This window comes from Podarcis raffonei, chromosome 17 (assembly GCF_027172205.1).
Source record: "Podarcis raffonei isolate rPodRaf1 chromosome 17, rPodRaf1.pri, whole genome shotgun sequence".
Lineage (NCBI taxonomy): Eukaryota > Metazoa > Chordata > Lepidosauria > Squamata > Lacertidae > Podarcis > Podarcis raffonei.
Window position 1 is genome coordinate 40,060,561 of NC_070618.1, and position 72,089 is coordinate 40,132,649.

The 72,089-nt window shown below is 45.9% G+C and overlaps 3 protein-coding genes and 1 pseudogene across 3 annotated transcripts; 1 reads left to right on the plus strand and 3 right to left on the minus strand.

The window, feature by feature from the left end:
- Positions 1-3,797: 3,797 nt before the first annotated feature.
- On the minus strand, positions 3,798-4,737 carry LOC128405099 (olfactory receptor 1F1-like). The gene is given in 2 exon segments (XM_053371314.1): positions 3,798-3,974; positions 3,976-4,737. Coding segments are annotated over 2 exon segments (936 nt in total). The 5' UTR covers positions 4,735-4,737.
- A 26,631-nt stretch (positions 4,738-31,368) lies between these two features.
- LOC128405361 (olfactory receptor 1L4-like) lies at positions 31,369-32,176 on the minus strand (annotated as a pseudogene).
- An 11,062-nt stretch (positions 32,177-43,238) lies between these two features.
- On the plus strand, positions 43,239-44,177 carry LOC128404612 (olfactory receptor 1K1-like). Its single transcript, XM_053370309.1, has one exon. It carries the CDS (start codon positions 43,239-43,241, stop codon positions 44,175-44,177), a length of 939 nt encoding a protein of 312 aa, XP_053226284.1.
- Positions 44,178-50,062: 5,885 nt separating this feature from the next.
- LOC128404611 (olfactory receptor 1B1) lies at positions 50,063-51,567 on the minus strand. The gene has a single exon (XM_053370308.1). The coding sequence runs from the start codon at positions 51,545-51,547 to the stop codon at positions 50,603-50,605; it is 945 nt and encodes a 314-aa protein (XP_053226283.1). The 5' UTR covers positions 51,548-51,567; the 3' UTR covers positions 50,063-50,602.
- Positions 51,568-72,089: the final 20,522 nt, after the last annotated feature.

Sequence of the window (72,089 nt, forward strand, 5' to 3'; positions counted from 1 at the left end):
ATATAGGGGGTCAGGCCACCCTCCAAGTAAACTGGTCCCAAGCTCTGAAGGCTCTTGAATGACACGGTGTCTGGCTTTCTAATGATACTAGGTCTAACTAAATCCTCTCCACCCAAAGAAACTGAATGGGTGTTTTTGCAAGTGCACTGATGCAAAACAAAGATAGTCCATTGGTGGTGGGTTTATACTGGGCCATCCACACATCCATCCACTTCACCAGGTGCTTCTGCGTTATTGCTGTCTGGAGGGGCACTCTTGCACTACAACACAACAACACCAGAACAAAGCCCTTCAGAAGGTGACATTTGCCTGATCCAACAGGCTCTTTTTACGTTCTTGTGTAAAAACCTACAGCTTTCCAAGAAACTGAGGAAGAGTGTGGGATCATCAACTCCTAACCAATAAATTAGCCCTGATCTGTTAATCCCCACATCCTTTTTCTTTCTATAAACCCAATGAGAATTGCAATGCGTCTTGGATTCTAGTCTTCCATTCTCCCAAACCTCATTGGAATGATGCTCTGTATTTCTAAATACAACGCCTCACTGGCTGGATAGACCATAAATCTCATCTTTCCCACAGCACGAATTGAGTCTTACCTGCGGTAATTTTGGAGGAGGCTGTTCTTGCTCTAGCCTTGCAGTGAACTGCAGGTGAATGAAAGGAGGTAAAAGCACAGTCAGTTGACATTGGTCTGTAGTCTGTGGCTGGTTTTTCACCCTGTGCAACAGGCAGGATGCACACCAAGCTGGAAAAAGCATCCTAGATCCTTTCAGGTGTTTTTTAAGCACTTTCTCAAATCTGCTGGGAAGAATTCCCAAGGGTGCAAAGAGACAGAACTATTTAGAATATTTCCTGTGATTGCAACTCCTATGTTTACATGCAGTTTTGCCTAATCTACCCCTTTGTGCAAAGCAATTTCCCCATATACAATGCATTTTAATGTTATTTTAACAAATATGTGTATTTTATGCCCACTTTACCCTAGTACATGTATTTGTGTACACATTATTTGGCTGAAGAACTGTGTTACAAATTTCAAAGGATGGCTGTGTTTCACTTCACATTATTGATTTGAAAAGTGCAAATTAAGTAGGTTTGCCTTCAAAAGTGAACTGAATCTCTCCCCCATCCGTTGCCTCCTCCAATGAATGGAGTGGAGAGATGATGCTTCTGAACCAACTTCAAATCGGGATACTTGGGGTTTTTTTGGGCCCTGTGTTCCTGTGGGAGTTGGGTGAATTGTGTGAGAGAGAAAAAAAGAAAAAAAATGTCTTTTGGTTTGGCACTCTGGCACAAACCAGCTGATTTGCACCAGAGCACTGAACCACAAAATGGGGCATTCTGAAATCCAATCAGAAGCCAGTCTGTAATTCCAGGGTGCCCTGCTCAAATCAGGACAGTTGATGGGTATGTGTTCTCAGGTCTGGCCTAAACGTAGAATCATAGAATTGTAGAGCTAGAAGGGACTATGAGTGTCATCTAGTTCAGACCCCAATCTTTTGCCCAATGTGGGGCTGGAACCCATGACCCTGAGATTAAGTGTCTCATGTTCTATCAACTGAGCTCTCCATAAAGCAGGGTGAACTCTAAATGGATTTTACTATAGAATATTGAATGTATATTCAAGGTCCTGTAACAGAAATTTCCAGCTTCTTCTCTGGTACATACCCTGTGTGCTTTAACCCCACTCAGTTGTTGTTGTTGTTGATGATGATGATGATGATGATTGAATTTATATACTGCCCTTGTTGGCCTTGTTGACTCCATCTCTTTCGAGGTGCATGCTGGAGTGAATTAAAGGCCACATGAGCTGCTCTGCCTGAATCAAAGATATCTGCATTTACATATCCCCACCTTCGTGTGGGGATGACTGTTTCCTATAGATGTTGGGGACTTTGCCCTTTATTGACTCCTCCAACATCACAACTCCACCATTTGACTGTTTCATTTCTCAAAACACCTGTGTGATGAACTTTTCCATTTCACCCTCCGTTGTCTCCATTTCCCCCCACATAATAAGATGTCTTGTTGCTCAGTTTCAAAAAACAATTATTGGAATAGAGCACCATGAGATGAGTAGTGGCAAAATGGGTTGAGCTTAATATAATAATTAAAATATGTCTTGAAACCCCAGTTATGGGCTCATCCACACTTCTGCTTGTCCCTTGCCTAGAAAACATGGATGGGTCTGAGCAGCTTTCTGTTTGCTCTGTGCTTTCTAGGCACAGCTCTTAGCAATTTTGCCCTTGCCCCACCATTTCCCCAAAGAAAATCCATTCTTTCGTGATAAATCAGAGCAAATGTCTATCCAGAGAAAACTCAATTGACATGTATCGGCTGGAGCTTCTGAACCAGACTCACATGGAATGGGTTACAGCAATCTAGCTTGAGGTTACCAATGAATGGACTACAGTGGTCAGGCTATCTCCTTTCAGGAATTGCAGTAGTTGGTGAACCAAGACACTCCTAACCACAGGACATGGGGCTTCTAGTGGCCAGCACCACCAAGGTAGGGCAAGGGCACTGGCAAGGGAAGCTGGGCAGGAACAGGCAGCACTCTGGGGTGCAGGCTGTGTGTTGCGCGCATACTCAGAACATGCACAGCCCTGCAAGTCGCCTCATGGGTGGTGTCCTGCACAGGCAGGCCGCTGCTGCTGATCGCCTGCTTGACCCCCGCTGTCGCTCACCTGGTTAGCTGCCACCTGCCACCAATTCCCCACCCCCCATGGTCCACCTACAAATGTGTCCAAGCTTCTGCTTTTGGAAATATGGCAACCCTAGCTGGGTAGGAAAATAAAGATGCACTAAAGATAAAGTTTCCAGCTATGTTTCCCATCAATTAGTAATGATGACCATGCTAATGCAATTGATTTCAATAGGCTTACTCTGAGTTTGACTTAGATGCCACCCATTGCAGTGGGCACACACACACCACCAGCATTCTAGGGCAAATTTATTTTCACACATCTTTGCACACATTATTTGGTTGAGTAAATGCATCATTGAATTTGAAGAATTGTGATCTTGGAAGGCTAGTTGTGCTTTGGTTTCAGAAAGTGCAAGTTAGGCGGGTTCACATTTAAATCCTGAGCAAACCTAATTTCTTCCCTCCCTCCCCAGTGAAAGAGTCAAGTATGGCTGCTTGCTCTCTGCCTGGCAAGTGAGCAGGTATCGCAACATTAAGCAGCAACAGCTAATGATAATAGCAGTGAAGAGTTAGACTCAGTGAAGGAGGTGACCCATGGAGAATGTATTGCCTGAGAGCCCTCCAAAGCCTCACCAGAGAAATTTATGAGACAAGAAGTTGCATTTGTAAACGTGGACACTCAAAGAAGAAATAAGACGGGGTGGGGAATTTGTGTCCCTCCAGATGTTCTTGGACTCCAGCTCCCATCTGCCTCAATCAGCATGGACAATGGAGAGGGATGATTGGAGTTCTTGACAAACAGCTTCTGATGGGCCTCTTCCCACAGCCCTGAAGTAAACTCATGCCCACAGAAGCTAGTGCCTCTTTTTTAAAAAGTTTAAGCATTCTGAGTCTGTGCTGGTACATGGGCATATTAAAAGGCAACTCTTAAAAACACAAAGCCAAAAGATGACACTAATGTTAGCATTTATCTGTGAAAAGCTCCATGCTGCCCTTTCTTCACCAATGACTTCTGACTCCAAACTGTCAAGTATGTAGTGCTTTGAACTTTACAATGCAAAGATCCTTAAGATCAACAGGAAAATCCTATCGTGAACCACCTTCCACTCCAAGCATCCACGAAATTTAATCCTACGCCTTTGGGAATTTAGGTAACTTTGCTTCCACAAAGCTTTCTCAGGGCTTCCTTCATCTTGTCATTTCTCAGAGTGTAGATGAAGGGATTCAGCATGGGTGTAACCACTGTATACATGATGGCAGCCAGTGTGTCCTTCTCGGCTGAGAAGCTGGATGAGGGCTGGAAGTAGACCCAGATGACAGTGCCACCACCACAGGGTCACCACAGCCAGGTGGGACCCACAGGTGGAGAAGGCTTTCCACTTTCCTTCAGCTGATGGAATTTTCAACACAGCTATCAGGATGCATGCATAGGAGAGGGCAATGAACAACAGAACTCCACTGACCACCACAGCACCTTCTGTGTGAACTAGCAGGACGTTCAAGTCTGTGTTAGAACAAGAGATCTTGAGCAACGGGAAGATGTCACAGAAGAAGTGAAGCACCCAATTGGAGGCACAGAAGGAGAGGCTGGACATCAGGAAGGTGTGCAAGAGAGCATGGAGGTGAGAGACCAGCCAAGAGACAGCTACGAGGAGCAGGCAGACCCGGCTGCTCATGACTGTGGCATAATGCAGAGGCCGGCAGATGGCCACATAGCGGTCCAATGCCATGGATGCCAAGAGAAAGTTGTTGATCGTTCCAAAAGCAAGGAAAAAGTGCATCTGCGTGAAGCACCCACCATGTGAGATCTTCCTCACTCTGCAGAATGTGCCAGCCAACATCTTGGGCACAATGGTGGTTGTGAAATAGATGTCTGCCAGTGAGAGGTTGCTGAGGAAGAAGTACATGGGGATATGGAGGAGATGGTCATCCAGGCTTATAGCCAAGACAGTGGTAAGATTTCCAGTCATTGTGGTTATGTACATGATCAATAAGAGGGCAAATAATAGTCCATTCCAGTCCTGCTGGCTTGAGATGCCAAGGAGGATGAATTCAGAAGCAGTGGTCTTGTTGTCTTTCTTCATCTTTTGAGAACATCTGTAGGATGCAGAATAGATTACATTTAAGCCATTCTACCAAGATCAGCATAATTGCTGCAGCCTGTATAAGGGTTTTGATGCCACTTTGGCCATGTGTGGCCTGGGTGGGCAGCATATTTAAATTCAAGAGATGGCAATGCATAAATATAAATATAAATATAAATATAAATATAAATATAAATATAATAAATATAACTAATATAACTAATATAACTAATATAACTAATATAACTAATATAACTATAAATAAGTTGGTGTGCAAACATGAGCCTTGTGCTTGGCATGTAGACAGAAGATGCTGGCTGAAGTGGCATGGGAAAAAGAAAGGGGGCAGTTGGGCTGCTCGTTTTGACTAATAAGCAGGGTAAAGGCTGTCTAGAACACCAGAGCCATGGCAAAGAAAGATACAGAAGACAAGGAGAATTTTTGATCCAGTTCCTTCTGTTTAACTGCTCCTGCACTCTTTCTTAGGGACGTGGGTAGCGCTGTGGGTTAAACCACAGAGCCTAGGGCTTGCCGATCAGAAGGTCGGCGGTTGCAATCCCCATGACGGGGTGAGCTCCCGTTGTTCAGTCCCTGCTCCTGCCCACCTAGCAGTTCGAAAGCACGTCAAAGTGCAAGTAGATAAATAGGTACCCCTCCGGCGGGGTCCCTTTACCTTACACTCTTTCTTATTGGTTCTTTGGGATCTGGGATACAATTGTGATGTAGAAGTTAACTTATTATAATTGTGAAATGAAAACTATCTTGTATAATAAGAGATTTGTTGAAAAAATAGCTAGTTTTATTTCTGACTGGATGTTGGGGGAAAGGACGACTTTTCCTTAAACTACCTAGATTAATGTGTCTTGATTTAATGCACTACGTACTTATTTTTTTGTTTTGTATTCATGAGTGTGCATGTGCTTGTAATTTGAACTGTAGTATTGAGGGGAAAACATGAAATCTCACTTTCTCCCTCTCCATCCCACACCTCCATTAAGTCATCTCTGGACAATGTTCTTTTCTCTATGCTGGGAATGCAGGGAGTCTCTTGGAGAAGGACATGGCAGGTACTCCCTTCCCCACCAACTACCAGCAGGACAACCCTATGCTCACTTTGGGACAGTAGCTTGTCAAGCTAAAGAATCTCCACTGGTTAATAATAATAATAATAATAATAATAATAATAATATATTATTTATATCCCATCCATCTGGCTGGCTTTCCCCAGCCACTTTGGGCGGCTTCCAACAAAAGATTAAAATACAATAATTCATCAAATATTAAAAACTTCCCTAAACAGAGAACCCTCCTCCCAGTATAAATAGGCAGAGGGATTCACAGTCTGATGATCCCTGCAGCTATGGATCATACATTGGATTGTTGGCTGCAATGCTACCATGCAGCCAACTAAAAGTGAAGCACTCCAGGGATTTTTTCAGGTAGAACATTAAAGTCCTGTCTCCTAAATGTCTTTTTCCTGGTTTAAACTAATGTTTGGGAACCTGCTCCCTCCAAGCTTTGCTCATTCCCAGTCATCACAGCCAATGGGCAGGCATGATGTGAGCTGAAGTGCGACAATATTCAGAGGACTAGAGGTATCCTATCTATCCCTGCAGAAAAAGTCCTTACATCCAAAGCTTAGAATCATAGAATCATAGAGTTGGAAGAGACCACAAGGGCCATCAAGTCCAACCCCCTGCCAAGCAGGAAACACCATCAGAGCACTCCTGACATATGGTTGTCAAGCCTCTGCTTAAAGACCTCCAAAGAAGGAGACTCCACCACACTCCTTGGCAGCAAATTCCACTGTCGAACAGCTCTTACTGTCAGGAAGTTCTTCCTAATGTTTAGGTGGAATCTTCTTTCTTGTAGTTTGGATCCATTGCTCCGTGTCCACTTCTCTGGAGCAGCAGAAAACAGCCTTTCTCCCTCCTCTATGTGACATCCTTTTATTTATTTGAACATGGCTATCATATCACCCCTTAACCTCCTAAACATGCCCAGCTCCCTTAGCCGTTCCTCATAAGGCATCGTTTCCAGGCCTTTGACCATTTTGGTTGCCCTCCTCTGGACACGTTCCAGTTTGTCAGTGTCCTTCTTGAACTGTGGTGCCCAGAACTGGAAACAGTACTCCAGGTGAGGTCTGACCAGAGCAGAATACAGTGGCACTATTACTTCCCTTGATCTAGATGCTATACTCCTATTGATGCAGCCCAGAATTGCATTGGCTTTTTTAGCTGCCGTGTCACACTGTTGGCTCATGTCAAGTTTGTGGTCCACCAAGACTCCTACATCCTTTTCACATGTACTGCTCTCAAGCCAGGTGTCACCCATCTTGTATTTGTGCCTCTCATTTTTTTTGCCCAAGTGCAATACTTTACATTTCTTCCTATTAAAATTCATCTTGTTTGTTTTGGCCCAGTTCTCTAATCTGTCAAGGTCGTTTTGAAGTGTGATCCTGTCCTCTGGGGTGTTAGCCACCCCTCCCAGTTTGGTGTCATCTGCAAATTTGATCAGGATGCCCTTGAGGCCATCATCCAAGTCGTTGATAAAGATGTTGAATAAGACCGGGCCCAAGACAGAACCCTGTGGCACCCCACTAGTCACTCTTCTCCAGGATGAAGAGAAACCATTGATGAGCACCCTTTGGGTTCGGTCAGTCAGCCAGTTACAAATCCACTGAGTGGTAGCATAGTCAAGACCGCTTTTTACCAGCTTCTTTACAAGAATATCATGGGGCACCTTGTCAAATGCCTTGCTGAAATCAAGGTAGGCTACATCCACTGCGTTCCCTTCATCTACCAGGCTTGTAATTCTGTCAAAAAACGAGATCAGGTTAGTCTGACATGACTTATTTTTCAGAAATCCATGCTGACTATTGGTGATCACAGCATTCCTTTCTAGGTGCTCACAGACTGTTTGCTTAATGATCTGCTCCAGAATCTTCCCTGGTATTGATGTCAGACTGACTGGGCGGTAATTATTTGGGTCCTCTCTTTTCCCCTTTTTGAAAATAGGGACAACATTTGCCCTCCTCCAGTCTGCCGGGACTTCGCCTGTTCTCCAGGAATTCTCAAAGATGACTGCCAGTGGTTCTGAAATCACATCTGCCAGTTCTTTTAATACTCTTGGATGCAGTTCATCTGGCCCTGGAGACTTGAATACATCTAGACTAGCCAAGTATTCTTGTACTATCTCCTTAGTTATTCTGGGCTGTGTTTCCTCTGCTGAATCATTTGCTCCAAATTCTTCAGGTCGGGCATTGTTTTCTTTATCGGAGAAGACTGAGGCAAAGAAGGCATTGAGGAGTTCAGCCCTTTCTGTGTCCCCTGTTTGCATTTCACCATCTTCTCCTCTGAGTGACCCCACTGTTTCTTTGTTCTTCCTTTTGCTACGAACATACCCATAAAAGCTGGTCTCCTGCGAAGAGTCCTGGAGCCTCCTCTCTGCTTCCCCCATCGGCCCCCCTCTATCCCTGGTGTTGCGCTGATTTTCTTCCCCAGCCGGAGACCTGCCTCTCTCCCTGCTTGGCCCCTCTCCAGCATCGCTGTGGAGCCTTACCTCCTCCTCTAGTTCCGATGGCAGTTCCCTGACATCCATCTCCCCCCCAGAACCCCCTCCACCCCCGGCCCGACCTTTGGATCCAACTTCGTCCCGGAAGGACGCCGAGCTTTTATCTATAAAAAAAGGAAGGAATTGAAGCTGCTATAACCCCAAGAAACACAAGGCAAGTTCAACCCGATAATTATTCCAAGGGACTTTTGTTTTCTTTTCTTCTGCTTCGTTATACTGCCTAGCTACTTTATTGGTCACGCCGTGAGGCTGTTGAATGAGGGAGAAAGACCTAGTTGAATTTTAAACGAAACAAGGCACAGTGTGAAAGCTTAAGACCAGTAATATTTTCTAACATTTTAAATGACTGATACCTTACAAGCCCCGATGTAAATTGCTGGAGAAACTAACAAGTTGGAGAGGTTGGAGAGGTTTAGGAGGCAACTTCCACAAATCGGCACTTCTGCTACTGTTTACTCCAGCTTAGAACAAGAGATAAGCCGTCGTTAAGCAAGCACCCCCTACCATACACCCATATATACCCATATACCCACTATGGTCCTCACTAGGAAAAAATACAAGGACCAAGGAATTTTGCCTAATTCACCGCAGAGCCCGATGGAGCGACGAAGGAGACAAAGTAAAATTACCAGCTACTTTCCTCAAAAAGACTCGAGCAAGAGAACTCAGAATGAGAGTATCCTAGATGTTGCTATGCCTTTGCCACTCACAGTGTTGGATTGGTCAACACAGCTAAAGGATTTGCAAACAGACAACAAGAGGACAAACCACCCAACAAATCTGGCCCAAGAACTTGCCATAGCAGAGAATGCTACAAAGGTTAACACAGCCAACACACCTGATGCCAATCCTCATTTGTCACCGCTGGAACTTGGAGGTAATCTTTCAACCCATTGGCTGAAAGCCAATGACTGCGGAACAAAAATGTGGGGTGATTATCCTCAGGAGCAGATATACCAGATTTCTAAGGATCTCCTTAACGTTAAAAATTTCTTAGCGATAACAAACGGGCTGCTCCTGACCCTAGTGGATAATTTCAAACAACATGTGAGCGCTTCAGACCAGAATACAAATCCCCTAGCCAGCCCGGATCCACCTCTCCCCAGCAAACCCCGGAGGAAAAAAGCCAAGCCTAAGATGAAGAAAAGCAAAAACATGAAAAACCCAAGGCGGCTTAAGACAACTCACCGCACCTGTAAAAAATATTGGCAGAAGCTCTTTAACCTTCTTCCATCTCTTTCCACAAGTGGAACAAACAAATCCAACTCGAGTGCCATCAAAGAGACACGTAAAGTAGATACACCCATAAAAGAATCCAAATCAAGTTTTGAAGAATCAACACCGAGCTGGGACAAAGGAACTAATCCATCTGCAGTTATACCGCCCCAGAGTCCTCTTATGGCCAGCACAGAATCTGCAGACAGAGGTGAGCAGGCGACCCAAACTATTGAGGGGAACCACTCCTCCCAAGTTCGACAGATGTTGTGTCCCAAAAGAGAATGGAGTTTAGTCCTAATCCCACAAAAGCTTGTCTTTGCTAACTACCCTAAACCGCATAGATTTTATGCAGGGTTGGACCGTATAGACCACTTTTTGTCCATTATAAGTGGCATTCTACCGGGGGTAGTAAAAGCAATTGACATAGCCGCTATAGAGTATCTACATCAAGATGATTGCTCGGTACGAGCATTGATTACTTTTTTAGATCATAATCTGGCCAGTTTCATCTTTAGAGCTAAAAACCTATTCAAAAAAGAAAGAATAGTCCTATTAAGAATATTTGAAAATAGAGCACCTGCAACCTCTCTGATGGGGCCCAAGAGCATAGGAATGGAAGTTCACAAAGGGGAAAAAACCAACCACCAAAACCATCGAAATAGAAAGCATAAGCTCCAGCAGGATCATCCCCACCAAACAGCACCAAATGAAAAAAAGGAAGCCTCTCATCCAACTAGCGTCGGGCCTCTCACGTGGGATAGTGAGGACTCCGCTTGGGAAGAAGAACTTTCGCTGATAAAGCGATTTTGGTCACTGCATTCCCCAGCTCAAACTGAGATCCTGAAAAGACTTGATCTACTTCGAAGCAGACTAGAAAAAAAGGATGATCAAGGTGAGACAATGAAGGACCCTTATGTGCAACCCATATCTCCCAAATGTCTGGTGGATAAGAAGACAGTGGGAGGCACCTTTAAATGTGTAGACGTGGAATTACAATCTGAGCCCCCTGTGATGTACAATAAAGTAAGACCAAATCAAGGTGTGAAACCTCAAAGCTCCTGGCACAGCTATCTTAAATTGTCTCCGAGTGAATTAGCTTCCCCTTCAACTCCAAAAACTAGCCCCAAATCACCAAGAAAAGAGGACCACTACACTCTCTCCAAGCAGTCAGCCCCGAAAAGAGCCAACGGGTGTGTTTTTTTAGACACCAAAGAATTGCTGGACATGGTGGTGTCATAGATCCAGCTCCCCGAAGGGCCCGGGGCCTAAAAGTGCTGTCTTGGAACATCGCGGGTTGGCACGCCAAGAAAAATAACCAACAATTTTTGTGTTACCTTAAGCAATTTGACATCATCTTCTTTCAGGAGACATGGCAGAATGACCCTATATTTCTTAATGGGTATAACTGCCACTACCTGCCTGCCTCTCCATCTCTGAGGGGCGGCAGATCTAGTGGTGGCTTAGCTTGCTTCATTTCCACGGAGCTGGCGCATTCTCTAACAGCCCTACCTAGCTGCAATTCTGTAGCAACAGCCGCTCTACTTAGCTTCAAGAGAACTACTCTCTTGCTGGTCAATGTCTATATTCCCCCAGGCCAAAAAAACCCCGTTGTCAAGGCTACATGGGCTGAGCTAGAGGCGTTTTTAGAGCCTCTCGAATCTACTTACCCGTCTGCCCTGACCATTGTGTGCGGAGACTTCAACGCTCGCATAGGAACAGATGACAACAGTCTATACACTCATTTCAACCAATTTATGGACCCCGAAGAACTGACGGATATTGGCGCGACACGACTGTCCAAAGATAGCAGAAGTAATTTCTCAGGTCTCTGCTTGGTGCAGGCTGCCAGACGGAGGGAACTGCTGATATTAAACGGCAATATAGAGGGGGACCGCCCCGGGGAATATACCCATTTCTCCAAGGCTGGGGGAAGCGTTATAGATTATATCTTAATCTCAAGATTTGCTCACAGCTTTGTAAGGAAGTTCCAAGTGGGCCACAATATTCTGAGTGATCACCTGCCTCTAATTTTAGAGCTTGCAGGTCGGCCTTTTGACTATTCTATTGCCGAGCCACAATATATACCTTCTGCAAATTTGGTTATACCTGCCCCCAAAAGACTTAAATGGTCCCCAATACTGAATGAAAATCTAACCCTCCTTCTTCAGTCAGTGGAGTTAAAGCGTATTCGCTCCGCTATCGTATCAGGCAATTCAGTAGCTGCGATCATGGAACGCTTTAAATTACTTTTGGAAAGATTGAAACCCCATTTAACAACAGTGATACATTGCTCCGCTACAAAGAGGGCAAAGGACGGAGCTAGCTGGTTTGACCTGGAGTGCAGGCAAACAAGGAGACAAACGAGAACAGCCTACTGGAGATACAGGAAATCAGGGACTGCCCCCCTACTTAACGCTTATATTTATCTGAGACGGTCTTACAAACAATTACTAAGGAGAAAGAAATTGGAAGCTGAAAGAGCCGCTTGGCACAGTTTGGTTAAGGCATCGCACGAGAAAGATACTACTTGTTTTTGGCGAACCATATCTGGTCTACTGGACCAGGAGCGTACTAATTCCATCTGTACAGTGGAACCAATGGAGTGGTTGCGCCATTTTCAATCTTTGTTCTATGACCAGGAAGCCCAACATTACAAACTATGCATCCAATTGGAGGACCTACCTCATTGGCCACCAGTAACTGCGAAGGAAGTCGAGAATTTAATCGCACAACTAAAGAACAACAAGGCCCCAGGGAATGATTACATCCCTGCTGAACTTCTGAAGTCCAACATTGGCTGGTGGGCCCCCCTGCTGGCGTCTTTATTTTCTTGGATCGACTCAACGGGTTTACTCCCAGATGGTTGGTCTGAGGCAATAATTATCCCAATCTATAAAAAAGGACCCATGACAGACCCGGCAAGTTATAGACCAATCAGCCTTCTGCCTATACCGAGCAAACTATATGCCAAACATCTTTATACCAAGCTAACTAGCTGGCTGGAAACTGAAGCCATTCTAGCGGAAGAGCAAGCGGGTTTCAGGCAAGGCAGATCCACCATAGACCATTGCTTCATCTTAGCCTATCTAATTGACAAATATGCCAAAAAATCCCGTGGGGTGTTATATGCAGCCTTTATCGATCTAAAGGCTGCTTTCGATTCAATTCCACGTGTAAGACTCTGGGATAAATTGAGCACATCAAGTATAGACAAAAGACTATTATTTCTGATGAGCTGTTTGTATAAAGACACGGTGCTGCATGTAAGAACTTCGTTAAACGGCCATCTTATAGGACCAGTTTCTGTCAGTAAGGGGGTCAAGCAAGGTTGCATCCTGGCCCCAGCTCTATTCAACACCTACATCAACGATATGGTTAACTGTTTGTCATCTCCGGACTTCCACGCCCCCAAACTGGCTGACAAAGCAATATCAGTGCTTTTGTACGCTGACGATGCGATACTCCTATCCCGAACAAGAATAGGCTTAAATAGGCTCATAGGTGAATTCTCAGCATACTGTAGGAGAGAGCAACTTGCAATAAACTATCAGAAAACCAAAACTATGGTTTTTGCAAGGAAACACAGACAGTATAGCTGGAGGATGGATAACCAGACAATTGAACAAGTCAAAGCCTTCAAATATCTGGGTATCGTTTTCCAGTCGACTGGGTCCTGGGATGTCCATCAAAAATGTGCCAAAGAAAAAGCAGCTCAAAGTATCAAGATGCTGTCCCGCTTCTTCTACACGAAGGGGGGCAGATACATCCCAGCAGCCCTTGAAGTTTATCAAGCAAAACCTCTGGCGCAGTTACTGTATGGGGCCCAAATCTGGACGGGGAACCACTGCTCCAGTCTTGAGTCTGTCCAGTCTAAATTTCTAAGGCAGATTCTCGGTGTCCCCCCCTGTGTTCCCAACGCAGCATTAAGACTCGAGGCCTGCCTTCCATCTGTGGAAACTCGGACTTGGCAGAGAACATTCAACTATTGGCTTCGTCTTAATCTGAATCCACCTGGTCTACTGCCTTTAGTAATGCAAGACTCTCACAAAAGCAAGTGGTTCAAAACCGTGCATCAAAAACTCCTTACATGCGGTCTGCACTCACAGTCCCTATTATCAATGGGCCTCATCAAAGCAAAGAGTCTAATAGGCCAGCGCCTGAAAGACATCGAACGACAAAACAACCTGACCATCTTAAAGAAACTGTGCCCATGGTATACCTACTTTCCCCCTTCTCATTTTGACTCTCCAGCTTCATACTTGTCTAAACTAACCATCCCGAAATACAGACGTGCCTTTACATTGGCTAGATGGGATGTTCTTCCCTCTGCTGTACTCGAAGGTCGTTACCAAAAGACTCCATTTGAAAAACGACTCTGCCCATGTGGAGATGGTAACACGGAAACAGTGTCTCACGTCCTTCTTTCTTGCCCCCTCTACAAAGACCTAAGGAATGAGATTATTACTCCACTCATTCTCTCCAACCCCGGCCGTTCATCAGACATTACACTGTATTTTCTATTATCTGATACGGAAAGTCAGATAACAGAGAAGGTCGCGAGGTACATCGAGAGAGCTGCGAAATTGAGGGCCACCATCTGAGTGACAGACTTGTTCATCCGACGGACCATCTTTTGCCTGTTCTTTTCCTCCTTTTATCTCTATTTTTACTTTTAACTCTTGTACAGCTGTGGCCTGTTGGCTTTGCTAATAAAGTTTTGTTGTTGTTCTTCGTCCCTGTCCTCGGCCGACGATGCAGGGAATCCCCGGAAGGAGCTGTCGCCATCCTCAGAGCATTCAAAACCCGCTTCCCACCCGCTCTGATCTCTCCCCACGGGGTGGGCCTCCCAGTCTGCATCTTCCCTCTCTGACGCTTCTCCTCCCTCCTCTTCGGAGTCAGGAAAACCCTCAAAGTCCTCCTCCTCCTCGTCGGTGGTGCCAAATTGCTCCTCCCAGAATCTCGCTGGTGGTTTTGGTTTGTGTGGGAACCGACTGTGGAACTCTTCCACTAGATACCCGTCATTGATTGCCTCCGCGGGAACCCACGTGTCTTCTGACCAGGGTTCTTCCTCCCAAGCTACCAAGTACTCCACCTTGCGCCCTCGCCACCTGGAATTGAGTATTTCCGTGGCTTGGTTGTGGTGTTCCCTCTCCTCTACCTGCAGGTGTGTGGTGACTGCTCCCTCCCATCCCGGGAATTCCCATTCCTCCCTGTACGGAGAGAGTAGGGACCTATGGAACACCGGGTGTAACTTCATGCTGTCAGGCAGCTTGAGCCTGAATGCCACGGGGTTCACCTGCTGTGTTACCTCAAAAGGTCCCAGCTGCCTCGGCTGCAACTTCTTGCACCCTCCCTTAAAGGGTAACCCTCGGGTTGACAACCACACCCGGTCTCCCACCCGTATGGTCTCCCCTTCCCAACGGTGCTTGTCTGCCTGCCTCTTGTAAATTTCCTTGGCCCGCTCCAAATTCATCTGGAGTTGCTGGTGCAAGGCCTCCATTTCTTCCACAAACTGCTCTGCTGCAGGTACGCTCCACCCTTCCTCCCCCCTCCCCGGGAAGGCCCTGGGGTGACACCCATAATTGGCCATGAACGGGCTCATTCCCGTGGACACGTGTTCAGCGTTATTGTACGCAAATTCAGCCAGCGCTAGTTTCTCTACCCAATCGTTCTGTCTCTCGCTGACGTAGCAGCGTAGGTATTGCTGGAGTATACTGTTCGCTCGTTCCGCTTGCCCGTTGGTTTCCGGGTGTCTTGCCGTCGAGAAGCCCACCTCGACCTGCACCAAGCTCATGAGCTTCCTCCAGAACCTTGAAGTAAATTGTTTCCCGCGATCTGAGATGATCCTCGAGGGAGCCCCATGCAACCTGAAGATGTGATCCACAAACAATCTGGCCGTTTCCTCTGCCGTCACCACATGTGAGCAAGCTATGAAATGGCACATTTTTGTCAGTAGATCGACTACTACCATGACTGCTGTCTTCCCCCTTGATTTGGGCAAATCTGTCATAAAATCTATGGACACCACCTCCCAGGGTCTTCCCGGCATGGGTAAGGGTTCCAGTAACCCTGCAGGGGCCGCCCTCTCCCCCTTCGCCCTCTGGCAGCAGTTGCACCCCCATACGTACTCCCGTACATCTTCCCTTACCCTTGACAAGCAGCATGGTCTTGTGCTGACCAAAGTGCCCCGCTGTTTGGTTGTCGTGGAGTTGTTTGAGTACCCTTCCCCTCAAGGTCTCCCCCGGTACGTACAACGCTCCCTTATAGTACAGTACCCCTTCCTTTCCCTCAAACTCTCCATGGTTTTCCCTTCCTTCCCGTAGTTCCCTGATTTTAGTTTGGGCGAACTCATCGTCCCTGGTGAGACCGGCTAGTTCTCGTTTCCCAACCAACACTCCCCCCCACACCCATCTGTCCTCGGGGAACACGTCTCGGGCTTCCGGCGGTCCCTCTCCTTCCATGTACTCCGGCTTCCGGGAGAGAGCATCGGCTCTAACGTTCTCCTCTCCCGGCACATACCGGATCTCGAAGGAAAACTTGGAGAACTCTTGTGCCCATCGAATCTGTCTCTGGTTGAGTACTCGCGCAGTCCTCCAGTACTCCAAGTTCTTGTGATCTGTGCAAACCTGGATCTTGTGCCGCGCCCCTATTAACAGATGTCTCCATCGGCGAAACGCTGCATAGATAGCTAGCAGTTCGCGGTCGTACACCGTGTAGTTCTGCTCCGACTTGCTCAGCTTCCTCGAGAAAAAGGCGCACGGCCTCCAGTCTTGCTGGGTTCCTGGCTGCAAAAGTACGGCTCCTATGGCCCGGTCTGACGCGTTGGTCTCTAGCCTCATGGGCTTCTCCAGATCCACGTGCAGGAGCTGCTCTTCCGACGCGAACACTTTCTTCAGGCTTTCAAAGGATTGCTGGGCCCCTTCCGTCCAGACAAACTTCTTTTTGCTACTGAGACAATCTGTGATGGGTGCTGTTAAATGGGCGAAGTTCTTGATGAACTTCCTGTAGAAGTTGCTGAACCCTAGGAACCTCTGCACGTCCTTCCGGGTCTTGGGGGCCTTCCATTCCAGTACCGCCTGCACCTTGCTGGGGTCCATTGCTAGGCCCTTGTCTGACAACTTGTACCCCAGAAACTCGACCTCCCTTGCGTGAAATTGGCATTTTTCCAGCTTGACCCACAACTGGTGCTTCTGCAGTCTCTTTAGCACTTCCCTGACGTCTCTGACATGTCAGAATAGACTAATACGTCGTCCAAGAAGGCTACGCAGTTTTTGTTTTTGTTTTTTTTAAAAATAAATTTTTATTGGTTTTCCAACATAAATTAAACACATTACAATTCACAATACATAAACAAACAAACAAACATATAAATACGTATAATTTCATAACCTCTTTTTCATAAACCTTATTTCATCGACTTCCCCATGCCTCCCTTTTCTGCATCCCTATTTTAAAATTTTCTTCAGCAACCCCTCACTTCAATTAACTTATAACTCACTTTCTTTAATCCTTCTTCTCTTACCCAGTCATTTACAGCTGTAATTCTGTTTTTTTCATTACCCTTGACATCTTAGCACTCATTAATTTTATAACAGTTCTTAAGGTAAACTTTGTATTTCTTCCAATATTCTTCCACCGTCTCTTTTCCTTGGTCACGGATTCTGCCAGTCATCTCAGCCAGTCCCATGTAGTCTATCACCTTCGTCTGCCATTCTTCCAGGGCTACGCAGTTTTTGTACAGCAGGGACCCCAACACGTGGTGCATGAAAGCTTGAAAGCAGGCGGAGCCTGACTGTAATCCAAAGGGCATAACTAAGTACTCAAAGGCTCTCAGGGGGGTGAACATGGTGGTTTTCCATTCGTCCCCCTCCCTCATCCTGATCAAATTGTATGCTCCCCTGAGGTCCAGCTTGGTAAAAAATTTCCCCTGCCTCACCCGTGTTAAAATGTCGTCAATCCTGGGCATTGGGAAGGTCACGGGTTCTGACACCAGGTTGATGCCCCGGTAGTCCACAACGAGCCTGGGCTTATTAGTATCCTTTTTGTCCACAAAGAACACCGGGCTGCCCCCCACCGCCTTTGATTCCCTTATGAAACCTCTTTTCAGGTTCTTGTCAATAAATTCCCACAACTCCTGCATCTCCCTGTCCGACATGGCATACAGTTTACCCACCGGCAGCTGAGCCCCTGGGAGTAGAAGAAGAAGAAGAGTTTGGATTTGATATCCCGCCTTTCACTCCCCTTCAGGAGTCTCAAAGCGGCTAACAATCTCCTTTCCCTTCCTCCCCCACAACAAACACTCTGTGAGGTGAGTGGGGCTGAGAGACTTCAAAGAAGTGTGACTGGCCCAAGGTCACCCAGCAGCTGCATGTGGAGAAGCGGAGACGCGAACCCGGTTCCCCAGATTATGTGACTACCGCTCTTAACCACTACACCACTACACCATTTGGCAGTCAAAGGGCCTATGGAGGGGTAGTCTATCCGCCTCCTTCTCGCTGAAGACCTCCTGCAGGTCAGCATATTGGGGTGGCACCTTCCCTTTTGGCTCCACAGCCACTCCAGCCACCCTGGCCACTGTCATCCTTGGGGTTCCCCCCCCATACAGTGTTCCAAGCAGTAAGCTGACCCAAAGGTGACTGACCGCTGATGCCATGCCACTACTGGATCATGCAGTGCCAGCCAGCTCATTCCCAGTATTATTGGGGGTCCTGACAGTGTGGCTACGTGAAAGGCAATGGTCTCTGTGTGCCTGGAAACCCTCATTCTCATTGGCGGGGTCTGGTGCGTCACCTCCCCTCCCAGAAGTTCCCTGCCGTCGATGGTTGTCACTTGCAAGGGAAAATCCAGAGGCAGCAGGTGGAGTTGGTGTTCTAGAGTGAAGCTCTTGCTGAAGAAATTGCAGGAACTGCCTGAATCCAGCAGCCCCTTCACCTTGACTGGGTGCCCATTTGGGAGTTCTAGCACCACTTCTATGGCTATAGCTGCCCTGGGAGGGTCTATTGGTTGTTGGCTTGGCTGCTGCCCCCGCTGATTGGCAGCCAAGCTTGGCCGTTTCCCTGGGCCTGATCCGTTTCCCCCTTCCCCTCACAGCCAACAGCTCCCACCATCCCTTGCCAGGCCTTTCTTTGAGGGCAGACCCTGGCAAAATGTCCTGGCCGTTGGCAGAGGAAACACTTCTTGTGGGTTTTCCAATCCTTTCCCTCCCTCTTGCGCCCTTCAGTGGAGTTTGAAACCTCTCTCTCTCTCGCGCCATCTATTTCCATTGGCTCAGCCGGCTGGGAAGGCTGCCTCGGTATTTCAGGAATGCGGTAGTAATGGCAACGTTCCCCTCTCCCTTCGCTCTTCTCCTGAGCCCGCACTTCCTGTCTTACGCCTATCGCAAGCACAGCCTTGGTCAGCTGGTCCATCGACTGCGGGTGGGGCGCGCGGGAAAGCTCATCCTTGACCATTGGGGACAACCCCTCCTCAAACAACATCTGAATGGGTTCAGCGTCCAGATCTCACCCAAGCCGGTGGATTAACATTGCAAAGCGTGACCAGTACTCTCTAACAGATTGGCTCCCCTGCTTGCACCCCATCAATTGCCGTCGAACCACATTTTGCTCCACTTTGCTGGAATACATTGCATTCATTGCCTGAAAAAATTTCCTGACGTCTTTCAAGGCGGCATTTTGCTTTGCCATTAGGGGCCTGATCCATTCCCGTGCCCCATCCTCCAGATGCCCCACAATGTAGGCCACCCTCTCCCCATCATCCGCAAAGTCATCATGCTGCAGTTCCAAAGCGTACTCTATTTCCGTTCAGAACGCGTTGTAGTCCTGGGGCTTCCCCCCAAACTTGTGCACCAGTAAGGTACCTTCCTTGCGATGGGGGTGGGTCTGACCTTGGTATCCTGAGCCCTCCGTTCGTCCAGCCTCGCCGTCAGCAGAGCCACATGCTGTTCTAAATCTTGGTTCCTCTCCACCAGATTCTGCACTCCAGCTGCTTGCTCCGTGGCGCCGGCTTCTCCGGTTTGACTCTTTATGCTCCCCTGCCTGTCGCTGCGCACAAGCAACTTCAGGGACTGACGGATTGCTGTAATGGCTTTAGGGGTTGCTTATGTGTAAGTTACCGCCGCTCTGGGCTAGGTTGCCTGGTTAAACCATTTCTGTCTGGACAGCCATCCACTCCGTGGCTGTTCAGTCGCTAGCAGAATCCGTCAGTGGGCATTTCTTGAACCTCTTCCAGCAAAGAAGTTCTTTGACGCCAAGTCGCCGCCTACTTTCCCTGCGCGGAAGTCTTCTGCGCAGGGTGGGTGTGGGCAGCGGAGGACCTGTGCTCTCCTCGCTGGTCTCCTGCGAAGAGTCCTGGAGCCTCCTCTCTGCTTCCCCCATCAGCCCCCCTCTATCCCTGGTGTTGCGCTGATTTTCTTCCCCAGCCGGAGACCTGCCTCTCTCCCTGCTTGGCCCCTCTCCAGCATCGCTGTGGAGCCTTGCCTCCTCCTCTTGTTCCGATGGCAGTTCCCTGACAGATAATTTTACTATTTATACCCCACACATCTTACTAGGCTACCCCCATCACTCTGGGCAGCTTCTAACATATATAAAACCATAATACAACATTAAACAATACAAAAAGCTTCCCTATACAGGATTGCCTTCAGATGGGTCAGGGGTTGGATAACTCCATACCCTCCAACATTTATCCAATGCAAATAGGGATGTCCTAAGGAAAAGTGGGACATTTCAGGATCAAATCAGAAACCGGGACAGCTTCTCTAATTTAGGGATGTCCCTGGAAAATAGGGACACTTGGAGGCTCCGTGATAAACTACGGAGAACATTCATCAACACAAGGATTTCTCCTTGGGTATGGGAACTTTCACTTTCTCCTTCCCTGCACTCCCCTAAATCTGTTCTGGAGGTTCTGCCAACTCCATATCATAGTGTTAACAAACCAGAGTTCTCAGAATTCCTTGCAGGATGACATGACTCTTAAAGTGGTACAGGAATGCTTTGCCTGTATTATGTGGGTGTGAGCCTTGTTCCAAAAGGGGAAGATGAGATTTGTGTGATGCAGCAGGGGAACAGAGCTGCACCTTCTGTCCTTTTTTTCAGTTTGTGTAGCAAGGACTTGAGAGAGTTGTTCCCAAAGGGCTGGAGATCAGAGCCCATGGCCCCATACCCACCCAGCCCCTCCCTGATCTTGTCTGTGATCCTAGTTTTTATGAGTCTTACCCTCCATGCACCTAGAACCTCCAAGGCCTCTCCAGCCCTCTCTCTTCATTGCTGCTGTGCATGGCCTGCAAGACAGAGAAGGAGGAGTGTTCAATACACAAAGGTACAGCCTCCACTGACTAAAGTGTTTCTTGGATTTAAAAATGACCCTGAGAGGCACAAGTAGCATTCAAACGGTGCTTCTCAGGGCAACAGCTTCCAGGGGTAACTATGTTTACCTATTTCAGAAAAAAAGGGGGGCAACAAAAGTTTTGTGATGCCTTAAAGACAAAAAAATAATTGCATAGACTTTCATGATAAAAGTCCATTTCATCAGATAAAGTGGACTCCAGTGGTCCGTGAGCTTCATTCAGGTGATCTGCAACATGGCTCTAGATTTGTAATTGAAGATGGCAGACAGCACATACCCTTCATATTAAATGCTCAAATTGATTTTAAATTTTTATTGCGTTTGTTTCTTACATTATTTTTTATTGTATTACAATTGGAATTCATTTACAATGGTAGTAGGGATCATTAAGTGGTCTGCCAGGACCCTCAGCAATTTTCAAGTTGTTTGTGGTGGGAAAAAGTTTGGAAACCATTGCTCCAGTCCACAAATGTTTATGCTTTAATAAAACTGGTAGTCTTTAAAATAACGTAAGGCTCTTCTTTGCTTCCACAATGCTAACTGATGAGGAAAGAGCCATGTGTCGCCCACAAGCAACACCGCTGACTCACGGCCGGCCTGCTCATGAGGCCTGGTGAGGCGGTCGCCTAGGGCACCAGATCCAGGCTCCTCCGCCACAGCTCACTGCCGCTGCCTCCCTGCGCCCCTCCAGCTGTCGCCCATTATGGCCGCTGCCTCCATGCCTGTCATGGCATCTGCTGCAGCTGGTTCTCAAGGCTGCTTTGACTCAGGGCTGACCCCGCTGCACTCCAATAGTGAGAGGTGCTGCGTCCTCCATTTCTGACCCCTGAGGAATATCTTTCCATGCTTTGGGGTTCCGCTTTTGGTAAACAACAATAAAACAGACTATTTGTCTGAATATGAGTGACAGTGATGCAGGGTAGGGTGATTGCCAGATGATATTGAACCACACAATGGGAATGTTGTTGTTTTTATTAAATGAATGCATTATTAACAACACATGACTCCTTCCCTCCAGGCCACTCTGAGTGGTATACCATATTAGTATTATTACTTTGATTGTTAGTCAAAATGGGGAAATTTTTGTACCACCATCTATAGATGCCTGACATTCTAAGGTGTGGGAAATGACTTGTATGGTTAAGCTGGCAAGAATAAGAGGAGGCAAACCGAGTGAAGCTCTGGTCAGTTTCTTGGCTGTGCTGGCAGAGGCTGATAGGAGCTGGAGTCCAGGAACATCTGCAGGGTCACAGGCTGCCCAGCTATTTTCTAAGTAGGACTACAAGTAGGAATGGGGGATAAATTGGTTTGCATTTTGATGTGAATTAGAATAATAGAATCATAGAATTGTAGAGTTGTAGGGGACCCCAAGGGTCATCTAGTCCAACCCCCTGCAATGCAGGAAACTCAGCTAAAGTATCCATGACCGGTGGCTACCCAGCCTCTGTTTAAAAACCTCCAATAAAGGAGGGTCCACAACCTCCTGAAGGAGACAGTTCCACCGCCAAACAGCTCTTCCTGTCTGAAAGTTCTTCTTGATGGTTAGTCCTCTCATGACCCTCTTTCCCAGCCTAAACATACTCAGGTCCCTCAACCATTCCCCATATGCAAACAAATTGCAGATATCCTTCAAAATATCCACTTCTCATAATTTTGAGGTGCAGTTCTCCTATATACTGAAAACTGCCAGCACAAATGAGCATAATATTCAAATTGGGCACAGATATGTGTGTAAATTTTCATAAGAGCTTAAAAAATAAACCACAGAGTGATGTGGGAATGGGGCAATTTGAACTGGAATAACCAGGAACTAAGATAAAGCAAAATGGACAGATTCACCAAACTCTAGTCACAGGTGGCTTGCCTCATGAAATGAAGGTGTTTGCCCTCAATGGAGGAAGAAACTGAATTTAAGACTGGGATTACTTCTGAGTGAAATAACAGAGAAGTACAAGAAAGTTGGTTTCCAGGTGGAAAAATCTAAATTAGAAACAGAATTGTTAGAATTCAAAACTAAGACTTTGTCAAAAATGTATAACTTGCTGTTGAAATGGAATACTCAGGATGAAACGGTTAAATCTGTAATGATTAAATGGGCTTCCGGGGCGGCGCGAACGGCAATGGCGGTCCCCTTTCATCTGTGAAGGGGAAGCTCCGCAGAAACGGGTCGTCCGCTACGGCGAAGCGGAGACCCTCGCTGGAAAACCCACAGGCGGAGATAGCCTGTGGTCGTGGGACTCGGTGGGCACCTTAAGCGCTCCCCGATCGCGTGAAGGGACCCCGCAAGGGGTCCGGAACGTGTCGGGGTTGGCGCGGTGCTGTGAGTCGATCGCTCTTTTTGCGGAGTGAAGCCGCTAAGCTGATGTCGGTGAGCGCTGACCCTTTTCCTGGGGACCATTCGGCGGAAAGAAAACTACTACCCGTGAGTAGGTGATTGAATCAGGATTAAAAAGTAATCAATTTGGCATACAAGCGGGAGACGCAACCAGGAAGTCCGTCTCTCGGCTTTTGTTTTAAGATCAAAGCAAAGACTTTTAAAGAACCCAAGCCTGTGGAATCTGGGGTTAACAAGAACCAAACTTCCACATTAAGTAGAAGACCTCACCTCAATTTATTTTGGGGTGGAGAAGGTGAAAATCAGCCTTTTCCTACTTGTTTCTTGGACTTTTGGACTTGGGAAAAAAACTGAATCCCTGGCTACTGAGCTGCCAGTGTTGGAACTAGAAGGCTGTTTGGAACTGTCATTTTGTATCTCGCATTTCGTTGGGACATGTTAACTTTTAAAGAGTAACTCTGTGGAAATTTAATGGACTTAAAAGGACTCTGAAGGTTTTTTGGCAACTGGCCATTGTTTAACTTGTCGAGGGCACTTTGTAACTTTTATAAACTGCGACATTTCTGAACATTTTTGAACATAGTGTCCCTCTAGTGGAGTATCCAGGTTTGACAACTTACTGGGGGAATTTTCCATCTGTGGATTTGGGGATTTCCATGAGAAAGACAGACTGTGGGACTGACCTTGATGCATAGATAAGAAGGGGGATGAGTGGAAAGACAAGATCAGCCAAAGCTAAAACATTGCAGACCACTTTAACTTCTCAGCTACGCAGATCATCTGTTCCCACGATTCCTGTGGCACAAGAGGAAGATTTAGAACAACCTAGGCCGGAAGAAATGGCCTCAGGAGGGGACTTTACCACAGTGCTAAATAAAATTTTTGAAAAATTGGAGGGTCTAAGTAAACAAGTGACTGACCAGTCAGCCAAGATAGACCAAAATACTGCCAGTATTAATAACTTGACCCAGCAAGTAAACCTAAACGCGCAAACTATTGGAAAGCTTGTGGAAGACACCACTGTAAATCGTAAAATAGCTGAGGTGAAATGGAATACTCAGGATGAAACGGTTAAATCTGTAATGATTAAATGGGCACAAGACGTTGGACATAATATTATGTTTGCTGACTGGGAACAGTTGTGGACCACCGGGATTAAATTTACGGCATGTAATGCCTTAAGAGAGAATATTATGAAAATGATATACAGGTGGTACATGACCCCAGTCAAGCTTGCAAAAATCTATCATTTGCCCGATAATAAATGTTGGAAATGTAAGGAAAATGAAGGTACATTCTTTCACCTCTGGTGGACGTGCCCCAGGATTAAGGCTTTCTGGGAAATGATATATAATGAATTGAAAAAGGTATTTAAATATACCTTCTTGAAGAAACCATAGGCCTTTCTCTTGGGCATGGCCGGCCAAGTGGTGCCAAAGAAGGACAGAACTTTTTTCATGTATGCTACAACAGCAGCAAGAATACTCATCGCAAAGTATTGGAAGACGCAAGATCTACCCACTCTGGAAGAATGGCAGATGAAACTGATTGACTGTATGGGACTGGCAGAAATGACGAGCAGAATCCGTGACCAGGGAGAAGAGTCGGCAGAAGAAGATTGGAAAAAATTTAAGGAGGGTTTCTGATTCAACAGAATGCAATAAAGAAGAGAAGCCGAAATGAGAAAAAGGATAAAATTTTGGAGAAAATAAAAGGAGAGAAAAAATTGAGAGCAAAACCAAAGTCACAGGAGATTCTGAAGGAAATAAAGCTACTTCAGGTACAATATATGGATTTGATGAACCAGGAAATAGAATGGAAAATTAAACAAATGAGACAGAAGACATTTGAATCAGCAAACAAATGTGGGAAATTATTAGCATGGCAACTGAAAAAAAGACAAAAATTAAATACAATTACAAACCTGGAAGTGGAAGGAAAAGATATACATAACCCAATTGAGATTAGAAACTGCTTCCAGAAGTATTTTGAACAACTATATGCACAAGGGCCACAGAACGAAATGGACATAGATCGATTCCTGAAGACAAATGGATTACAAAAAATCTCACAAGAAAATAAACTTATGTTGAACTGTAAAATATCTGACCAGGAGATAGAAGGTGCCATTCAGAATATGCAAGTAGGCAAGTCTCCAGGACCGGATGGGTTGTCTTCCTGCTACTACAGACTTTTGAAAGAGTGGCTATTGCAACCTTTGAAGGAAGTTTGTAATGAAATTCTGGAGGGGAAAAGGGCACCAGAATCGTGGAAAGAGGCCTATATTACACTAATACCAAAAACAGAGACTGAAAAGACTCAACTTAGGAACTACCGTCCCATATCCCTATTCAATCTGGATTACAAAATCTTTGCTGACATCTTAGCTAAGAGACTGAAAACAGTACTGATTGAAGAGATTCATAAGGACCAAACGGGCTTTCTTCCGGGTAGACATCTTTCTGATAACCTAATGAATATAATTGACATTTTGGAAAAGCTAGAAGTGAACATAAATACTAAGGCAGTTTTGATATTTGTGGATGCGGAGAAAGCCTTTGACAACATTTCTTGGAGCTTTATGAAAAAGAACCTACAGGGTATGGGGGTAGGCCATGGTTTTGAGAATGGTATTGGTGCAATATATTCAGAACAAACGGCTAAACTAATTGTAAATAATGTAGTTACAGAACAGTTCAAGATAGAAAAAGGGACACGACAGGGATGCCCAATTTCCCCTCTGCTTTTATCTCGGTCCTGGAGGTTTTGCTGAACATGATTAGAAAGGACCGGATGGTTAAAGGTATACAGGTCGGAGCCAAACAGTTTAAATTAAGAGCGTTTGCAGATGATCTAGTTTTGACACTACAGGAGCCAGAATCTAGTACTAAAAGAGTTTTAGAATTAATTCAAGAATTTGGTCAGGTTGCAGGATTCAAATTGAATAAGTTAAAAACCAAAGTTCTTGAGAAAAACTTAACACCGATTGAGAGAGAAAAGTTCCAGAATGAAACAGGCCTGACTGTGGTTAAGAAAATGAAATATTTGGGGATTAATATGACAGCTAAAAATGGGAATTTATTTAAAGACAATTATGAAAAATGTTGGGCTGAAGTGAAAAAAGATTTAGAAATTTGGTCGAATTTGAAGCTTTCCTTGTTGGGTCGAATTGCAGCTATAAAGATGAATGTATTGCCTAGAATGTTGTTTTTGTTTCAAACTTTGCAAATTCTGGACAAAATGGACTGTTTCAAGAAGTGGCAAAAGGACATTTCTAAATTTGTCTGGCAGGGCAAGAAGCCTAGAATAAAATTTAAGATATTAACTGATGTAAAGGAAAGAGGTGGATTTGCCCTGCCAGACTTTAAACTTTATTATGAATCAGCAGCATTCTGCTGGTTGAAAGACTGGCTGCTTCTTGAGAACACAGACATTTTGGATCTTGAAGGGTTTAACAATGTATTTGGGTGGCATGCATATTTGTGGTACGACAAGGTTAAAGCACACAAAGCTTTCAAAAACCACATTGTCAGGAGAGCATTGTTTAATGTATGGATTAGATATAAGGATCTTATGGAAAATAAAACTCCAAGGTGGTTGTCACCAATGGAGGCTAAGGCTCAGAGAAAACTTAACATGGAGGCCAAATGGCCAAAATACTGGGAAATTTTGGAACAAGAAGGGGACAGACTGAAATTGCAGAGTTTTGAAAAATTGAAAGATAAAGTGCGAGATTGGCTACATTACTACCAGATAATGGAGGTTTATAATTTAGACAAGAAAGTTGGTTTCCAGGTGGAAAAATCTAAATTGAAAACAGATTTGTTAGAATCCAAAACTAAGACTTTGTCAAAAATGTATAACTTGCTGCTGAAATGGAATACTCAGGACGAGACGGTTAAATCTGTAATGATTAAATGGGCACAAGACGTTGGACATAATATCATGTTTGCTGACTGGGGACAGTTGTGGACCACCGGGATTAAATTTACGGCATGTAATGCCTTAAGAGAGAATATTATGAAAATGATATACAGGTGGTACATGACCCCAGTCAAGCTTGCAAAAATCTATCATTTGCCCGACAATAAATGTTGGAAATGTAAGGAAAATGAAGGTACATTCTTTCACCTTTGGTGGACGTGCCCCAGGATTAAGGCTTTCTGGGAAATGATATATAATGAATTGAAAAAGGTATTTAAATATACCTTCTTGAAGAAACCAGAGGCCTTTCTCTTGGGCATGGCCGGCCAAGTGGTGCCAAAGAAGGACAGAACTTTTTTCATGTATGCTACAACAGCAGCAAGAATACTCATCGCAAAGTATTGGAAGACGCAAGATCTACCCACTCTGGAAGAATGGCAGATGAAACTGATTGACTGTATGGGACTGGCAGAAATGACGAGCAGAATCCGTGACCAGGGAGAAGAGTCGGCAGAAGAAGATTGGAAAAAATTTAAGGACTATTTACAGAAATATTGTAAAATTAAGGAATGCTGAATGATGTTGGATTGAAATTGAGTGGTTTCTAGCTGTAATGATATAAAGGAATATGGATGGAAAAAAAGGGTTTGGATAGAAAATAAGGTGATATTATAAGCTGTAATGCTTTAAGGTAAGGATTTGCTGAACAAAGAATTTAAAAGGGAATACAAGAAGGGGGGGTATGAGGAGGTCAGAGAAATATGTTATTGAAAAGTATGATTTATGAACTGCATGTCTTTTTTAATGTTTCTGTTTGTTCTGTTTTTGTTTGTTTGTTTAAAAAATGGAAAACTTAATAAATATTCTTTAAAAAAAACATAAATCACTGGGAAAAAAAGGAAAAAAATTAAGGACTATTTACAGAAATATTGCAAAATTAAGGAAAGTTGAATGGTGTTGGATTGAAATTGAGTGGTTTCTAGCTGTAATGATATAAAGGAACATAGATGGGGGGGAAAGGGTTTGGAAAATAAGGTGATATTATAAGCTGTAATGCTTTAAGTGAAGGATTTGCTGAACAAATAATTTTAAATGGAATACAAGAAGGGGAGGTATGAGGAGGTCTGGGAAATTTGTTATTGAAAAGTATGTTTTATGAACTATATGTTTTTTTATTTTGTTTGTTTGTTCTTTTTTGTTTGTTTAAAAAATTGGAAAATTTAATAAATATCTTTTTTTTTTAAAAAAAGAAATAACAGAGAAGTATCCACCAACTTTGAATCATTAGGAATGAGAGATTCCCAACTTGGATGAAGCTATTGAGGGGGTGCTCATCAAATTTGCAGATGACACCAAACGGGGGGGGGGGGAGAGAGCTAATGCCGCAGACACCGAACCAGAATTCAAAATGACCTTAATAGATTGGAGAAGTTCTTGTGGCCAGTTCTGGGCATGGTAATTTAAGAAATATATTAACAAGCTGGAACATGTGCAGGGGAGGGCAACCAAGATGATCAAGGGTCTGGAAACCAAGTCTACTGCGGAACAGTTGAGGGAATTGGGTATATTTAGCCTGGTAAAGAGGCAACTGAGAGGAGAATTGATAGCCTCTTCTAATATCTAAAGGGCTCTCACATGGAGGATGGAGCAAGCTTTTTTTCTCCTGCTTTAGAGGGGAGGACCCGAACCAATAGATTCAAGTCACAAGAAAAGAGATTCCTACTAAACATCAGGAAGAACTTTATGACAGTAAGAACTATTGGACAGTAGAACAGAGTCCTTCTATGGGAGGTTTTAAAGCAGAAGTTGGAGGGCCACCTTTCACGGATGCTTGAGCTGAGATTCCTACATTGCAGAGGGTTGGATGGGGTGGCCCTTGGGGTCCCTTCCTACTCTAAAATTCTATCCTTCAAATAACCAAGAGAAGTATCTCATCTATTTTGGGATAATGAGGAAGTGAAAGAATTTGAATCTCAAACTGAATTCAGGACTGGGATAAATAGGAACCCAAAATTGACTGATTCCTCCATCCTTAGCCACAAGTGACTTACCTTATGGAATGAAGGTGTTTTTCCTCAACTGAGGGTCTTACATGGAAGCTGGAAACAGCAGTATGTTTTAGCTCCAAAATTCCTGAGCGGTGGCAATATTAGTTTGTTGTAACAACTATACACACAGGCAAGTTAAAGCTTTCTGTAAATTTCTGGGTGGGGTGGACAGTCTCTCTATGGAGATGGAGCCTATGGAGTAAAACCATAAGTTAATAATATTCTTGTTGTATATAACTCCCAGAAGGTTTAACACAATTAACAATGTATCTTTATTTTTCCTGCTGGAAATGTAAATCTCTGCCAATCTTTATCAATATCAAAGCTTATTGACCTGTGCCCAAACTTTGCCTTGCAAACATTCTTCCTTTAACCACCAGGACAGTCCATTGGAAGTTTCTTTTTTTCTAATGTTGACACTGTCTTTGTTTTCCTGCATCAAATATTTTCCTTATCTGCTTTGTAATATGCTTTTATGCATTTCAAAAACTCAACAGATCCCTTTTTTTCCTTTTCCACTCTTCTTCACATTGGATAAAAATATTGTTATGAATCTGTGGGTGCAAGACATCCTGAATTCTGGATTAAGTTAGTGTTAGTATTTAATTAAGGTTGGGATGTTAGAACTAAGAAATAGCAAGACCTGTGCATATTCAAGATGTGTGTTGCCAGTGTTAATCCAGGAGTTAGCAGGTAGGCTAATTCCAGTAGGTGAGCTCTTTAATGAGTTTTATTATTCATATTTTTAAAATAGTTTTTTATTATTTATTTATTTATTTTTTAAAATTCCATGATACAGTAATAGCTACAAAAATTACAACTTGAATAAGCTGAATATGGAGTCCTCTCTTAAAAGTAAGGCTTAGCCCAGGGGTCAGCAAGCTTTTTCAGCAGGAGGCCAGTCCACTGTCCCTCAGACCTTGTGGGGGGGCCAAACCATATTTTGAAAAAAAATAATGAACAAATTCCTGTGCCCCACAAATAACCCAGGGATGCATTTTAAATAAAAGCACACATTCTACTCATGTAAAAACATGCTGATTCCCAGACCGTCCGTGGGCCAGATTGAGAAGGCGATTGGGCTGGATCCGGCCCCCGGGCCTTAGTTTGCCTACCCCTGGCTTAGCTCTTTCCACCCACAGAGGACAGTCTCATCTTTCCTTTCTCCTCCCAGCCTATTACCCAGGGAGACCAACATTTCTCTGTCTCCCACCCAGGGCCCTCCATCAACCATCTACCACCCCCCTCAGTATACAATCTCTGGACCTTAATAAAGGCCCCAAAGGACTTCAAAGAAAGAAAGAAAAAAGAAAGAAAGAAGAGAAACAGAAAAAAGGGTTGAAAGAAAGAAAGAAGCTAAGATTTAAAACAAAAACTAGAGAAAGATACAAAAAAGAAAACTTCTGATTTTCTGTCTTCTGGCTACATTAAAAAAAAAATTATTTAAAACATTCAGATTTTTTATTAAGCTATCTGAGAAACCTTAATCTCTTTGTTTCTCAGGGGGTAGATGAAAGGGTTCTGTAGGGGCGTGACCACTGCGTACCCAACAGGTGGCCTTCCAGATCTTGTCACACTCCAGCTCCAATGATCAGAGATGATGGAAGCTGGAGTCACCAAAGTCTGGAGGACCTCAGGTTCCCCATCCCTGTTGTAAGTATTAGGCTGCAATTCTATACACAATTCTATACACAAAGGGCAAACAATGTGGTACCCTAGTCTAGATGCTATTGAATTCCAAATCCAGCCCGCATCCAAGCATGTTGGAAATTGTACTTCCAGCAATATTGACAGGGTGTACGCCTATGCATACTCACCTGGGAATCCCAATATACTCCCTGGGGCTTACTTCTGAATAGACAGACATATATAGGAAGGATTTAAAAACAGTTGTTATTATGGGTATCTTTGAAGATGTCTGTCTGATAAACAGCTGTCTGTGCAGTTGAATTTGCATACTCTGAACAACTCTCCTTGAGGCAGCATCTTATCTATTTTGCCATTCTCCATCTATGCAGCCAACATGGTCTAGTGTGACCATTGTGCAAATCAATGAGTGAAAGACCCCCTATTTTAATGAATTCTCATTTAGCAACCCACTGTTCAGCTGAAGTGCCTGTGGTCACCAGTCCAAGCTTACTGAAGAGCCTTTTCATGGCTGCCTTCATCTCAGGTTGTAGATGATAGGGTTCAGCATGGGGGTGACCACGTGTATGCAACAGTGGCTACCTGCCTCCTCTCACCTGAGGAGGTGGAGGATGGCTGGAAGCAGACTCCAATGATGCTGTCATGGAAGAGGGTCATGACAGTGACATGGAAAAAGTCTTCTTCTTTCCAGCTGCTGAAGGTACCTTAAGCACGGCACCTACAATCCAGATGTAGGACAGCAGGATGCAGAAAAATGGAGTCATCACCAGCATGCTGCCAAATGCGTAGACCAACGTTTGGGTAGAATGAGTGTCAGAGCAGGAGAGATGCAATAGAGGATAAGTGTCACAGAAGTGGGAAACCTCCCAGGGACCACAGAAGGAGAGCTGGTTGGTCAAAAGAGTGTGGAACAAGCAGTAAACATTGGGGAGACCCCAGGAGCCTGGGACTAACAAGAGCCAGTGTTTATGACTCACTACAGTGGCATAGTGCAATGGATGGCAGATGGCCACATACTGGTCATCTGCCATGGAAACCAGAAGGAAGCTGTCAATATTGCCAAAGGCAATGAAGAAATGCATCTGGGTTAGGCAGCCCCAGTAGGAGATGTCTACACTTCCAGAGTCTCCAAAGGTCTCCAGCATCTTGGGAACAGTGACATCCACCAGAAGAAGTACATGGGAGCAGAAAGGAGAGGAGGATCAGAGCAGATGAGCAGGACAATAAGCACATTTCCCAGTATAGTCAGCAGATACATGGTTAGGAAAACGGGAAAGAGGATGCCTCGGTATTCTGCACTGACAGAGAAACCCGAAAGGATAAATTCAGAAAAGACTGTTTGATTGTCCATTGTGACATTTTTCTGTTGAGGGAGAAGCAGAAACCAGCATGATATTACATGTTTGCAAATACTGGAATACATCTGTAAAGCAGGAGCTTTGAGATGCACAGCAACAAAATGGGCAGCTAGGCTCAAACTGCTAAGTTAAAATGCTGTGTGCTTTCTTCACACAATTTAGACAAAAATGGATCATGCGTTTTCCCAGTTAGCTTCATTAATATCCATACCTATATCAGTTCCGCATTGTCAGGGACTAGGTGGATGAGGATGAGGGGTGAGATGCTTCAGAGGAAGAAGGCTCAGAGCCCAGGGATTGGGGGTGGGACGCTGAGGAGAGGTCAGAGGGAGAATGGGGGGTGGGATGGTTGGATGCTGAAGAGGCAACAGGCTTTAGTGAGCAAGGAATGCCTCTTGCAGGGAGCAGTTCAGACTCAGACATTGAAGCAGAGGAGGCAGGACCAGAAGCTGCAGAATCATGGAATCATGGAGTTGTGGAGTTGAAAGGCACCCTCAGGATCATCTAGTCCAACCCCTGCAATGCAGGAATATGCAGCTGTCCCAGATGAGGATCAAACGTGCAACCTTGGCATTATCAGCCAACTCTAACCAGCTGCTCTGGTGTAGTGATCAGATGGGATTACTATGAGGAATTATAAAATATGCATCAAGCCATTGTATCCACGACGAAAGCATTGCGTTGACTGGGTTTGATTCATTGACAATAATTTCTGATCAAATCCCACAAGGCTCTGCATCTCTGGCCATTTTCTCTACTGTCCTATTTCTCTGCCTGACATTCCAGAACACATCAGCATTCCAGAACACAGGCCAGTTGTTCATCAGGCATCCTCAGTACATAAAGAGAGTAGGTTACTTTGATGTAGTTTAATCTTTAGATAGATCTTTGGGCCAGGAAGAGAGTTCACAAAGAGATGGTAAATACTACCCATCCTTCCTTCCTTTACTGCTTGTTTCTGACCTCCTGGTTTGCTGGATGCATTCCTCCTTTCTAGTCCTGTTTTATTTACTCCCAGATATGTATGCATGCTCAGAGTAGTCTTTGTAGTTAACAGAATTTCTTCTGATCTAATCTGACTTCGTCCCATGTGGGGGTTTTGAAATGCTCAGAGGAAATCTGATTGGTTCTTACAAACACTGTGTAAAAAATTCTTTTGTGAATAAAACGATCTGGGCCGAGGGGTGGACAGGAATTATTATTATTGGCACCCCTCCCAGAGTCTTGCTGGTCAAGCCTCATGTGTATTCTATTAATCAGAGTCCAATCCTTCCTTGCTTTGGGAACGCTACATCTGGTGTGACCTTTTTATGATAGTTGGGCACTTTCCTGGAAGGTGCTTTGGCGATTGTTAAAATGTCCTCCGGGAAGCTGTGGAGGAGGAGGAGAATGAAGCAGGGTGGGAAGTGCGATGGGGGAAGGAGTGGGTGGGTGGGTGAGTGAGCAACAGCAGCTGCGGGATGGTGGTGGGAAGAAAAAGAGGTGGCAGTATGGCATACCAGCGCAGGCCGCCTCAAAAACAGCACTGCTCCTGCCTCTGTCACCTGTCTTAATAATATTTGGAAATGCTCCAACAGGCAAGAAGGGAAGATTCATTATATTGGCCGTAATGCAGATATTAGAAGAAATATGCCCAGGGTAGAGGCCCCAAACTCCTACCCTGTTAGCAATCTATTTTCCAGAAACCAAAGAGATTCTCCATTAACAAATGCTCAAGATAACTCAGGGTCTAGGGGTAATTATACTAAAAGCAAATCATGATAACTTTAGTTCTCCTTTAAGATACAATACCTGACTAGAAAACATCTGGGAAGGTCTTAACTTTCTTTCCTGAAAGCTGGGATTTTGGGATAATAAGAAAGCAGATAGAATTCTATGATTCTATGATTCTATAAGGATTTTATTTGTATGTTCCAGCAAATTGTTATAGTAAATTTGCAAGCAGAGTTTCTTTGCTCAAGCTGCTATCACTTTGGATTTGGCACACAGAAAGAACTGTCAATTAATAGGTAATCAGGGGTAAGAACATGCAGCCCTCCAGATGTTGCTAGACTACAACTTCCATCATTTTAAAAAATCACTTTATTTGGTGGAAATTCTCAGGAACAACAACAACAACAACAACAATAATAATAGGAGAGCACAAATGGAAGCATGATAGACAGATATAAGCTGCAATATTCGCTAACTAACTTGGTTCCTGAACAAACGTCTAATGAGCTCCATTCCCTTCTATGATTAACCACACGGGGTTTTTCTTAAAGACAGTAGAAATCCTTGGAGAGCTGAGCCTCAAAGCATCTGGGGACGCAGATGAACACAGCATAGAAGGGAGGGAATTATCTGGGTATCTTGGGTGCAATTTCCTAGACAGGGTTATCTAGTCTGGTTCTACTGGAGCCATCAGGTCCAGATTTGCCAACTGGTGTAAATCTGCATTGAGCAAAATGAACTGGATTTGCAGCTATTGTACCTTTGGATCAAAGGGGATGGCTAATTGGCTGGCCTTACTGCACCAAAGCAACTTGGCCAAATTCTCACCTGGCATAAATCAGACTTTGTTAAAAACTTTGGGGCAATAGCCCTTGCATCTGTTTAGAATGGCAACTTTTGAAATTATCTCCAGGAGAAAATGTAAATGTATGAATAACATTGGAAGAATAAACACAGAACATAGCATTGCCTTAGCAATTAAGCTCCAATCCTATAACATGTTTACCTGAAGTCCCCTTGAACTCAGTAGGGCATCTGCACTGTTAAGTTATCTAAATGCAGCAATAAAAACGCTGCTTTGGGCAGATCCACTCCATACACTTGGCTACACCCAAAAAAGTCTGCGGTCTGTAGTTTGTTAAGGGTGCTGGAAATTGTAGCTGTGTGAGGGGTAAACTACAGTTCCCATGAGTCTTCAGGGGACATAATGTGCTTTAAATGTGATCACCTTACCCTGTGGCTCTTACCCTCAGGCCCACGCATCAGGCAAGCAAGGAGAGGTGTTTGTGCCTGGAGAGAGGGGATGGAGAACTCCCACTAGCTGGCCCAGCTGCAGCAAATTCCCCCAGTCTACCAACTTCCCCTCTCCACATAGTATCATCTAGCAGTTTAAGGTGGCAATCCAAATCCCTAGCTGGCAGTGTTACGAAAAAGGAGCAATGCAGAAGCGAGCTCCAGGTGGCTGGAATGGTAAACAGGAAACTGATGTTATTGGAATGTACCGTGGGAACAAGAGACAGTGTACTGAGCACCGGATGTTAGCTCAGAGTGGCACATGACCCTGTACTGGAAGTACATGGGTGGAGTTATTCTCTCTCTGCAGTTGGGATGAGAGAGTACAGACGCGTTTTCTCTGTACTGCTGAAAGACAGAAATAAAGACATGTAAATATATTTCTGTCTGTCTCATTCCCCCCCCCCCTGGTTATGGGAGGGGAAGGAGTGGTGTGTCCTTTCACATTGAAAAGGATCGCCGGAGAGACCTCGCCTTGATCCTGCTGGAGAATGCAGCCAGGGAGGTCAACAAGGATTCAAGCCGGGCACCTGGAGGGTGGCCAATTTTCCTCTGGACTTCGCTGGCTCTGCTGGCTTAAATCAACATCTGGTAGCAATGCCGATGGCTAAAGATCCATGAGAATCTGCATGAGAGGTGAGAGGTCGATGAATCGTTGCCATCCTCTGCACCTAAGGAGATAAAGAAAGCGTCTGCCTGCAGCCAGGAGCTGAACAGAACAGACAGCTGGACACCGAAAGGCAACGGAGCCCCAAAAAGGTATGCTGCATTTCGGGCTAAAGAGAGTGAACAGAAAGGTTTAATTTTCTGTTCACGAAAGAGCTGCATTTAAGAAAAACAGCTCTGAAAGAAAGGCTTGCATACCAGGGATTCTTGTGGTCAGATAAGAATTCCCGTCCTGAGCAGGTTGCTAGGCAACGACCGCCAGTACTTTGAAAGTTACTGAATGGCTCAAAAAGAGCCTGGGAAGTGGAATTGTTTTGAATTCTGCGCAGCATGTGCAAGGATTTTGAATACAGCCCAAAAGTTTGCCTGCCAGTGAAGCAGTAAACAGCCGAAAGAAGACTTTTGGGTTTTACTGGCTTGAAAGTGAAAGCTGGCTTGAGATTGAGTGCACAGACTTGGGTTCAGCATGGATTCCAAGAAGGGGGGAGGGTTACCCTATCCACCTCCCCTGACTAATGACAATTATTCATCTTGGTCTATAAAGATGAAGGCCCTGCTGCAGAATCAGAGGATCTTTGACGTGATTGAGAACCCCATCCCTGCAGCTCCAACACGAGGTTGGGAGTCACAGAATCTGAAGGCCAGAACGGCTATAATTCTCTGTGTGTCAGATGACCAATTGGTGCATATTCAGGGTTTGGAATATGCACGGGAAATTTGGGAAATGCTGCGTAGAACACATCAGAGGGATGCTGGTTCTTCAGCGTTGCTGTATTTCGAGAAGCTGACCAATCTGAGGCTTGCGCCTGATGGAGATGTTCAAGCGCACCTGACGGAGATGAAATATCTGCGCCAGCAGATGGTGGAACGCAATTTCCGTCTGCAGGAGGAAGTGTTTTGCTTCATGATGATCAACAGCCTAAATCGGACTTACAAAACCGTTGCCAGTCAGCTTGGTTCCCTCCCGGCTCAAGATTTGACCGCGGAAAGGGTGTCTGCCGTCGTTCTGAATGAACAGGACAGACTTGCTGCACTGGAAGTAAAGGACAGGGGGAGGGAGGAACGGAGTTCTAATTCCCCCGCAGATGAAGCTACTGGAGAGAAAGCTCTAGCTTTGAACGCTGTCCGATGTTACAATTGTGGACAGGCTGGGCATCTTCAGCGGAACTGTAAGAAGCCACGCCAGCCAAAAGGAGCTAAGGGCCACTCAGCAAAGCCTGAGGCGTCAGGCAAAGGTCATACCAAGACTTTGGTGAAACCTGGAAAGGCTTTGATGGCGAAAGGAACCACGCCAGATGTTGGGAACTCATTTGTTATTGACACTGGATGCACGGTTCATATGTCCCCACACAGAGAACTCTTTTCAACGTTTAAGAAGCAAAGCTTCGCTGTGAAACAGGCCAACGGTCAGGAGCTGGAAGCGACCGGCGTAGGGACTGTCTATCTTAAGAGTCTGAACTTGACTGTAAACAATGTTTACTTGGTTCCTGAGTTGAAGTTCAATCTGCTGAGTGTTTCGCAGATTGCAAAGAAAGGACTGAGACTGTCCTACGATGCTGAGAGCTGCAAGATCTACAAAGATGGAGAATTATTTCTTTCTGCCAGAGAGAAGGATGGATTATATTTGTTGACTTTTGCACAAAGTGATTACATGGAATGTAAATCATCTGTGTCTAACTTAGTTTCTCTTGCAGGTGTGAGCAAGAAGAAGGTGACCGGGGTCAACAGAGCATTTCAGCGGGTGTATGCTGATGTGATTGGTCCTCTAGAACCATCTAGAGGCAATGCAAGATTTTATCTTGTGTGTGTGGATCATTTCTCTAACTATGTCTGGATTTATGTGTTGAAAAAGCCACAGGAAGCCTTGGAGAGGTTTCAGGAGTTTTGTGACAAGGTTAAGAATATGCATGATGCTAACACTGATTGTCTATTCACAGATGAGAAGCAGATTTTTCTTTTACAGGATTTCCAGAGGTTCCTGCAGAAAAAGGGGATAAGACACAAAATTGCTGTTTCAGAGGAAGCGTGGAACAGGGGTGTCTGTGTACGGGTGAACAAAGAATTGCAAAAGGGGATGAATGCGCAATTGCTTAGTTCACATCTGCCACATGAGTTCTGGGCCGAGTCGTTGATGTCGTATTGTTATACGAAAATGAGAAAGGTTTCAAAAGAGTTGGGAAGTTCTCCTTTTGAGAAACTGTTCCACTGAAAACCTTCTGTTGCCCATTTCAAGGTGTTTGGGTCTCATGTGAGAACAGAAGCTCCAGGTGGAGTAAAGAATGCCAGAGGCATTTTTGTGGGGTATGAAAAGGGTCTCTACAGAGTAATTTTGTCTGAATCTGGTCAGGTGATTCTCACAAAATTTCTAGAGAGTGCTCCTGAACAGGAGAGAGTGATAGTACACACATTTCCCACTGAGGACGATTCAGATGATGATGATTTTACTGATTACAGTGGTACTGAGAGTGATGACACTGATAGCTCGGAGAGCTCAGTTGTCACAGTCATTGAGAGGAAGTCTCACACAATGGATAGGCCTTCACAACTGAAGGATGAACCACTGTTTACCATTGGAACTGGTTCTCCAAAGAGTCCTGAGACTGGACCAGTGAGCAGAGAGGATCAGCACCTCATACGTAGGTCTGAGAGAGTTACAAAGGGTCAACCACCCAAGAGGTACTCAAAAGAGTTTGCTAACTTAGCTGTTGCATGTGTTGCTGTTGTAAACAACCGAGGACAGGTTGGAGCTGTGTCTAAGTCAGAGACAAAGACACAACAGAGAGTTGCTAGCCAAGGTAATGCAGATGCACTCATTCCTTGGAAACCAAACAACCAGAGAGGTACACTGGGTAAACCAGTGGCGGGGAGTTCCAAGGGTGGAACTGAAACAACAGGGGAGTGTTATGTGTATAACAACTGTTTGTTTTCTTCTCTGGATCACGCTTTGCTTGCCGCAACACGCATTGATTCTTTTGGGGGAGGATGTTACGAAAAAGGAGCAATGCAGAAGCGAGCTCCAGGTGGCTGGAATGGTAAACAGGAAACTGATGTTATTGGAATGTACCGTGGGAACAAGAGAAAGTGTACTGAGCACCGGATGTTAGCTCAGAGTGGCACATGACCCTGTACTGGAAGTACATGGGTGGAGTTATTCTCTCTCTGCAGTTGGGATGAGAGAGTACAGACGCGTTTTCTCTGTACTGCTGAAAGACAGAAATAAAGACATGTAAATATATTTCTGTCTGTCTCATTCCCCCCCCCTGGTTATGGGAGGGGGAGGAGTGGTGTGTCCTTTCACGTTGAAAAGGATCGCCGGAGAGACCTCGCCTTGATCCTGCTGGAGAATGCAGCCAGGGAGGTCAACAAGGATTCAAGCCGGGCACCTGGAGGGTGGCCAATTTTCCTCTGGACTTCGCTGGCTCTGCTGGCTTAAATCAACAGGCAGCACAGGGTTGAATGGGATGGTGTAGCTGCCACCACACCCACAGCTCATGCCAGACAAGGCAGAAAGGGGCAGGCAGAGGACAGCATGTCCCTTTGCTGGGCTGCAGCAGCAAAAAGACCCAGATTGGTCCTGCTACTGTCTTGGATGGATGGCAGGAGGGCTGACTCAGGATCCAGCCCGCCCTGTGTTGGCCCATTTCCCACTGCCAGTGCAGATGGGAATACCACTGCAGTAGCTTCCCTCTGGCTGCTTCTTGGATGGCTGCACTGGGGCAGGGGCATAGCTAGCTGCTCCGGCACTTGGAGCGGTGGGGGCAGGGCAATCCATCCATGGGGGCGTTGTGGCAATCTGCACATGGGGGCACCGCATGGGGGTGCTGTGGCGATCCGCCCAGGGGGCCCAGAGCCACCGTGTCACTCCCAGGAGAGATGCGTGGCTCAGGCGCACTGCAGGCCAGGCCCCACGATAAGTGCCGACCCCCGCAGTGTGCCATTTTGTCACCCCCCTCAAGGACGACACCCGGGGTGGACCTTCCCACGCCCCTGCACTGGGTGCTCCTTGATGGTGAGGCTTTTATGAACCATTGAGCTGGGTCTCTGCTTGGTGTCACCTCAGGGAACTTCCAAGTTTTTAAAGAAGACTAAATAAATGTTTGTTCTCTTTCTCCCCCATGTGTTGGCCCCCAAGTGATCCGTGTCTCTGTCTGCTACAGAATCATAGCTCATGGGGATGCTGCCTGAGTGAGCTTTATGGTAGCTATAAATATAACCCCCCCTTAATTTGTGCTTCTCATTGCTGCATATTAGAACACAACTTTGTTATTTGGCTTTTTATCCAGGTCTTTGTTGCTTTCTGCTGCTCCCAACTCCCTCTATGATGAAGCCATCTTTGGACAGCTGAGCACAGCTGGGCAAGTAACCTCCATGGAACATGGTCAGGGGTTTAAATATCCAGCTTTTGAGTTACTATACTTAGAATTCCTGCTGTACCTTTGTGTGTGAGAAAGGGGATCTTTGGAAACAGGCTGAAGGATGGCAGCAGCGCCATTCTTTTTCCCTTGGCCAGCATGAGATCCTTCTCAATTTACAATGAAATCAACTTCCACAACTCCCATGAAGCTACCTCTTGCTTTGAGCTGGCATGCAGCAGGAAAATTACGATTCAGACAGCCAGGAAGGGTTGGAGAGAGGATGGAGGGATTTCTTTCATTTTTCTCCCTCCCTACTCTGTCGTCTACTGATCAACCTGTCTGCAGGCTTATCCACCCTTACCTTTCTTCTGCTCTTTCCGGGCACAGTCTGTGTTTTAAAGCTCTGCATCTGAGCCCCTTTGTTTTGCTCCAGAAAGCCTAAATTAAGGTTTGCTCTGATTGAGCACTAAAGAGTGAGTTTTCAATGGGAAAACTCTGGAGCAAAAAAAGCAGGATGCTTGGACACAAACGTTTTAAAGTGCAGGTCTGTGCCTGGGAAGAGCAGGGCAACAGCTAAGTGTGGCTAAGCCCTACCTTTAGGGTCCAGGGAGAAGGGGGTGGATACACAGATAAATAAGCACCATTGGTGTACTTGGGGCTTTGAGGAATAATAGGTAAAAGAGCAAGGAAAAACAACAACAGATGCCTGTTCCAAGGAAGAGAGGAGGCAGGGAAGTTAACATAGATGCAAATGTGGAAGAGGAAGAATATAGGTGATGGTTACATGTATCTGGGTTCAGGGGTAGATCTGGGTAATATGACACCCTGAGCAAAGAACACATTTGGAGTGCCCCCCCCCCCCTATTTCTTATTTTCACAATCATTCCTTTTGGTGCAGTTCTTCTTCTGGTTGCTGCTGCTGCTGTTTTGTGCCTCCTCAGCTTGGCACCTTCTCCACCCTAAACTGCTGAGTTTAGTTCCTGTAGAGCAGGTGTGGCAAATCTTTCCAGGGGTTGTATGCCAGTGGTGGGTTGCCCACCCCACACCCTCACACACACACCCTTCCATGCACCAGCATGCAGGTCACACACAGGCACACACAGAGCCCAGCTCCTCCAGGTGAGCTGGACAGAGCCATAAGGAGGAGGCGTGATCATTCCCTGTCCAGTCCTCAGATGATCTTTTTTTCCTTTGCTGCTGCCACCAAACTTGATGGGGGGGAGCAGAAATATTTGCTTGGGTGGCCAGATTAGGCTCCCAAACTGAGGGCTAGCCACCACTGCTCTGCTTTAATGGTGTTCCCCAAACCTGGGTCTCCAGCTGTTTTTGGACTGCAACTCCCATCATCCCTAGCTAGCAGGACCAGTGGTCAGAGAAGATGGGAATTGTAGTTCAAAAACAGCTGGAGACCCAAGTTTTGAAAACACTGCTCTTGAGGGTTACATCAACACCTTCCCTGAAACAGGAGAGATTTAAGATCGGAAGGGAGAAAGAGAGGGAAGGTGTCAGAGTAAGTCTTAGTGGCTGGTGGGTCCTGATCTATGTTAAGATCTCCAAATGTCACCTCTCCCTCCATTGAATAGTATTGAGCCTGAGCATGTCACACTCCAAGTGGCCCTGTCACCAAACTTAGGAAATAAAAAGACCAGGTGAAGTGGAGGGAAAAGACAGAAGAGGGGATCTGTTCTTTAAGGCCAGAATGAAGCATGAAGCTATAAACAAGCTTGTATGTCCAGGGTGGCGCTGTGGGTTAAACCACAGAGCCTAGGACCTGCCGATCAGAAGGTTGGCAGTTTGAATCCCTGCGATGAGGTGAGCTCCCATTGCTCGGTCCCTGCTCCTGCCAACCTAGCAGTTCAAAAGCACGTCAAGTGCAAGTAGATAAATAGGTACCGCTCTGGCAGGAAGGTAAACGGTGTTTCCGTGCACTGCTCTGGTTCACCAGAAGCGGCTTAGTCATGCTGGCCACATGACCCAGAAGCTGTATGCCGGCTCCCTCAGCCAATAAAGCAAGATGAGCGCCGCAACCCCAGAGTCATCCACGACTGGACCTAATGGTCAGGGGTCCCTTTACCTTTACCTATGTCCAGCTGAGGCCAGGCTGAACTTCCCTTACTGGCATAGGAGCCAACTCCCAGAGGCCAAGGTCCTTCCCCCTCCATAAAATATTTGAGGGGTCCAAGCCCGTCTGCCCGCCATTGATGGGCATTGTCATTCAAATGGTGTGTGATTGATTAAGCTGGTTGGTGCTTAAGTCCCACCTCCCATATTTTATTCAAGTTGGCACCCCTGCTTACTGAGGTTGTTGCTTGAATAGTAATTGATGGTTTTCACTTCTTTGGCCAATGGATATGGGACAGAGTGTCCTCCCCCCCCCCTTGTAATTATGGTCCTAGGGAAAGTGACAATTGAAGTATGTGAAATCATAGATATTGCAACATGCTTTTAAAAAGCAAGGTTCTACCCCTATATAATGCAGATATAGGAGGCAAAATTTACATGCCACAATCTGCAATAGTTTTATGAAATAATGAGCCTGCTCCTGCTTCCTGTTGCTCATAACCAATGCGATGGAATCACAGCTGTGATTTACATTTAGGGAAGCAGGGATATTCACAGACAGGGTTGGCACCAGCAGTTGGCATTCTGGGGTACCTGTCAAGGCCCACATCACAGCAGACGGCCTGCTGTCGATCTTCTGAGCCCCCTGACCCCACTGCTTTTTCTCCATGATGCAACTGCCTGCTCACCTGTCCTCTCTGATCCTGCAGGCTGTGAGCAGAGTGATGAGATGGAGTAGCCTCCTTTGCTTCCCTTGTGCTTTACGCTCTGGATAGTTGCACGGATTGGGCTGTGTAGGGAGAGGGCAGATTTGATTTTCATGCTTTCAAAAGTATGCATGGCATAGGAAACCCTTTTTGTAGAGAATGTGCCCAATAAGGCTTTAAATACATCATATGCGCTGGGTGAACTGCTTGCAGAGACTTCATGAATTTTAATCTAGTTCCCTTTCAGGCTCCTCAGAGACATGGCCAGTGCAAACCATTCCACTCACTCTGACTTCATTCTCATCGGTCTGTCCTCCCAGCCAGGACAGCAGAAGTTCCTCTTTGCCATCTTCCTGGTGATGTATATAGTGGGCATCCTAGGGAACCTCCTGATCATCCTGTTGATCCTTTGTGATGCTCATCTGCACACCCCCATGTACTTCTTTGTGGGGCACCTTTCCCTGGTGGATGCCTGTTTCACCTCCGTCACCGTGCCCAAGATGTTAGTCAACCTGGTGTCAGAAGCCAAGAGCATCTCTTATGCTGCCTGCCTGACTCAAATGTATTTCTTCTTTGCCTTTGGGGTCACCGACAGCTTTCTTCTGGCCTCCATGGCTTATGATCGCTATGTGGCCATCCGTAACCCCCTGCAGTACACCATCATGATGAGTCAAAGCCTGTGTGTGGGGTTTGTGGCCGGCTCCTGGATTGTCTCCCACCTCCATTCTTTGTTGCACATAATCCTGATGTCCCGCCTCTCGTTCTGCGCTTCCCATGAGATTCCCCACTTCTTCTGTGATCACCAGCCTGTGCTGGCTCTGTCCTGCACTGATACCAGCTTAATTGAGATGTTGATCTTCACTGAGGGGGCCTTAGTGGTGCTGAGCCCCTTTGTCTTCATTGTGATCTCCTATGCCCTTATCCTGGTCACAGTCCTGAGGCTGCCTGCGGGTTCTGGGTGGCGCAAGGCATTCTCTACCTGTGGGGCTCACCTGCTGGTGGTCACCCTCTTTTACGGCACAGTAATTGGGGTCTATTTCCAGCCCACTGCTCGCTACTCAGCAGAAAAGGGAAGGGTTGCCACCATCATGTATACCATTGTCATACCTATGCTCAACCCTTTCATATATAGCCTGAGGAATGACGATGTCAAAGGAGCATTTCGCAAAACTCTATGCAGGAAGGTGGGAACACACTGAGTGCCTTTCTTCCAAGACACCGTGCTGAACCACACCAATGTTTGAACCACGCCATCCATTGTAACTGAGTTTTCTGGGATTCATGGAACAGTCTCCACGGTTTACAACCACATTTACATGATGTTAAAAGGTGAATTTCCCTCCGGATTCCAATAGCCATTTTACACAGGAAAATTGTTAGATAAGTGCTTGTCAGTGTGCCAAAGGTAGCCATGTTGTCATGGAGTCTACCACAGGGTCACTTTCCAATCATTCCTTTTTGACTGTGGTTTGAGTGACCAGGAAAAAAGTTGGATATGGGAGTATGCTTGGGTGGTTCAGAGCAAGGGCACCATCTGGGGGCCGAACACCCACAAAAATCAAGGGGACCCAGGCACCCCTCAATATTTCACACATGCCGCCTAGCCCCCAAAGTGGGGGGAACCCGGCACAAGCGGTTGAGAGCAAGCTAAAGACCTGGGGGGGGGGAGGAGCTGGCTGGAGCATAAAAAGCAGGGAGCTGGGAGGGAAATATATGGTATTTTGTTAAAGAATAAAATATTGTATAATAAAAAGGAGAATTCCCTGGATGTCAAGATCCAGGTTTGGGGCAAGTACTCTTTGGTGAGAGAGCCCCAGAAGAGATCTAAAATCACAAAACATGCAGCGAAGCAAAGTGTGGAAATATATAGTCTTCTAGACCTTTATTGGAAGCTGCCCCTCCCTGCACTGAATATTGTTGCCTGCCTGTCTGAGGTGGGAAATATATGTAGGAGCCACAATAAAATGAAAATGTTACCTCAACATTGCCTAGGTTTTCCTATTTTCTTTTGCCCTGGGCTAGACGGGCACGTCAAAGACATACAAAAACAAGGGGGTGAAGGAGCAGATCTAGTCCATCTTCAAAAAGCAGCAATTTCACATTTGGAGCTACAGGTGGTCCTTAATGAAGGGGTTGTTTATGTGTGAGCTCCCATATTTTAAATAAGCATAAGAGACACACACAAAAAGGTGATCCATAATGAGATTTGGGGTCCTTCATACTGGTGGCTTTTAGTGGGCATATTCTGCAGAATGCCGTTGACACAATTGATATGCAGGTCCCACTTACCAAACACAATGCATTCTCTGGAAATCATTTGTTGGGCAAACTCCAGCTGTTTTGTTTTGTTTTTGAACATATTTATTGGTTTTTCAATTGATTTACAGCCATCCTTTTCATACACGACAACATTTACAATAAATATTTGAGATCTCTCAACATTACACCATTGAATATGTATGCATAAACAAAAAAATGTTTCAGCAGGAAGTTAAGGACCTGCACCAACTGAAAACACAGTAGCTTGTCTGTCCCTGAACATCTGCAAGTGCAACCAGTTACCACCATGATCACAAATCATCATGAATGCTCAATTCAAAAAACATCTGGAAGGGCCCTATAAAAGGGGAAAACAATTCATGTTGATATTTATTATCCTATACATTTATTTATCTCCAAGGCACCTGATGTTGCCTCAGGCACCATACAAACACCTCTGGGACCATAACCAGGTCACAAAAGGAACAAGTAATGTGAAAAGAAAGCTTAAAGAAAAACGCTAGATATATTACGAACAATACAGATGTAGATACATTTGCCAGATGAAAAAGGAGTTGTCAAGAGGGGAAAGGGAGAGCAAAGAGTTTCAAGCAGATTTAGAGACTACCATAGTAGACAGTAGCAAATTGACTATTATATAGCTTTTCATATTATAATTATGAGATCATGCATTTGGATATCTGGCCCCAGAACCAAGCTGGATGCAACAGTGGATGACTCTCAGTGTTTGTTCTCAGGGAAATTCCTCAGAGAAAAAGGATCCTTTCCCTGGAAAATGGTATATAGAGAGATCTATATATAGATCTCTAATGGTATAGAGAGAGATGATCCTGTTCCAATTTGGAGGCCCCCCCCACCCCACATCTGCTATCCATTTTTTTAAAAAAAACAACAACTGTGAGATCATACACTGAACTCCTACCATCTAGTTGTACCATTTGTCACCATTAGGGATGAGAGAGAAATTCAGGGACTTCAAATCCAAAATTTCTGAAACAGTATGAGAACCAAACTTTTCTGACAAAGTCAGAAAAGCTAAAGCACAGAATGAACTCAGGCTTGCTAGAGAGGTTAAAAGCAACAAAAAAGGCTTTTATGGGTATGTTCGTAGCAAAAGGAAGAACAAAGAAACAGTGGGGTCACTCAGAGGAGAAGATGGTGAAATGCAAACAGGGGACACAGAAAGGGCTGAACTCCTCAATGCCTTCTTTGCCTCAGTCTTCTCCGATAAAGAAAACAATGCCCGACCTGAAGAATTTGGAGCAAATGATTCAGCAGAGGAAACACAGCCCAGAATAACTAAGGAGATAGTACAAGAATACTTGGCTAGTCTAGATGTATTCAAGTCTCCAGGGCCAGATGAACTGCATCCAAGAGTATTAAAAGAACTGGCAGATGTGATTTCAGAACCACTGGCAGTCATCTTTGAGAATTCCTGGAGAACAGGCGAAGTCCCGGCAGACTGGAGGAGGGCAAATGTTGTCCCTATTTTCAAAAAGGGGGAAAGAGAGGACCCAAATAATTACCGCCCAGTCAGTCTGACATCAATACCAGGGAAGATTCTGGAGCAGATCATTAAGCAAACAGTCTGTGAGCACCTGGAAAGGAATGCTGTGATCACCAATAGTCAGCATGGATTTCTGAAAAATAAGTCATGTCAGACTAACCTGATCTCGTTTTTTGACAGAATTACAAGCCTGGTAGATGAAGGGAACGCAGTGGATGTAGCCTACCTTGATTTCAGCAAGGCATTTGACAAGGTGCCCCATGATATTCTTGTAAAGAAGCTGGTAAAATGCGGTCTTGACTATGCTACCACTCAGTGGATTTGTAACTGGCTGACTGACCGAACCCAAAGGGTGCTCATCAATGGTTCCTCTTCATCCTGGAGAAGAGTGACTAGTGGGGTGCCACAGGGTTCTGTCTTGGGCCCGGTCTTATTCAACATCTTTATCAACGACTTGGATGATGGACTCAAGGGCATCCTGATCAAATTTGCAGATGACACCAAACTGGGAGGGGTGGCTAACACCCCAGAGGACAGGATCACACTTCAAAATGACCTTGACAGATTAGAGAACTGGGCCAAAACAAACAAGATGAATTTTAACAGGGAGAAATGTAAAGTATTGCACTTGGGCAAAAAAAATGAGAGGCACAAATACAAGATGGGGGACACCTGGCTTGAGAGCACTACATGTGAAAAGGATCTAGGAGTCTTGGTTGACCACAAACTTGACATGAGCCAACAGTGTGACGCGGCAGCTAAAAAAGCCAATGCAATTCTGGGCTGCATCAATAGGAGTATAGCATCTAGATCAAGGGAAGTAATAGTGCCACTGTATTCTGCTCTGGTCAGACCTCACCTGGAGTACTGTGTCCAGTTCTGGGCACCACAGTTCAAGAAGGACATTGACAAACTGGAACGTGTCCAGAGGAGGGCAACCAAAATGGTCAAAGGCCTGGAAACGATGCCTTATGAGGAACGGCTAAGGGAGCTGGGCATGTTTAGCCTGGAAAAGAGGAGGTTAAGGGGTGATATGATAGCCATGTTCAAATATATAAAAGGATGTCACATAGAGGAGGGAGAAAGGTTGTTTTCTGCTGCTCCAGAGAAGCGGACACGGAGCAATGGATCCAAACTACAAGAAAGAAGATTCCACCTAAACATTAGGAAGAACTTCCTGACAGTAAGAGCTGTTTGACAGTGGAATTTGCTGCCAAGGAGTGTGGTGGAGTCTCCTTCTTTGGAGGTCTTTAAGCAGAGGCTTGACAACCATATGTCAGGAGTGCTCTGATGGTGTTTCCTGCTTGGCAGGGGGTTGGACTCGATGGCCCTTGTGGTCTCTTCCAACTCTATGATTCTATGATTCTATGATTCTATGATTCAATACATGGCCATCTTTTGAAATTTCTACTTATCTGACTTTTGCAATGTAATTCTCCAACAAAACAGCATTTACAAAAATGCATATATTAGTAGAAAGTATTAAAAAAAGATATTTAAAGAAATAACATTAAAGTATTATATTAGGAGAAGTGGTTAGCAAAAATGTATGACTTGTTCAAAACTGCATGTGAAAATGTGCTTTCTTAAAAAAAGAACACACAAAAATGCTGACAAATCTTCATTAAGACTCTTTTTAAAATGTCACACATTGTTGCAGAACATTGTGGAGAACTGAATTCAAGACTGGAAAAATGAGAAATGGAGAGAACCCCAAGTGACAGATCCTTCCAGCCATGAGTCTTCATCATGAGTCTTGGGGCCCCTTTTGCGAAAGGGGAAGCAAGAAATAATGGCCAAGTGGAAGAGAAATCATTGGCTTCACTTAGGGCTGGAGGCCCTGTGGCCCTCCAGATGCTGCTGGACTTTAGTTCGCTCCATCCCAACCACACCTGAAGGGCCACAATATGGAATCTGACTAGGGTGGGTTATTGGGGAAACAGTAAAGAAAGACAGATAGAGGTGAAATGATTTTCAAAGAGAGAAAAAGCATCATATTACCAGTTGTTACTTCAATCACCTATGTCAGAGGTTTTCGACCTTTTTGAGCCCATGGCTCCCTTGACCAACTACACTCTTTCTGTGGCCCCCCTGTGGGGCTCAGGAGCCCAGTTATGCCACCCCTTGCCTACAGAGGCAGCAGCCCCTCAACACTTTTTGAACACCCTCCCATGTGGAGTCTTCCCTCAGCCGCCTCTCCTTGAGAGTCCTCCGGGCAGCTGCAGCTGCTGCCTATGGTCTCTGAGCTGCCCATCCTGCCCCAAAGAGAGATGTCTCCTCACACTGCCCCATAGGGGCTTGGGACTTGTCTGTCTATTCCCAATAGCAAGGGCTGGCAGACTGGCTGGCTGGCTGGCCTAACCTCGCCTGCCTGCCTGCTCACTTACTTTGAGGCCAGCCTGAGAGGCACCATTTGCTTGTAGCCAGGGCTGCTGCAACAAACAGCTGTGCAAGCTTTTGGGAGGCAGAGACAAGAGAGGGCATCAGAGGAGGGAGGGAAGGAAAGAGGGACAGAGGCCAGTGTTCCCCACGGCACCCCTGACCATCATTCAAGGCACCCCAGGGTGCCACAGCACACTGGCTGAAAACCACTGATCTAGTGGAAGTTCATTGCATGGCTTGTTGAAAACCATTGACGTATGTGATTGAAAGGGGTGGTGTTGATGTGCCCAGATACACAGCTGCCTTCATTTTCACGGTGAGTTGAATACAGATGACCCCTGTGGCAAATTACCACAGTACCCAAATCACAACACCATGGAGAGCCAGTGCGCCAAGTAATGAGTAATTTTACCATCACCATCCTTTTCATTTGGGAAGCAAAGAGCTGCTCTTTCATCTAAGGCAACAGTTTGGAGTGAAACTGAAGGTTTCCAGCTTGGGCAAAATGCCAGAGGAATCCTGAGGTTAGTAAATTTCCCTTCCTCTGAAGTAAATACAGTACTCCATTGGACTATTTCAAGGTTATCTAACCCAAGGGGAAAGGCAATAGCTTACTTCTTTAAGCTATCTACTTCGGAATCAGATGCAGTATCTTATGGTTAAGGAAGGCAACATTTTCCATTCCACCCTCTCAGCATTTCTCTCGCTGTCTGCTGTGCTGAAATTACAAAACATATAATTTTGTCACAATGGACAGCGAGCCAAATTATGAAGCTTACATAATTTGCACAATTCATTATGTAAAATGTGTATGTATTGTTGTCATCACATTATACCATTCCATATTCATTTAAATGTGAATGAAATGAAATGCAAATGGGGGGGGGGACACGCAACATCACCAGTTATCTATTATCTGAGGACTGAAAGCAACAACAATAGCAAATACCTACTGAATTTGCTGCACTGATTTTCATTCCAGACAGGAGAAGAATAGGGAAACACCAGGAATTTCTGCTCCTGTTTCTGTTTTTGTTGGAGTTTTCCAACATCCCTATTCATAGTGCACTTAGGCTGAGGACAGGTTCCAACGCGGCATACAAAGCCATTTCCCCTCAAATCATGCCCACCTGTACCACAGCTGAAGTCATGTATGATGTCATACATGATGGAGCAGGTAAGGATGCAGCTCCAAAGGAAAAAATGGGGTCATAAAGTGAGCTCCCACCTGTTCATTTGCAAGTGGGGCTCACTGTCAGCACCCATCAGTTGACTGGTCTTGACAGTGAGCTCCACTAAGATCAGCTGCGATAGGGACAGTGCACTTTCAAAAGGGCCTACAGACTGGTGGTGACAGAATGTCATATGACTGCATAATCTGTAGGGGGTGGGGGGATCCACTTTCCCACCTCCATAGTAGTGGACACAGTGGGAATGGAAGGAACATGTTAACTCTCACGGTTGCTGTTGAGAAAAGACTCTCTTTCCCAGGAGGTGTCTAAGGGCTCCTTTCACATCTTTATTCCTTAGGCTGTAGACATAAGGGTTGGACATTGGGGTGATTACAGTGTACATGATAGCAAAGACTGCTCCTCTTTGAGCTGAGTAATTGGAGGCAGGTTGGAAGTAGACACCAATGATGGCCCCATAGAGGAGCACCACCATAGTGAGATGGGAGCCACAGGTGGAGAAAGCTTTGCGCCTCCCCGAGGAAGACAACCTCATGACAGCCACCACAATGCGGACATAAGTGAGGATAATGAAGACAAAGGGTCCAAGGATGATAAGTCCACCTTCAAAGAAGATGGCTGTTTCATTGATGCTGGTGTCTGAGCAGGACAGCTGCAGCAAAGGGTCGTGGTCACAGAAGAAGTGGGCCAAGTGGTTGTCTCCACGGTAACTGAGACGCAGGAGGAGGCCAGCATGGAGCATGGAGTGGAGGGTAGAAATAATCCAGCAGCCGGCTACCAAGTGTCCACAGACCTTCTGGTTCATTACCGTAGTGTAGTGCAGTGGATTGCAAATTGCAACATAGCGATCCAGAGCCATGACACTCACCATTAGAAGGTCAGTCACACCAAAAACATAGAAGAAGAAGAACTGAGCCATACAGGAGTAGAAAGGGATAGTCTTGGACGTGGAGATGATGTGAGCCAGCATCTGGGGCACTGTGACTGAGATGAAGCCCATGTCCACCATGGAGAGGCTACGCAGCAGGAAGTACATGGGAGTCTGGAGTCGGGCATCCAGAGAGATGAGAATGATCATCATGACGTTGCCCAGAAGCCCTGCCCCATACATCAGCAGAAAGAGTAGGAAGTAGAAGGGCTGCTCTTCAGGCTGGGAGGAAAAACCCAGAAGGACAAACTCAGCAACATCTGTGCCATTCTCACAGTCCATGGGATCTGCAGAGAGAACCAACCATCAAGTCAGAATGAACAAGAAGATCTCAAAACCAGTGGTGGCTGATACCCATTGGGACTGATGAAGAGAGAGGAAAGCAGGGAGGCCAACAGGTGGATCAAGAGCCAATGAATCCAGCTTTTGTCCCCACCTTCCTCTCTGCGATGTTTTTCAAGGGCAAAACTGAGATTGAGAAGAAGGAAGCTGACCATCAGGGCCACCCCTGGACTGGTTGTAGGTGGAAATGGGGGTTGTCTGGGGGTAGGCTGAGGCTCGCAGGGCAGTGACTTATTTGCCCTAATGGGCCAGATTCCACTTCTCATCATAACATAACCTATGACCACAAGGCAAGGCCATCTAGAGGTGGAAGAAAATGCTGAATTAGTTGACATAGAAAATTTCAAGGTTTGGATTTTGAATTTGAAAGCTGATCACAACAGCTGAAATTTTAATGCTTTCTAAAGTGCTGTAGTGTTGTTTGATCTTAAAAACTATCAGCTCACAGATGCTGTCAGATACTAGGTACCATTGCGCTAGCTGTGAAAACATAGTACATCACTGAATACTGTGCAGGAGGACAATGAAAGGCTTTAGGGTGATATCCATACATGACTTCCTTTTGCAGAAATGGAACTGTCCCTTCTTCTTTCTCCTCTGTGCATTGCCAGCATCCACTCTAAATCTGCAGTGGAGGCTGGAGAACAATTGCTTAGCTGAACATCTACTATTAATATCCCCCTGAAGAAAGCCTGTATCTCTAAATATTGGGATTTGGATATTAGTCATTTCAAATGCAATAAACTGTAAGTTTATTATACAGTGGTACCTCGGGTGAAGTACTTAATTCGTTCCGGAGGTCTGTACTTAACCTGAAACTGTTCTTAACCTGAAGCACCACTTTAGCTAATGGGGCCTCCCGCTGCTGCTGTGCCACCGGAGCACGATTTCTGTTCTCATCCTGAAGCAAAGTTCTTAACCTGAAGCACTATTCTGGGTTAGCGGAGTATGTAACCTGAAGCGTATGTAACCTGAGGTACCACTGTATTCTTATTATTTTGCATGGCAACAGTCAAATAATCCCAGATACTAAGTATTGTTACTTATCAACTGTCAAATATGAACAGCCAAGCATCAAATGCTGTATTTTTCCATGTATAACACGCCCCCATCTATAAGACATCCCCTATTTTGGGCAACTCCAAATTAAGAAAATGGGGGAGATTGCCCAGTGTATAAGACGAGCCCCAATTTTTAACCTAATTTTTAAATAAAAAACCTAGACTTATAGACGGAAAAGTACAGTAAAATATTTTCTATAGATTTATATATATAATGAATCTATATGCTGCTGTTATAGGCTACTATCTTCTCTCAGTAGCTTAAAACATATAACAACAATTTAAAACCATATTAAATATGAAACAATGCACTAGGCAGAATAGTAGCAGTGTGGCTGTAATAATAATGATTTTATTATTCATACCCTGCCCAGCCACTCTGTGCAGTTCTAACAGAAGCCATTCTGCATATTATACTTCATATATTCCAGAGCTCATGTTTCTAACATGGATTTAGGTTCTGGGATTTTGTACTTGGCTGAGAATAGTTCCTGCTTCCAGGGAAGGTTGTTACATGAATAAGAAGGGTAAGAGGTATCTGTGGATATTATTATTATTATTATTATTATTATTATTATTATTATTATTATTATTATCAACAATTATATCTCAGCTTCCCTCCAAGGACCTCAAGATAGTGTATATGATTTTCAACCCCTCAGCCTCCATTTGACCTTCACACCAACCCTTTGAGGTAGGTTAGACTGAGAGATGAGTTGAAGATCATTCACTAAGCCTCATGGCTAAATTGAAATTTGAACCTTGATCTCCCCAGTCCTAGTCCAACATTCTAATCTCTAATCTCTGCATTTTAACAGCAGTGTTTGAAATTCCCATTGTTCTAGGCACATTTTGCGACAGGGAATTTCATTAGCACAAGCAGTTTCTGAGCTCTGGGTGCAGTACTGCGCCTAAGATTACAGATTAAAACTGCAGAGTGGAAGGAAAGGAGGACCTTTTTCTGCCTCCCCCCCTTCCAGCTACTCTCTGAAGACTGGAGAAGAGACCCTCTTAAGAATATTAGGGGGGTGGGCAGAGGAAGGACTAGACCATGTGAAAAATGAACATAATATTTTAGCTTCAGTTGATTCATTTTCAGCTTTGTATTCTTGTTATAAAAAAGCGTGCCTAGACATTCCATTGTTGGGCCATAGCCAAGGTTTAAGGTGCTGTTTAGCTTCTAGCTTTCAAATCTCAGTTTCTAACATGGCTCTCTGTAAACCCCAAGCAGAACTGATTATTATTACTTAAAATACTAAATAGAGGACAATGAACCAGAGATTACCTTAAAAGTGGCTAAATTCTGTGCTGCTGCTATAAAATCAAGGAGACAAGCTTTGAATGACTCTAAAGGCCCAATGTCTTAATATATTTTAAATTAGTAATTAAGGTTTTAACATATGTTTTAGCTGTTTTATATCTGAATTCTTTATTGTGTATTCACTCATAGAGCTTAATTTTAATCTATTTATTTTTGTATGCTCTCTGTTGTTGTACATGTTGCACTCTGATCAGTGACCGAAATAAATCAATTCATTCATTCATTCAACATGGCTCTGCAGAAGGAAGATGAATACATTGGAAGATGCGGAGGCAGGGACTGTGGAGAAGAAAATGTTGAGTTCAAAAGAAAAGAAAGGCTAGAGGTTGGGATCTAAGAAAGCTGTGTAAAAGATGGAGAAACCCTGGGAAGGGAGAGAGAGGGGGGAGGAAGCAGCCAGGTCCCTCCCTGCCTCGGCTGCCAACGCACCTCTAGTCTCCACTCTGGCACGGGGAACAAGGCTGTCCAAGGTAGAAGAGCAAATCTCTCTTCTCTCCGTCAGAGTGCACAGCTTCCAAGGAGATGTCAAGTTATTTTGGCACCTGAGGTAGCCTGGGATTGAACCTGGAACCCACTGATCTGTGCCCCTTCCCCTGTGGTCTACTGCCAACTGCTGTTAAAAACAATATAAAAATATTTATTCCCCCTAGTCATATAGCCTTTTTGTACTCCTACTGGTCGTGTTCTCATATAAAGTGTGGAAGGAGACACTAACAGGCTGTGTGGATGAGGTAACGCTGACCCGCCCTGGACACCACCATCTGTGCTCCCAACTCCCAAGCGGTTTTCTTCCAGTCTCACTTTCATAGTGACAGTGATCCTGGCTGGTGAAAAAAATGCTCAGGGAGATGCAGCCTGAGGAGACAAGAGAGAGTAAAGCTCAGCTGTCAGGTCCTCTCACCTGCATGTGTGTGTGTCAGATCTCTACAACTTAGCTGTTTGATCCAGTGATTTTCATGCACAACACTGTGATACACAACACTGTGTGTCTGAGAAACCCCACATGCTTAACTTGCCAAACAAATGGTTGTTGGTGGCATTGGGGCATCCCCAAAAGTAGAATCAGTTTTAAAGTGGGGAATGAGGCAACTAATTTAGAAGTGCGAAACTTAACTGATATATTCTGACCTTCCTTTCCCACTGACCTGCACACATACATTGCTCACGGGTACACAATAGCATTTCTGCCCCCCGGCATCAGAGGATTTCCATGCTTCTTTTGGACCTGGGCTAAGAAATTCAACTTCTTACCTCACATCCACGTGGACAGACAATGCTTTCCAGAGCTTGTTGTTGCTACTGTGTGAATGTTAAATAGCAGTAAAGGAGGCACCACAGAAACATCTTGGCACTCCCTGCTTACCTGTATCCTGATGCTCCTAACTTCACACCAAAAATCAATCTTCTGGCACAAAATCAAAGCACCAAGCACAATGGAACAATGTCAAAGTCAGACACAGCTGATCTGTTTGGAAGAGCCAACAAGAAGCCAGGAGGTATCCATTTAAAAATCAGCACTGAAGGTCCCTGGGGATGTTTCACATGATGTATGAATAGCTCTTGGGATGCTGCTGTCTAATTCCAGAACAAACTCAAACTTAAAGGGTCCATCACATGGGCAGTCTCCTGCCACTGTAGTAAATAGTTTTAATGCAGGTCATCCAAGTTCCACTCTTTATAATCTTGTTAGAGATCTGTGGGTGCTGGATGCTTGGGTTTAATTAGAACTGGGATGTGAAAATGGGTCTTAGTAACCACAGCATCCTTTTCTAAGTACTCACAGACTGACTGTTGAATCACTGGGTAACAATTTTTTACTTTTTGAATGTTGTCTAGATGTCTACAACTGATTTAGGGTATTTTTGCACTGCTGAATCAGGAAATGGCATCTGTTTCTCTCTATCAGGTCAGGTGTTTTTTTTAAAGATATTTATTGGAATTTTCAAAAAATAAAGAAAAAAGCATTAAAAAAACAATTAAAAACACATAAAGTTTACATTTCTTACTGTCAATGACTAATTGCGTGGCGATACCCGCCCCCTCCCACAGATGGAGTAAATAAAGACACTGGACACAAGAATTTAGGTTAATGGGCGAAAATGGCCACAACTTTATTGATTACAGGTAAGAGCGGTATTGGCTTTAGGCATTGGCCCTAACAGACTATCCGGACTAACCGGGAAGGGTTAAACACCAACAGGGGGAGCCCCCCGTGATGCACATCCGTAGGCGCTCCCCAAGGGGTTACCGCTCGGGAGCGCGCTTTAGGCCCTAGCCTCCGTAGGTTTCGGACGAGGCGACGCCCCTCGGAGTCCTTTAACAGACCACCCTTCAAGATTTGGGGGAGGTGATGGCATTCCTCCCCCCCGACTTCATTTGCATGACAATGCCCCCTGCCAATGCCTAACCGCCAAAACCAGGGCTGCCCCGACCCTAAATGCTCCCTGGTGGGCCCGCCCCCAGCGCCAGCCGATTGGCTGACGCTGTGGGCGATGAATATTAATGCTAAGGGAATCCCTGCGACTCGCGGGGCTGGCCCCAGCCCCGCGAGAAGTAGATGGGGGCGTGCGACCGCAACCCCACCCCCTCTTTAGGTCGGGAGTGGCTTTTCCTTGACTTCCCCACACCTCCCCTTCTTGTATTCCAGTTCCAATTTTTAGCTCAGCAAGTTCTTGTCCCCAAACTTTACCTTATTTTCTCTAATTCATTTTAGTTAACCAATTTTATCTTATAAACCTCAATCTTTATACATCAATACTTATTCTTAAAAATCTTTTTCTAGATTCGCCCCATCAATTTAATTAACCAATTTTAACTTAAAAACCTCAATCTTTATACGTCAATACTTATTCTTAAAAGTCTTTTTCTAAGATCGGCCCCAATTCCCTTCCCCGAAATCCCCATTTTTATGTTAGTGGCAAAACCAAATTAATTAAAACAGAATATAATTATACACCCTTTGGATTCCCAAAGCCCCACCACCCCCTTTCCTGGTTTCGAACCCCAACAAAAAGTCCATCAGTCCATCTGCAGTCAGCCTGGCGACCTCACGTCCGAGGCTCTCAATTCTCTCTCAGTTCCTCTCTGCCGGTTTTTTTGATAGTCCTTTATATTAAGCTCCGAATCTCGAAAGAGCTCTGTCCCAATAAGGTCCATGTTTCTTCCAGCTAGGCCTCCATATTTAAAAATGGAGCCAAGATCTTGTTTGCGTGGCAAGTCCCCTCCCCCATGTGAAATGAAGACACTGGACACATTATTTAAGGTTAATGGGCATAAAAGGCCACAACTTTATTGATTACAGAATTGAAAGGTATTGGCTTTAGGCATTGGCTCCTATCGACTACCCGGCATGGGAACCGGGAAGGGTTGTCCACAAGCCGTGGGAGTCCTGTTGAAGTACGCCAACTAGGATCCCACGGGTGTCACCGCTCGGGGGTGTGCCGGAGGCCCTTACCTCCCTAGGTTTCGGACAAGGCCACGCCCCCCGGAGTCCTCTACCGGACTACCCCTTTCATTGGGGGGAAGGTGATGGCGCTTCCTTCCCCCCCATTCATTTGCATAACAATTAACCCCTGCCAATGCCTAACCGCCACCCGAGCGAAGCTCGCCGCCAATACCTTCAAACCTGTAACCAATTCCTAATCCCTGCTATGATGTCCTCTAACCAAATATCGTTTCCAGCATCTGAAAGATGCACGCCATCCCGTCTGTAGAGGGCCTCGTTGCTGTACTGGATGCCAGGGTGGCCGATGACACACCCGCCCAGAGCCGCCACTCTACGCTCCACAGCCCGCTGCAAGACTTTTCTTGCTTTATTGATTCCGACTGGGCTCGAACAATCCTTCCATATCCTCCTTTCAAGCAATGAGGACCACAATATAGCAATGTTTGGGTAAACCGCCCTCAGATCAGCAAAATCGTCAAAAATGTTCCATCTCAAATCAATCGCTTTGCGGTACGCCAGGTCGTTCTCCCCCAACTGGATAACCAAAGCATCAGGTGGGCCCTCAGAGGCGGCTCTCGCCAACACGGCGGGCTTAAATTCGCGCCATCGCATGCCTCTTCTCGCCATCCACGTCAGCTGAACACCTTCGGGTAAGTTCAAGTTTGCCCCTAGCCCGGTACTCATTGCCCGATGCCTGGCCCAATGCACGATGCTATGGCCCACTAACCAAATGCGTACCTTTCGGCATTCTGAAAAGCAAATAGACAGAGAAATCGAGGTCAGGCGCGCGCTCACTAGTCATAGATTCTCTCTTACGTAAGCTCTGTATGCATTAGATTTCCACCGGCCCAGATCCTTTATCCTCTCTGTGGAGAGCCCGAGGTGCACCGCAGTGGTTGCAGCACCGATCCGAAAGGAGTGAGCCGCAAATTCAGCCGCGGGCAGCCCGCATGCAGCCAAAGCCCTGCGCATCACCCGTGTAAACTGGTGCCTAGCCAAAAGCGAGCCATCGGCATGAATTAACAGGGGGCCTGGGCTACTGGGTCTTAGGTAGAGGAAACGCCTCGTATCCCTAACCGGGCAGGGGCCACTGCCTTGCGCGGCTGGTAGCCGTAGAAGGGCCCCCCTGCCCAGCTGATCGGTCTTGGAGCTCCGAACTTGGACTATAAGCTCGTTTGCTGACAGGGTCAGATCACTTAAGAGGATACCCCTCTGGGCGCGGTGAGCCCCTCCCTCGCAAACCACTTCCCCTATGCGAAGGGCCCCAAAGAAGGCTATGGAATAAGCAGCCGAGAATAGGCGAGCATATTTTGACCAGCATATTGCACGTAATTTTTTGTGTATCTGGGTCAGAATGTCAAAAGTTATGGGCCTCCTCATGTCAGAGCTGGGGGGCCACCCTTCTAAAGTCTTACGCACTATGAATTTAGCACACGGGTCAGTGGCGAAAAAGGTTTTGCAAAAATAAGAAATTCCTGCGGACTGAATGTTGAGAGTCTTGGGCGCCCTGCCCAGTTCCTTCAGGTGGGCTAAATAGTGGAGGACCTCCCTCGTAGAGGGAACAGAGTTCCGTTTTGCGCTGGGAAACTTATTGCGGAACTTTAGGAAGTCGGCCCACGCTTTCTTGTAGGATCTCATTGTGGAGGGGGCGACTGCACCGAATACTCCCTTCATCACTTCTTCCTCCCAAGACTCCAGAGATGCTCCGGGAAAGGCATCGATGATTGTTCCGCGTCCGGCGCTAATGAGCGGAAGCGCTCCATCTGAAAGCGAGACAGAGCATCCGCGATGTCATTATTAATACCGGGTACAAATTTGGCAGAGAAATATATATTGTTCTCGAGACACAGGAGGACGAAGGACCGCAACAAGTTTCCCACCCTAGAGGAGCGCGCGGACTGCCTGGAAAGAATCGCTACCACTGCCTGGTTATCTGTGTTGAAACAGACCCTATGATTGCGAAACTGCTCTGCCCAGAGATGTACTGCCACTAGGATAGGGAAAAATTCCAAGAATGTAAGGTCGCGAGAAATCGGCTGGCCCTGCCAGTCTTCTGGCCACCTTTCTGCACACCACTGACCCCTGAAATAAACTCCGAAACCCAAGGACCCTGCTGCATCTGACTGGACTTGGAAGTCAGCATTGAGTGCCATGGAGTCCTGCCACAGGGATATGCCGTTGTATTTATCGAGGAATTGCAGCCAGACTTCCAAATCTGCCTTGACTTCCTTAGAGAGGCGGACCCTATGTTGCGGTGCCCTAAGACCTGCCGACAGCCTGGCCAGACGTCCACAAAAAGGACGACCCGGAGCCACTACCCTGCAGGCGAAATTTAGGTGACCGAGCAGGGATTGAATTTGCCTTAGAGTAACCTTCTTTAGAGGCAGCAGCTGTTGTATCAATTCCCTAAGGGCTGACAATTTTTCCCGAGGCAGCCTGGACGTTTGGGCCACGGTGTCTAACTCAATGCCTAGATAGACCAATGAAGTAGTTGGACCCTCCGTTTTCTCCGCGGCCAGAGGCACCCCCAGCTCACCTGCCAGCGCCGTAAAAGCCTCCAGAAGGGCGGAGCATCGTTGCCTGTTATCTGCTACCAAAATAAAATCATCGAGATAATGCGATACGCCCAACGACCCTGTCCTGAGGCGTAAGGCCCAATCCAGAAAGGTACTAAACGACTCAAAAGCCGAACAAGCCACGGAGCAGCCCATAGGCATTGCTTTGTCAATGAAATATGCCCCCTTGAATCTAAAGCCCAGCCAACGGAAGTCCGCTGGGTGGACGGGAAGAAGGCGAAATGCTGACTCAATGTCACACTTGGCAAGGAGTGCCCCTCGCCCAAATTTACGGATCATTTTTACTGCTTGGTCGAAGGAGGCGTATTTCACTGTACAAAGCTCCTGGGGGATCGCGTCATTGACCGAGCCTCCCCTAGGGTAAGAGAGGTTGTGGATCATGCGGAATTCCCCTGGGGTCTTTTTTGGTACAATGCCTAACGGGGATAGATGAAGTCCTTCTACTGGAGGCTCCGCAAAGGGACCTGCTACCCTACCTGCACTGATTTCTTTCTCTATCTTTTTCCTGACTATCTCTGGCCTTTCCCTGACTGATTTTTTATTTTGTGGGTCCCCGGTGTTAGGGGGAAAAGACACTGGGATTCTGAAACCCGCGGAGAACCCCTCCCAAAGGTACTGCACGGCTTTCCGATCGGGATATTGATCCAACAGGGTTCTGAGGGGCTGAAGACGGATGGGGGAGAAGGCCAAGCCGAGATGCAAGTTACTGGCGGCTACCGGGCCCTTGGTGTGAGGATCCGGGGGCGCCCCTGTTATTGTTGTGGAAGAACCCCCTGCCCCCACGAAAGGGCTGCTGTTTGTTCTTGAAGCACGCAGAGGCGGGGTGGTTGCCCCAGCACCGCTCACATTCGTGAAGATACTTACAGGAGGGTCGCGAGCAAACACCCCTGTTGTACTCCCAGCACTGGCGGCGCCGTTTCACCTCTGTCTTACCCGCCTTGGCTGAATCCTGGTTTTTCTTTTCGATGTAAGGATTGACGTCTTCGCCCCAGTAATTAGGATCAGTTAGATCCCATCAGGTAGAAGGCAGGAGAGATGCGTTTCTACGGAAATTCTCATCATAAGTCAAGGCAGCATTTTCTCCAGCTAGCGCGTGTGCCCTCCTCACGTGAGCCAGATAGGCAACCAAATCCATGGAGCGCCAAGGATAAGCCGCGCAAACGACTCCCATGAAAACCTGGTACCCATCCAGCCAATTCTCAAATGTGCGCTCCGCCCTAGGCGTCCTATACCTCCGCTTACCGAAGGAGCGTCTCTTCTCACCTTTTCCCGTTAGTTTAGTCGGAGGGAGAAGGGTGAACATGTCCACGTAGTCCCCATTGAGGATCTTCTTCCTCTTCTTCTGGGACAAATGGTTCCCCAATATAAAGTCGGTGGACTGATTGGTGGCAACTTTTACATCCTCCACTAAAGCCCCATCCTTCCAGTCCAGCACACCATTAAAGGTCTTACGATGAGAATTGGCCCTCCTTTCATGCGCCCAAAGTGGGACCCCATGATTCGATTCCCCCAGACCCCAGTACATATCCATGGGGCCCTCGCTATCCGAATCCGAGGATGACGTACCTGAGTCGTCTTCAGTCTCGGACTGCTTACTTCTTTTCTTCTTCGAAGCCGTGTGCTTCTTTTTGGACTTTCTTTTTCCTCCTTGCGCCTCGACGTTGGCTGGGTTCACACTGGTGGCTGTCTGAGCACCTTGAGGTTGCACATGCTCCTCCTCCATGACGGAACCCGCGCTGTCATCGGTAGAGCTGTGCTGGGGCTGCTGCTCCTGAAACACACTAGGAATGTCTACAACCCGTGAAACCACGTTACCACTGGCACCCTTGGCCATAGCCCCCCCTTTGCCGGGACCTTTTGCAGGAGCCTTTCCTTTTCCACTGCTTTGGTTGGTCTTCCTAGCCATGGCTGCCTGGGCACGGGTATTAGGGCGACCTATGATCGCCGTGTCCGACTGGTTGCTAGCGCCTGCAACGACTGGGATGTCTTGCTGACCCTGACCACTGGGCGGAGTATCGGGTATCACGTCTTGTGATGGTTCCGGGGCTGGAAGGGCGAAAGCCCCCCTAGGCCTACACTGTCTGTAAAAGGTTTCAAAAGCCATGAAAAATTGGGCGAAGGCTTGAGGGTCACATGGCATGGCCGGCAGCTGGGCGCCCCCATTGCCTGTGAGAGGTGCCATCTGATTACCGGAGGTGGATGGCTGCTGGTCCCCACCGGAAGCCATTACTTAAGCTAGAGCGTCCAACAATAGCCACTGAAATTAATCGGCTAAATATATGGTGTCACCCACCTAGGTGGACTGTGTACTCCCCCCTAGTTCAGTAAATCCCAAGCACTTAAATGCCACCACTGGCCACTGCCAGCGATCGGCAACACCGCCTAGAGCTGCACCCAGCTCAGTATTGTCTACAGTGACTTGGCACCAGGTTGAATCTGGAAGGGCTGGTTGCCCTAGTTCAGTATTATCAACACTGATCCAGCTGTTCCTTTACCTGTGGTACTGGCTGCCAAGTTCAGTATTATCAGCACTGGCTAAGGTTCAACTTAAAATTAGAAATGCTAGCTGCGACCAAATTCGATAATCTCAACACTGGCTTAGCTGTTACTTAACTCTTTAGACATTAGCCGAACCTATTCTAATAATACCTACGCCGGTGCCACTGTAACTTAAATCAATAAAGCTAGTTCAGAACCTCTCAAAGTTAGCAGAATCTATTCTAATAATACCTAGACCGGTGCAGCTGTAACTTAAATCAATAAAAGCTAGTTCAGAACCACTAGCCCTCTTCAGTAAAAGAATTAAATTTTTCCTATATATATTAAATACTGCTATTATTAAATACTATATATTAAATACTGCTATTATTAGGCTTTAACTATATATTGAATTGTATTTCCTATCCAGTAAGCTCAAATTAAATTTCCCTAAACCAATTGGTTCAGGCAAAACCCAAATCCCAGTGAGAGAGGACGTTTATATTTGTAGAAGGCTATTAGTTCCACTTCTTGAATGAAGGAGAGGGCTTAACTAACCACTGCCAAATAATCTCCACTATACCAGGCACTGTGCCCCAACAGCATAAAGGCCACTTAAAAATATTTACAGCACTCAGCACATTAGCCCCAACAGCATAAAAGCCACTTAAAATATTTACAGCACTCAGCACTTTAGCCCCCCAGACGAATGAAAACCAAGCAATCAAAAGAATTAACTCCCAATGCCTTCAGACTTACTGCCAAAATCAATGCGCAACTAAACCCCAAAAAGGAAAGTTCCTAAGCAGTAAAACTATAAAACCGCGTACGTAAAGGGTCTGATTGAACTGTGTGAAAACCTTGCTTGCCTGAACGCCACTTGCTTAGGCTGCTACCTCCGCTTTTTTCAAAGAATACTCTGCTTGCGTTCTGAATATATTCCTACCGCCACACCTAAAATGGCCGCCGGGGCCTCTACTAGTGTCCCTTCCCAAGATGGCGACCGTAGTCTTTTCCCCTCACCTCAACAAAGATGGCCGCTCACACTACTACCACGTGTGCCCACAAAGATGGCGCCGGTTCTCTGCCCTTAACAAAGCCCTTAACAGAAATGGCAGCCGCAGGTTCTCTGCCCTTAACAAAGCCCTTAACAGAAATGGAATCCGCAGCTTCAATACCCACGCCCAGGGGAGGCGGGCGGATGCTGTAGCAACCCGGCAAACCAATCCAGTCAGACGAGGCAAGCGAAGTTGGAAAGCAGAAACGCGAGGACAAAATGCAATGTGAACCAGGGGGCTGAAAAACAGCGTGGGGGATTTAGAACGGGATGCGCAAACCTGGCGCTAAGAGGGAGAAAAGCAGGGGGACAGCTAAGCAAGGCAACCAGCCGGTAAACCTAAGAAAGTTAAAAAAAAAAAAACTGAAGGGGAAAAACAAGGGAACCTGTGAGCAAAGCAGGGAAGACAAGAAAACAAAACTGCCGGCAAGTACTCCCACGACCCAAGCGAGAAGGAAGGAGCGGAAGGTGGCTGCAGACCGGGGCGCTCAGCTCCGTGTACTTTACCCCTCCTGCTCTCCGGTTTCAAACGCGACGCTCCCTGCGTTGCCTGATCGTGGGGTGTTCCAGCCGCTGCACTGATCCTCCTATGACTCCCAAACTGACGAGGTAAGAAGCAAAGCGTAAAGTTCCCCCGGAGCCACTGGAGTCTCCCAACCTTCTTTCTGCCGGCAAACCACCCCAGCAAAAGTGATTTCAGCTCTAGTGGAGACCGTGGTCTCCTTAGTGATTTAGCTCCGTAGGGGTGAAGCCAAGCACGAGGCAGAAGGTGAGGCTCGCAACGGCTCCAAAACAGTGACAAAAACCTCACAGCTGGCAAGGGGAAAAGAGGGCGGTCCCCGGGCGTGCCTGGGCTTAAATAGGCTATGCCCCACTTCCCCGACCCGCTGATTGGCGGGCCGGGTCGGAGACACGCCCGGGGATTCCCTGTTCACGCGGGGGCAAAGGCCGGCCCCCGCGCGTGTGTGGGAGGGATTAGCCCGCAACCCCCTCTCCTCCCAGGTCGGAAATGGCTTTCTTACCTCTCTTAAGTCCAAATGTCCCAAAAGTTCCAGTTTCCACTTTAGCCAGGTTTGTATTCCATATGTCTTCAGATCTCCACATAGGGAGATCTCTCCATGTTCCATTCTTCAAATCAAACCAAATTTCCATCATCCTGATCTTATTTTCCTTTATATCCATCTTAACCGGCCTCTGGCTCTCCTCAACCATCTGTGGCATTATAGCTCCTCCTTCTTTTTCCTTCAAATCATCATGTTCCTCTTTCATCACATTCTCAGATTTCTCAAATTTCTTTTCTTGTTCGGCTGCAGAAATTTTTAGGTCAACTGCAAAACTTTCCTGTTCATCTGCAAAAACTTGAGTCAAGTCCCTCCCAGGCTCAGCAACTTTATTTACTGTTCCCTTCAATACTGTAACGTTTATAGTCAAAACATCACTCTGTTCCTGCAACTTTCCCAAGAGAAAAAAAGTCCTCTCCAGTTCAGCCAGTATTTTTCCACTTACAGCCATTTTTGTAATGTCCTAAACCCCCTCTAGAGGGATTCTAGTTTCTTATTATCTTCCAGTTCCAACCCAAAAGTCAAGTTAGCCTTTTCTCTTTATTTTTAACAATTTGTTACCAAATTGTAGCGAATATAACCAGCAAAGACAGCAGAAACAAAGTTCTCCTTTTTTCCCAGCTTTGACAGCTAATTTGACAGCTGTCAAAGTCTTTATGTCTCTTCCGCAGGCTCTCCCACCGATCGCTCCCGGGTCTTGGGGGAGGGGTGAATTCCGTTCTCAATGTTAGCTCTTATCCTCCAGCACAATCACTTAAATTGCCAAAACGTAGAGTTAATTGCTTTAATCCACAAAGAAGAAAGGTATTCTCACAACCTTAGTAATAAAATCCTTGCTTTACGATGTTTACAAGGCGGGTAGGCGGACTTCCTCTTTACACCTTACCCGGTCGTGCCTAATTCCCAAAGAAAATTTCCTTTTTAAGTCCAATTTCCGTATTACTCACGGGTTGTTACTTTTAGTCCAAATGTTCAGAGAAAGAAGTCAGCGCTCTCCGTCCATGGCATGCGGCTTCACTCAGCAGGGGAAGCAGTCGACTCACAGCACCGCACCGCTCTCCGTCCCCCGTTCCGGAGCCTTTAAAAAGGCTCCTTTGCGGGTCGGGGGGCGCAAATGGTGCCCGCTGAGTCACCAGGTCCACAGGCTTCAACGCCTGTGGTTTATGAGGGTCCCCACGTCGTCGCCGCGGCAGGACCCAACCCCTGCTGAGCCGATTCCCTCCGGAGCTCGGAGGGAATCCGCCATTAGGCGATGGCGCTAACCCGGAAGTCCTCAGGTCAGGTTTTTGTGTTATGTTGATTTGAAAAAATCAGATCTTGTGACAAAATCGATTACATTTTTGTGGCATTATCAGCTGACATATCATCAACACATATCATATCATCAACACATATCGTCAACACATATCATCCTAAATATGTTTTTAAGAGAAAAAATGTTTTTCCAACAACATATATTGATTACCTGATAGAAACATCGATTACCGTAAACCGAATGGTGGACATTGATAAAGGTAAGTACACGTAAATTGCATGTTGCTTCACCATTTTTCAAACTTCAGGGCTTGAACTTCCGTTTCTTGGAACTCCTGGAATGCTCAGCGGCAGGGAAGTCTCTCTTCAGAGTCCAACAGTAGTCAGCCATCATGACTGCGTCCCAGTGACCCTGATACCTGGTCTCCATCTCTTTCATGTCCTGATGGAATCTCTCCCCCTGCTCGTCACTCATTGAACCCAGGTTCTCAGGAAACCGGTCCAGGTGTGAAAATAGGTAGTGCATCTTGACGCTCATGTTGCAGCCCAGGTTTCTGAAAGCAGTCAGCATGTTGTTGACAAGTTCTGCGTAGTTTCTGGCCTTATTGTTGCCCAGAAAGTTCTTCACTACCAGAACAAATGCCTTCCACGCTTCCAGTTCCACTTCATTCATTGAGTTTCCGAACTCTGGATCTCTGATGAGCTGACGGATCTGAGGACCGTCAAAGATGCCAGCTTTCAACTTCTCCATGGTCAATTCTGGAAAAGCCTGGCACAAGTAAGTGAAGCAGTCACCATCCTTGTCCAGAGCCTTGGTGAACTGCTTGATTAAGCCGAGCTTGATGTGCAGCGGTGGGAAGAGTATTCTGTCTCTGTCCACCAGAGGGTCGTTGATGACATTCCTTTCTTTGTAAGGCACCAATTCCTCCCACACAGGTCAGTCCTTCTTCATGTAATGCTGAGCACGGTCCCTACTATCCCACATGCACAGAAAACATGGGTACTTGGTGAAGCCAGACTGTTGTCCCAACAAAAAGTTCACCATCTTCAGGTCAACACAAATAAACCACTTATGCTGATCATGAGCAATTTTCTCCAGCACATACTTCACCGCTTCATAGTTCTCCTTCAGTGTAGTCAAGTGAGCCAGGGGTATAGAGGCAAACTGGTTGCAGTTGTGTAGCAGAACACATTTCAGTGATCGCTTGCTGCTGTCAATGAACAGTCTCCAATCTTTGGGTTCGTACTGTGGCACTCCAAGCTTGAGCAGAAGCTGCGCAATATCTGCACAGTACACCAAGTCCTTCTCTTCCGAGAAAAAACAGAGGTACTCTTGATGCCTGTTGCGCAAGAAGCTGATGTGAGCACTGTCAGAGAGGAGGTTTTTTTCCTTCAATCTGGATGCCAACAGTTCGGCAGAGTCCTTTGACAAGCTGAGGTCGCGAACTAGATCATTCAACTCCTTTTGGGAAAATGGATGTGGAGCATCATCTTCAAGAACCACTTCTTCTTCATGTCCTTCAACACTGGAGGCATCTTCGTCACTAATGTCAGGAAGTTCTCCGAAGATAGGCACTGGAATTCCATCACAATGAGCTACAGGACGACGTGCTGATTGAAGATCAGGATACTTGAGGCTGCTCCGGTTCTTTCTGTTGATCCCAGTCACATAAACAGCGCAGAAGTAGCAGCCAGTGACATGGTTTGTTGGCTCCCTCCAAACCATGGGAATTCCAAAGTTCAGACTCCTCTTGCCATTGGTCCACCCACGTAGAGTCTCGGTGCATGCCTTGCACACCATGTGTGGCGCCCAAGCTTTATCCTGGTCACCAAGTTTAATACCAAAATAACTTTATGCTTTGCCGCACCAATTTATGGAAGATTTTGAGGTTTTATGACTTCAAACTGATCCCTTTTCGACATAATCACCCAGAACTATTGAACCTGAATACTTCTTGTCATTAAAATAATCATTTCCAATCAAAACAATTATTCAACATGGCATTTTACCCCCACCAACTTCTTCTAAAATGCTCCACACAAGCGTACATGTGAACAAAAACGTAAAAAAACGACATGTGGCCATAGCTCAAAAACGTGACCTGATTGAGCAATGTGATTTTTGGATTCAGCGCATCAGATTCGTCCTAAATCAACTGAAAAAATGCATACAACAAATTTGTTGTTGACCAGTGATCTGTTCTAGGACCTTTCCTGGAATCAATGTCAAGCTCATCGGTCGGTAGTTACGTCAGTCCTCTCCCCCCCCCTTTTGAGATGGGGACATTTACCTGTCTCCGGTCTGCAGGGACCTCACCTGTTCTCCAAGAATTCTCAAAGATCATAGACAAGGGCTCTGAGATTACATCCGCAAGCTCCTTTAGAACCCTTGGATGCAGCTCATCAGGCCCTGGATGTCAGAGAACTGGACCTTCTGACAAGCAGCAAAACCGAGCTGAGCAGAAGCAGATTGGTCATCCCTAGAGGAGCAGGAGAAGAAGTAAAGGCCTTCATTTTTGGACTCATCTATCCATCCTCCTGCCCAACTCAGTGGGGAACCTTCCCTAGGGAGCAAGGCCCTGGGGTAGGAAACATCCCCATGAGCAGGGTCTCCAGATGGGACCAAACAGGAGGAAGAGCTGGGCCATGGGGTGGGGAGTGGGCTTCATTCTGCAGATGCCCACGCTGTTGTGAAGGGTGGACCACATGTAAGCAGGATCGCAGGTGGGCCCAGGGAGCCTGACCACTCGGAGAGTCTGGAAGACCCTTCCGCAGGAAACTGGGGCAGAGGGGGATGCATGTGTGAATATTGTGGCATGGGAGGGAGGGAGGAACAGCGTTGCACCCACAAATGCATCTCCTTGAGAAAGCATGCCTGGTGCCCCTCCAGAGGAAGGAGGAGAAGGATTCCCACAGGAGGGGGGAGAAGCAGATAGTCAAAGGAATTCAACCTTTGTACACACAGAGAGAGACAGAGAGTCACAGAGAGCAGGAATTCAGCACCAAGGCTCAGATAGTGACACAGACACAGAAATAGAGAGAGGGGAATCACCCCGATTGCATAGACTCACGAGATTAGCCAAGAAGCGCGAAAAGTACAGGAAGAGGAGGTGGGGGTTTTCCTGTTAGGGGAGAAGGGGGCGGATATGTGGTTTATGCACTTATGTGTGTGCACTCTATTATTACAACGCTTTCATTCTACAAATCACTTCACCGGCGCACTCATGGGACTTTTCACATCACGAAGTTCAGGCAGCCAAGGGAGCCTGTGCAGCGCTGGAGAAACATCACCATAATCATCATTAAACTTTATATACCACCCTTCATCACACGATCTCAAGGTGGTTCACAGTTAATGGAAAGAAACATGGGCCAATGATAAGATGTGCTCAAAGCACTGCACCCACCAAAATTCTGAAGTACTCTGAGAATGACACAGAAAAATGGGAGGCTCTTTCACAGAGGAATAACATTCCCAGAAATTGGAGAATATGGCCCAGCACTAGCTTGAAAGCCATTCACATTCCGTGAAACACATCTATGAGCTCAGCGAAACCTCACTCCAGTTTCAGGAAAACATTTAAATAAATACACATTTAAAATTCACCCATCCAGTGGAGCCTCATAATCAGATGCTTTCTGTTTTTGCCATCAAAATGAGCTGTTTTATTTAAGTCTCTCAATACCATTATATCAGCAGCTGGATTTATTATGGTCTACTCATCTGCTAGGGGGATGCGGGTGGTGCTGTGGTTTAAACCACTGAGCCTTGGGCTTGCCAATCGGAGGGTTGGCAGTTCAAATCCCCGCAACAGGGTGAGCTCCCATTATTTGGTCCCAGCTCCTGCCAACCTAGCAGTTCAAAATCACGTCAAAGTGCAAGTAGATAAATAGGTACCACTCTGGCGGGAAGGTAAACAGCGTTTCCGTGCACTGCTCTGGTTTCATCGGAAGTGGCTTAGTCATGCTGGCCACATGACCCGGAAAAACCGTTTGTGGACAAACGTCTGCTGCCTCAGCCAGTAAAGGAAGATGAGCGCTGCAACCCCATAGTGGTTCGCGACTGGACTTAACTGTCAGGGGTCCTTTACCCTTACCTTTTACTCATCTGATATTGTGTCCCTCCTAATGGGCCATCATGGGCCATTCAGGAAGAAATGTTGGCAGCTTTCAAGTGCTCAGTAATAATAATCTTGCATTGGTTGAACAGGATCAAACACCATTCACGCTCACTGTATTGTTGCTACTGTTTGTAAGATTTTTCTAGTAAAAAAATAAATGAGGGAAATGATATTGGTTATGGGGGACTTCCGGTCGGCGCCAGCGTCTAATGGCTGCCTCCTGCTGAGCTCCGCTCCAGGAGGCTGCTTCGCGAGTTCGGGTCTGACCGCTACGGCGAAGCGGGGACCCCTAAAATCTCAGGCGCAGAAGCCTGGGAGCAAGGAGGCTTGGTGGGTACCTTAAGCGCCCCCCCTCACTGCAAAGGAGTCTTTTTAAAGGCTCTGGAGCGGCATCGGGGAGCGCGGTACTGAGAGCCGCTACCCAGCCCGCGAAGTGAAGCCGTGCTGCCATTTGACGGAGAGCGTCGATTTCTTCCTGACATTCGGAACGTAATTGGACTATCCGTGAGTAAGAAGGAACAAAATTTTAAAAAGGAAACATAGAAACTGGCTGAAAACGGAGAAGGCAAAAAATAAGGAAGTCTGCCTTCCTCGGACTGCATGTAAGCAAAGCAACGAAACAGGAGGCTGCAATTTGTCAGGAAGCAGCTTTAAAAATTGACGGACTCGAACATTGGACTTAATCCCCCCTTTTAGCAAGCAGGAGCAGGGGGGGAAGACTTTTGATTTATTTTTCCTGCATGGAGAAAGCATAGAAGGGGAAATTTCTGCCGTCTTGAGCCCTTGGGGAGGGCTGCCTGGAAAGTGAGTCACCGGGACTGAGAGCTGTCACTGGAGGTTGCTACAAAGTTACAAAGTTGGTGCTTTGCCCATTTATAACAAGTTAAGACTTTATTGGTGGCAAGTCTGGCACTCTGGAAAGTTACAATTTGCCATTATTTGGATACAATTAACAATTGGTTATTATTTTTGTTGCCTTTGAAAGGAGCTTCTGCTGTTTTGCAATAGGAACTTTGGACTGCTCCCTCTAGAGGCTGCAGGGAAATTGTTATTACCTTTATTGCAAGGAATAGACTTGTGGAATTTTCCAACTGAAAGTAATTCCCGTGGGAACGACCTTGGGATGAGTGGCCCAACAGAAGAGAGAATAATAACAAGAGCTAAGAGTAAAGTTGAACTTAAAAGAAGGGGGTCAATTTCAAATCCAGCTGCAGCTGCTACAACTCCCTCTATGGATACAGTGACAGTGACAAGGGCATTAGTAAAAATAAATGAATCTCTGGAAGCGCTCACAAAGCAGAGCACTGAAAATTCCAAACAGCTGTCTGAGCTGTCAACAAAATTGGATTTAAATACAGAGACAATAAATAAATTAGTTAAAGAAAATGAAATAACTAGAAAAATTGCGGAGGAAGCTAAAACTTCTGCAGAAGAGGCAAAAAATTCTGTAGAAAATGTACAGGAAAAATTGGCACCGGTCAGTAAAAAGCTGGATGAACATGAGGCGGCCCTCTCTTTAATGGAATTACAGAGGAAAAATAGAAATTTGAGATTGAGATCAATTCCAGAAAACGAAAAAGACAATCTGATAGAATTTCTTACAAAAGAATTTCTGGAATTTTGGCAGGACGATTTGAAAGAAGAGGAATTTAAAATAATAACTGCTTTTAGACTGGGCAGGAGACAAAACAGAAAGAGTCCAAGAGATTGTTTGATAACCCTGAGATCTCAGGAAGAGAGAGATAAGATACTAAACTTACATTTTCAAAGACCCCTTGAGATTCAAGATTTTCGTGTGCAGATTTTTAAAGACATTCCTAAATACATCTTGGAAGTGAGGACCTACTACAAGGATTTGGTCACCTTATTAAGAAAAAACAACATACTATTCAGATGGGAGTTTCCACAAGGCTTGTCTTTCAACTATAAGGGAAAGAAAATCAAGATAAAATCAGTGCAAGACAAAGAACAATTTTTGGCAAGGAACCAGGAGGACCTTTTGAAGGGAACGGTGGAACCTACGGACCTAACAGAAGTACCAGACATTTCAAACCTATCCTTCGGGATCAAAACACCAACAGAAGAAGACTTGCTGGGAGCAGCTGGGG

Excerpts from the sequence above, each read along its gene's own strand:
- LOC128404612 (XM_053370309.1), top strand. The coding sequence starts at position 43,239 with ATGGCCAGTGCAAACCATTCCACTCACTCTGACTTCATTCTCATCGGT.
- LOC128404611 (XM_053370308.1), bottom strand. The coding sequence starts at position 51,547 with ATGGACTGTGAGAATGGCACAGATGTTGCTGAGTTTGTCCTTCTGGGT.